This window comes from Perna viridis, chromosome 15 (genome assembly GCF_037379345.1).
Source record: "Perna viridis isolate PV_CMFRI_1.1 ecotype Kerala chromosome 15, ASM3737934v1, whole genome shotgun sequence".
Taxonomy (NCBI): Eukaryota; Metazoa; Mollusca; class Bivalvia; order Mytilida; family Mytilidae; genus Perna; species Perna viridis.
The window spans coordinates 19,837,002-19,909,090 of NC_142459.1; the positions used below are offsets into that span (position 1 = coordinate 19,837,002).

A 72,089-nucleotide genomic window follows, 5' to 3' on the forward strand; every position below is an offset into this window, starting at 1 on the left:
TCAAATCATACCTGTTGACCAATCTTAATTACTAATTTAAATTTCAACACGACTCGACGGTCGACAGAAAACCAATAAGTATAGATGTTTTAGTGTGTAAAGAAGCCTAAATATCCAAAATCATTCCCTAAATCGGCAAGCCAAAAATTCAAAAGGTATTCTCCGGAATGTTACATTCCTTTGAGAAAAACGGTAAAACCGTAATTAGGTTAGAAACAAAGAACGTACAGGCTGTAACAGTCTTAAAGTAGAGAAACGGTGTGATACACACCTGCACTGGCTATCTGTAAAAGAAGCGATAAACCGCCCCGCGTACTCGCTTAAATACTCAGTTCAAAATGATTCAACCAATCAGAGCAAGGATATCAACTCAGATGTTATGAACTCGATCTGGGTAAATCTCGATTTGAAATAAACTGAACATATGTAAACTACTGAGACTCGAACCTTTAACGTAAAATACCGAGGTAACCTTAAAATGAAAGTTACGAGTATTTACCTCGGTAACAATGTCACATGACCAAAGCCAAATCACGAGAACAGTGAAATGTAAAATATGCTCAATTGTGAAGTTAATAGGAAAATATTGATTTTTTTTTGTATGCAAAGAGTCCTTTTTATCATAAAATATGATTAAATATGATTAAATATGAGTAATATCATTTCAAAGAGTAATCAAGGGAACCAAGGTACTAGCGGAAATCAAACTAAAGTTATCCAGGGACAAAAAACAGGCATGGGAAACAGAAAAAACACAACAAAGAACATAAAATGACAAAACTAATACACACAAAGTAGCAAAAGTAAATGATCAACTCGGACTCAACTAAAAACTGGGGGCAGGTGCGCCGGTAGGGCATGCGTCCCTTGACTTTCTAGAAACACCCGCCGAGTTGCGCAATTAAATCAAGTCCGGGGTAGACAAAAGAGGAAAGGAAAACTAACAAGCGTTGCATAAATCTCTTTTCATGGTGCAGATGGATAATCCATAAAAATTTATGAACATATATGAAAAGTGTCTAACTTATTATACATGGTACATTGCCAAAACATTTTCATTGATATGTTCACTTTACTTTTTAGACTGTGAAGAAAAAAAAACATTTTAAACTGACAATTACATGTTTAATTCTCATTCATGGGCCATTGATCACATGTCTTGTTGTTGATGCTTTTGGATATCAGGTTCCAGTAACCACTGGAAAAATTTTAACTGTGCTTGCGTCAATTCAGTGTAATGTCAACCCATTCATTTATGCATTTCGATTCAAAGAGCTCCGAAAAGAAATCAAAATCTTGTTATGTTGCAAGAACCCGAATCAATCTAGTACCTTGAATGATTAGAGCAACAAGCATCTAGTACCTCAACCCATCCGTGCAACAAAAATTTCGATCGGTCATCGATCACCCATCAGTTTCCGGTCAGTCATCGATCCATCAAGCCCCGTTCAGGTGGGGGTGTTAAAAGAATAGGCCTGCAGCAGCGCTAAGCTTGTCGTAAAAGGCGACTATATAGTGCTCAGAACCCTAGCTTGGGATGTGTGCCCCAGATGGTGGAATGGGGTACCCCTGGCGTGTTACATGCTGGGGTTGTCAGGCTATAATACGGAAAACCTGACCGCAAACCATAGTGGTGCAAGGTGTTGAGAAAGATGCCACGTTCCTCGCACGTTAAAGAATCCTAGTGTGGAATTCTCCCGGAGAAGGAACCATAGGGCTCCGCCACAGGAGGCTTAATTGACCGACCCTACCCACCTCTCCCTATTTCCAATGGCAATCAAAATTTGTCGACCCCATTGTCCTTGTGTACCATCCCTTTTTCATTTCATCATCATTTCATGTTCATTTTATCATCAATTTCATGTTCATCGCCTGAATATGGCTGAAATATTGCTGCTCGGACGTTAAACCCCAACAAACAAACAATCGATCCATCATACCGGTGATCGGATCACGTGACCACAGAGCGTTCACTATATTTTACGGTTTTGTTGTTATCTTTATATTTTTATAATGTAATAGATTTTAAAATCAATTTATACTTTTATTTTACATTTATTTTATTTCAAACGTCATTTTACATAACAAAACTGCGATCAGATCGGTCACCGGTCATTGGACAACGATCCTTCAGCGATCAATCCGTCAGCGGTGATCCATCCGTCAAATGGTTCTGCGGATCTGTTCAAGGACTGTTTAATCTTAAAATTTGAATACAAACTATTTCCTGAAGAATAGCTTTTGATATAGATTATAACTTAGTGAACAACTTCCGGTTCAAGTTGTACATACATTTCTTGTGTCAAACGTTGCATAAATATCAAGTATTTATTCGTTGTAATAATCTAAACTGTCATAAATAAAATGATATCGACAAATATGGGTCAGCAAAGGAATATTCATATACATCAAAACCAAACGTGACCTAGTGTGAACATATGAAACAAAGACGATCTACATACAAAATCAAACAAACAAAATTAAGTAGATCACATATAAAAAAAACAAGACGTTACACTAAAAATTAAGCACTAATAACACGAATTCTGACTACAAAACAGGAGAGAGACGGGAGCTCCGGAAGGGTTTCCATATTCTGTTTGACAAGCAGGACCAAATATATAGGAAATGAGCACAAAAAGTAATAGTTACAAACAATAATGGATTTCCCTGACACGAGTCACGGAAAAGTCTGGTCAACAACAATTCACAGAATTCAACTGAACAAGGAACATATGACATTTTAAAACATTTTGTGTATATTATAGTTTAATTAGATGGTAGACTTTGACGTGGAAAACATGTGCCTTAGACCGACGCTATACCTTACGTATACATATCATTATATCAGTCAGTGTGCATTTTGTAACACTTGTCTATCTATTGATTAAAAACAAACCAAAGTCTACTCTTGATCGTTTCTTTTGTAATTCTATTCTACACTATAAAATATTTATTTGAGAAATTCAACGTCGTGTAATCTACATCATGTATACGATATCTTTTGACGCAAAGATGAAATTCATACTTCAAGATATTACAAGGCACATTATTTGCCCACAATCATATTGAGTATTTTTTTTCTTTATTTATTCATATTGATTGAATCCTACTGATAACACGTATTTTTCTTCATAAATCATTGTCTGATTTAGACTTTAAAATAGTTCCGGTCGGTATTCACATAAACATACATTTAAGGATTAAGGATCTTCTTTGTGATAATCCTTGGTTTCAGAAACCTGTAACTCCATCTTCTTTGAAATTAAAGATTATTAAGAAATAAATCACGAAGTCCTTTTTTGATTGCTTTACCACGGGCGTGCCAGTCACGTCGTAAATGTTTATTATTTAATAGCTAAACTAATGGCTATATCGTGGTAAAACATTGAAAACAATGATTTTCACGATTGTTGTTCCATTCTTATACGACAAGTTTCTTCATTTATTTTTGGTCATGTGTTTATCACTTTTATCAGAATATGTTTTTGTCCAGTGTGGTGGACGTGTTTTTCAACAAACGGTCGGCATTTCAATGGGAACAAATTGTGCTCCTTTACTAGCTGACCTATTCTTTCACTCTAAGGATGCTGACTTTATAGCTGATCTGATCAGAAAGAAAGAATATTGTTTGGTTAGATCCTTCAATCTCAGTTTCCGCTATATAGATGACGTATTATCTTAAAACAATCTTAATTTCGGGGATTTGATACATCGCATCTACCCAAAAGAAATTGAGATAAAAGATATTACAGACACTGTGAAGTCAGCCTCATATCTTGACCTACACTTAGAAATCGATGGTAAAGGAAAACTATTGACCAAACTTTACGACAAAAGTGGTGACTTTTCATTCAGAATGGTCAACTTTCCTTTCATCTGTGGCAACATCCCTTCGACTCCTGCATATGGAGTGTTCATATCACAACTCAAACGTTTTGCCAGAGCTTGCCGAAACTACGCAGACTTTTTGTATCGCACTGGAACTCTACCAAATAGGCTTCTGGAACAGGGTTATGTTGCTACAAGAGTGAAGTCATCATTACAGAAGTTTTATGGTCGTCATCATGAACTCGTGGATCATTATGGTGTTTCCATCAGCACCATGAAAACTGATTTATTCAACGGGTCATAGTTTTCCTTTCCTCAATTGTCTACCCCGGACTTGACTTTTTATGAGCAACTCGGTGGGTGTTTCTAGAAAAGCAGAGGACGCTTACCCTACCGGTGCACCTGGTCCATGCTCCAAGTTTTTAGTGGAGTCCGAGTTGCTCATTTACTTTTGTTACTTTGTATGTATGATTTTAGTTACTTTATGTTCTTTGTTGTTTAAGTCTGTTTTCCATGTATGGTCTTTGTCCCTGGATTACATTCTTTCATTTTCCGCCGTGTAACATGTACAAATACTAGTACGTATTATTTCCTAATTATAAATATACACATATTTTTCTCTATTTTCAAAACTTATTACGAGCAATTGAATACAAACAAAGTTTTAGTCATATCATTATGTCCTGTATGGTGACGCAACGAATAGAACTAAAACAGGTTACAGTATACTGATTTGTTCAATTAATGGAATCAAGCAAATACTTTTATTCAAAGTAACTACAGGTTCTAGATTAGCACACACTTTTTTTTGATGGACAAGCAAATTTGCAGTTTTGAATATTGAGCCAAATAAAACGAAATATATTACGAGTAACAAAAAAAGTACTTGCACTGAATATAATTGAAGTGTGTGTGGTCGTTGCAAGAAAAGTGCAAACTATTTAGCTTTTGATAACACAAAAAATCGACATTCAAATTAACGAATACAATTGTTATGTCAAGAAATTTCGGATAATTTTATTACCTAAATATAAGGTTTCATCTTGTTTATTAAATATACACATATTTTTCTTTATTTTCAAAATTTATTCAGGACAGGGCGAACTATTGCACTGTCGATGTACTATTGCACGGTGCAATAGTCTCCGTGAGGAATCTATTGCACTGACCACATAATGACCTTTATCTAAGCCTTTTGATTGGTTGAACTTTTTAAAGCGCTTCATTGAATTGGAATTTACATACAAAAAACTCGTGTGTAAAATCGTAGATGCGACTCTCGTCTGTCAATTCGTAAACATGGAGCGGTCAATTTCCAATTCCTGGTCGAATGGTTGTCTATTTGACATATTCCCCATTTCCATTCATTATTATATCTCATAGACAAATTAGGTAATAAAACAGGTATTACATGGGTTGGATTCAATAGACCAGAATAACTGTCCTTTGGTACTGAGAATGATCAAGTGTTCTCTGTACCCTTGGACAAATATTCTGGTATTTTGCATCCAACCCATTTAATAACTGTTGTCCGATTTTCTCTATATAAAGTTGTTGGTGAATACGAAAAAACGAAATCAAAACTTAAATATTTTCTTCTATTTGAAAGAGTAATCAAGGGAATCAAGATTCTAGCCGCCATCAACAGAATGCAATCCACGGGCAAAGACTAAACGTGGAAAACATACATCTTTTTGTATGTATTCCTGGTTTTGATTGTTTTGTTCGTCAAATATGAATAACAAAACTTCAATAAGTTCTAGATTTGTGAGTTCTTTTATCAGATATGTGTTGAAGTTTTTATAGATGTGCTTTTCCGAAATAGAAATATAGAAATTGGAGTTAAGGTTTGATTGCCAATGAGACTGTAATCCACCGAAAGCCAAGCAACGAACAATTTAACTTCTAGAGGTCATTATACGGTCCAGCGATGGTCAAAACCCAAATAAAGCCTGCTGTAAAAGACCTCAAAACATGAAAAAAGATGAATATTGTCTGACAGGAAGAGTTGTATTTCAATTTTACAAACCATTATACATATTTTCACTTCATGAACTTTTAAGATCGATATGCATTTGTATGATTTATATTTGTAACATGATTTGTAACGATGTTCGCATTGTGTAGTGCGTCTTGTATTACAACCGTCCATTCGAATTGTCTTTCTTTTTGAGGACATTAAATCAACGTTGTCGACATAAACGTCATTAAATAAATAGAATGGAGTTAATCGTAGTTTCAAGTCATGTGTTTGTGATACAAAGACAAATATGAAATAAGGAAATACTATCCTGTTTTGTGAACACTCGTGAATAGATTGATCTTATTATTTTCTGGATTAGCTATCCTACTACATAATTTCGTTTAGTTGTTAGGTAGTATCTTTGTCTTATTTTGCTGCAAGATATTGTCGTGTGGTCCGAGTACATTTATCTTATTTATGCAAAAGTCTGCTGCATAATCTAATTTCCGGCGTTATAGAAAATGTCTCCGTAGATATTTATGTAAAACCCTGTTTTAAGCTTATGAAGATTTGCAATTGATATTTTACATTTTACATTCAAAAACAGTCTTCAATAAGAACATAAAGATACTGTAATGGTTTCCTTTATGGTAAATTTGTATTTCATTTGCAATTTTCTCTTTATGAAGTAAGAGCTATTTTCGCACGCTAATTTGAAATGAAATGAAGATAAATTTCATCTATCCGTGTATATATATATTTCATATAGCGAAAACGATTGTTTTATTACGTTTAATTGATATAGTGCACATAGTTTGTGTTAAAATGTATAATAATTACTACGCAGTACACAAAGACAGATTGCAATGGTAAAATGTATGATGTATTAAACTGTCTCAACAGTTATATTATATTGTTTGTTCGCCACACTCTTTCGGTGTACACGGACCTATATTGGCTTCAAGTTGACTGGACTTTACGCATGTATGAAATGTCTGACAAAGGCGTTATCGACCAATCAAAAACTGCTATAACTATAAAGATTAGAATTATTAAGTCATAAACACTCTGTTATACAATATATCAATATCACCACGGCCGTCTTTTTGTTGTTCGATAAGATGTGTGAACCTCCAATGAAGACATTTCGATTGACTTGTAAGAAGTCCAAGCATAATATATAATTCCATATTGATTAGGAATAACTGCGTACGTACTTCCCTGTTAATATGCAAAACAAAACGGAAGTGTGGTTTAAATATCCATTCAACCTAACTGTTATGCAGACACGGGAGGATGCCGAAATGCCATGTGAAGGCTGTTTGGAAAACAAAAGAATCCGTGGATTTCGGGTAAATTAGATGTTTATAGTAGCAATGCACTTGAAAACTAAAGAAAAATGTCTCTGCTTTTTGGCCATTTAAAACGTGTTCCTTCTATAACATGCATTTAAATGCAAAATCAACATCTTTTACATGTAATTACAAAATACTTAAATACTTATGCAGTCGATGATGTATAGATAGAATCACACAAAAATAAATAACCAATGTTGACACTGGATTATTGAAATCTATACTATTGCTATCCAGTGTCTAAAGATAACGCGGATGCGTAAGCAGATATTTTTTACAGACATTCATTTACAATAAAGGTCTATGAAATCACAAAACATTTCAACAAAAAGTTTTAAGTATTTTTTTTATTAGATATAAGTATTTTTTTTCGTTGCCACTATTCTCGTTTACCCAAAAGCCATCTCATGTTTTAATATGATGATACTACAGTTGAAGTATTGACATATCGTACGTATATATTTATTACAATCGGTGATTTATTGCTTCTATAGTATTGTTTTAAGTGCATTTTCAAATATGCCATATTCCCCCGTACACAATACTTTATCTTATGTTTTGTTTAGACCGAACCGCTAGGCTGTTTGTCCCTATCAAACCAGTCATAATATGTCTAAAAATGTTATGTTGAGATATACCGGAGGTGGTGGGCCTAGATGGACGCAGTGGTTTGACGCGCTGTAAGGCATGATTTGAAATCTCCTTTCATTTTGGAATGCCTGCGTTGGATCTGGTGTTACGGTTTTGCCATAGTGTAGCCCTTTGTTTTGCAGACTTACATTTGCATCTTTTGCAAGGCCTGATGTTAAGGTTACATGTATATTAATGTTCAAAGCATTTAATCAGTGTCATGGACATATAAACGAAAATACGGATATAAATGATATGAAGAACGAAAATGTGTATATGCTATCTAGATGCAATAGGAACTATTCGTTTATTAAATTATGTCTAAGGCAGTGGTTCCTATAATTTACTTGCACAAATATGCAGTATCTGTGTATAGAATTAAACATTTAAATCAATTTTATGCAAATTAATGCATCGCACAAGTATCATAATTGTTTAATTCCTCAGTTATCATCTTTGTAATGGAGAACTTCGAAGGAATTACCTTCGCTTAGTTTATAACATGCATGTTGCAAAAATAAAACAAAAAATAGCGCAAAGTGATCTAATTATTCTTTTTTTTCAAATATTGATTGATTATTTGATTATTGAATTGTGTGTGTGGGCGGGGGGTGTATGTGTGTATTTTTCTTTATTTTCACTTAAGTGAAAAAGTGGAAACACTTGATTAATATATGGAAACATTTGTCTTTTTCTGTAGGTTCTCCTTACGTACGTGTTATATTTTACATTTCACAATTGACTCTTTTTGAAGCAGCATTATTTATTTTAAAAGTTTGATCACAGTGTTTCGTGTTTTATTAGGAACACAATTAATCAAGGTCAAATCATGTTTTGTACATTTAAAATAAGGTATCTAATACTTTACCGAGATCTAGTCTCTGTCTACCTTTGGCATTGTATCGTTTTAGAAAAAAAAATTAAAGAAGTATAAATCATCATTCAAATCTGACTAACGCAAAATAAAAACAGTTCGTAAACTTATCAGCGTCAAGCTACGCCGTAAAGGTCCTTGTATGGCAACAATGAAAACATTGTAAAATAGTGTATTTATTCAAATATTCACCTACAATATATTCAGATTTGTTTCTTCAAAAATGTTGGGTAAACATTTGAAATTACCGAGTGAATACAAAATTATATATATGATACAAACAATATATATATACAAATCGTACTCGTTCACCGCTTGATAGTGCACAACCTGTGATTTTATGTTACCGAGTTTTGTGAGATATATTGTGACGGTCACCCCAGACAAAATGTCTCTTTTAATTTAAGAATTTTACTGCCACCTCTCGGTTTAGAAATATGGAAAACGAAGTTGTTTTATCGCTTCAGACTATTTATCCTTTTATTTCAAGACATGATATTGTGTCCAGTGTGCTCCGAATACGAAAATAATCGTAGAATGGTTCAACCAGGAGTAGTTTTCTCATAATGCCAAACCATATGTTCATTTTTATTTTTGTCTGTTTGTAATGAGCTATTGTGGCACCGCCTTCGTTTTGACGGCGTAAACAGTGTGCGACCTTGACTTTGTTGTAATTGAATATAGAGAACGTGCGTAGGAATGACATACTCATTTTACAGATATATTTTCTCTTCATTATTGTATTTAAATATCAGATATTATTTCACTACACTTCTAATAAATTTTAAAATTCCCTGAACATATTTGAGGAAAGCTTTGATCGATAATTTATAACTATCGGGATTATTTATGAATTCCGGGTTCCCCGATAGGTCTATCGGAAACCGGTGGTTATCCCGATATCATAGTATATAAGAAAATCTAATTCCAGGTTTTTTTCAGTCTGAAGTTCTTTGTTGGATGTGCCGAAGATAGTATTTTTGGTTAGTTAAACTTGGCTACTGAAATGATTATCTGTGCATTATGGAAACTATAGTTGGAGATTTTGGCTATTAATACTCAGATGTGCTTACACTTGCTGTTTACAGTGCTTTCTATTCAGTACGCACAGCTGTCTACTAGATATTTTCCAAATGTATTGCAAATTTTAGAACTGCGATGTATCTTGGCGATAATTGTAGTTAAAAACATAAATAAAATGTTTCTATGTGATTATGGCACATGTAAACTCAAACTTTGTTTAGCAAATGTTATTATATTTCCGTATTGTAGAATGCTTAAATGGCTAGTAGCTTTTCAATTGAAATAAATTACAATTAAACCTGACCTTACTCAACCCGGTCATTGCAAGGGTTGTTCAACTGTATGACCTAAACGATACTTGTCTTTTGACATTATTAAAGGTGCATTAAAAATATTCAGACTCCTGCATATAAGAGACCAATAAACCAATAAACCATATCCTAAACAAGGTAAACTTGTATTTCATAAGATAATCTAAGAGGTACTGATGCCATCACTATTTAATCTTTATTATTATTCGTTAAGAGTAACACATTATAAAATGGCGAGATAACCAGTAAAAGAGTAATCAAGGGAACCAAGGTTATAGCGGTAATCAAAAGAATGTAATTCAGGGACAAAAACCAGACATGGAAAACAGACATACACAGCAAAAAACATAAAGTAACTAAAATCATACATACAAAGTAACAAAAGCAAATGAGCAACTCGCACTCCACTAAAAACTGTCAGCATGGACCAGGTGCACGGGTAGGGTAAGCGTCCTCTGTTTTTTCTAGAAGTACCTGCCGAGTTGCTCTTAAAAAAGTCAAGTCCGGGGTAAGCAACCTAGGAAAGGAAAACTATGACCAGTTCATAAACAATGAACACTTAATTTTAGAGCGTGCATCAAGAAAATGTGGAAAATTTTCAGAAGATGCATTCGATTATGCTTGTGCAGCATAAATCATTTTCATGGTCATCACTCAGACTCTGCAAAAACAAGTCATATCCGTGCAATGAATTCGACATTAGAAAACATTGTACAAGAACAATCAGCATATACTTCAAAGGAGGATTTCACAGACGAAATGATGGTTTTTTCTTAAATAACAACTTTTGTCTTGGATTACAAACTTTGAAAATGGCATCAAACAGCCGCATGATGTATCGTTATCTGACTGGTAATCCTGGTCAAAATCAGTGAGACGAGTTAAATTGAATCCGTCAGGTTTTACAATTTCACCAGTAATCCATGTTTTATCCCGAAAGCCAATCCATGCTAATGATATACCTGTAAAATATGAGAGATGCATTTAAAGTTATTATTTTTTTTTTCGAAACTGGAAATAGTTTTTTTTACATATTTTAGTAATTTTAAAATTTTTTTGAGGATACATATTATTATTCGACATAACGTTAAACTACACTACAGTGGTGCAATCCGGTTTCGTCCGTTAATGCTTGATTTTCTTTTTATTTACTTTAAGAAAAATAACGGAAAATACTCATGACTCATTGTTAAAGTACTCGGAAATGTAGGCTACAATAAAAGAAGAAATAACGACCATATTTCGGAAAGATGACTCCCTTCCAGACCGAATTGAAGATCAAAATCTAAATGTGTAGGTCTGAATGCAGAAAGGCGTACCGTTATATGTAAATGTAGCATCTGAAGACTGAAAAAGCAATGTTTATTGAAAGGGTTTGTCTTCACCATGAACCACTTCATAATTGGCAGTGTCAAATTCTTATATTGACTGATACTTAATACAAACAAAATGTGATAAGAAACAATCATATAAATAATTAAAATGTTTTGCCACAGATCCTTACAGCGTAAATTTTCCAAAAGGTAATCCAGTTTTCCTTTATTGTTGATACTTATCAAATCTCCACCATCCTTTTGACACTCTTCTCGTGAATCCAACCATGTAAGTCTATTCGCCGACACTCCGAACCTGATGCATGTATGTATACTGTTGTCATAATTGTAGTCGGAATGTTGACAGACTGAAAGTTAATTTGGAAAAATGATATTTTTTATAAGTATAAGCTGTCAAACCTTTAGCCGGAATTTTAATTCATAATTAATAAAACATGTGAAGATATGCATGATATAGCTTGATGGACTTTGTATTCGAAATATTATACACTATACATTAAACTAATTGAAAGAACTAACTTAAATTTATATTTCTACAAAATTTTATGAAGGAATTTTAGATTAAATTAAATTCAAATATTTTTGTTTTTATACGATGCGTTTCTCTTCAAACTAAAAGGGGCAGTTATTAGTTCTATGTTAACATGTATTTACAAACCCGGATGTTTCAAAATGACAAAAATTAAACAAATTGAAAATATCGCTTTGTTAAGAAATTCTTAGAAACCTTTTTCACCTCAAATGTGTACCTTAAAGTAGCATTTTATTTCTTATAAGTATTTCCCTTGCAAAGAACGATGCTTTTATGGACCGGGTATTACTGAATCTTCCCAATGTTATATGAGAGGCAATCATAATCGTATTTTATGCTATAAATTGTTAATATGAATATTAATTTTTTGGTTAAGAGGTATAGACGATTCATGTCATATATTATACCCTAGTATTATTATTATAACAAGGATAACAAATACTTTATTTTTCAATTGAAATATACTTTGGTGGTTTTAATTTTTTGATAATTCACAAAACTAAACGCTCATTCACACAATACCAGTCTAGCAGATTACTTATCAGTCAATTGGGGAGTCGCTTTGTGCCCAATCTATAACTGACCTATAAATTATTCAACAACCAATTTGAAACTGATTTGCGATAAAACAGTTACATGCAATTTCAGAAGATTGCTGTTTGATGTAGAAAATAAGACAGAAAAAAAAGACTGAAACTAAATCAAAGGATATATAACGTCCAGGAGGAGCAAAAAAAGCCTTACTCGATTTAGGTTTTGTTACATACCGTTAAATTATTGCAATATGATCATTTAACAATTTATGAACCAATTTTAACGTTGACATGTTTGCATAAGCATATACATATTTTCCTAGGATTGATTATAGTTAATAAATGAGAATGTTACCGCTGTACTGTCTTGTCGATAACCATGATTGAAATAATTTGAAATTGAACATTCAAGAGATGTATATCTAACATTTATATTGTTTATCATAGTAAGAAATAAAAACACACATAATTTTTCAGATTTAAATGTAGATTTTCGTCTGCATTGCTTGGATAGAAAAAAATTCAAAGCGATTTCTAAAAGAAGTTAAGTTAAATGAAGGACGTTTTGAAATGCAACATTTTAAATGAACTCGATAAACTCATCGAACAAAAACAAAATCAATAAAAAAAAAACAAGAGCACAGTATTGCTACATCACAGAAACCAAGAACAAATATTAACTTTCCCCTGTGGTGCAGAACTTCGAAAATTGTTTATTTCGCTTACACACCGATGTAATAATAATCGAATTTCGAGTATTTGGAAGATAACATGTTAGTTGGAATAAAATGCAGAGCATTATCGGGGAATGGTTTATTGAGGAACAGGCGTGACTTCTGTAATACATACTAAGATCAAAAACACTTACCTGTACTTGATGGTTTCTTACTAAACCAATTGAATGTTCCCATAACATGGAAATATTTTTCTGAGGAGTTTTCTGACTGGAGTATACATTTCCGAGTTACATTTCTCCAAGCAAACTTAGTACATATGTCAGACAGATCACAATTATAGGCACAAGCAGTAACCGATGAAACTTGCGTTGTTATGGAAATATTTTCATGTTTCGAACACACAAAGTGCAATTGACTAAAGTAATAACACGATATAGAATCCCATGTGATTAGAATTAAACGTATAACGAGTAGACGCATATTTTCAAACGCTGTCTCCTGCATCTAAATAGAAGTCATGAAATTGTTATATTTCTAAAGGTAAATATTGATCATTTTGATTATATGCATGTTTATACAAGTCCAAGTTATTCCGTTTGATGATAAATTTCAATATCGTATACATTACTGGTTAATAATATTATACTGACTCTTTTTTCTGCATTTTAGATGGTGCTGATTTTGACCTCTTTTTTGGAAATTCTTTATTTTAGGTTTGATATAAAATGTTAGGGCTAAAACAGTTTGAAACTGTTGTAATTGAATTAATTTGACCAAATAATTCTAAAAAATTATCAAAGTAAATAAAGATTAACACTTTACTGATAAGCAAAAAAGGGATCCAATTAGCTCTGACATAGTAATTTTTTTTTTATACAATGTCATTTATTCTGATCAGCATCCCGCTCTGATATTTAGATACTGATAAATGCCATGCATATAATACAAATGGGTAATATAAATGCATTACATATATATGCATGGGTATCGATTTTTCATTGTCAGAATATATAAATAGAGTGGGTAAAAATTTTGGGGGCGCACATCCGTATTTCTTTAACCTGTTAAGTTACCCCCTGTGTATCATACTGGTTTCTGTTACAACAAAGAATCAGTCAAATTTCTATAAAGTCAGGGGCGTAGCAGGTACCACAGACAATATATTAGTTGGTACTGTATGTCATATATTAAAGTCAGATGAACCATAGGAAATAAAAATGAAGCTCTAACATAGCAAAGCTTCCTACTGGCGTACCAAACGGGAATCGGGTGCTACGACTTTGTTCGGAATCACGTACATGTATTGTATGTTATTCAGTTTAAGAAGTATTTTAGAGCTAGGGACTGTCCGAATCTGTCAGGAAATATTTTATTCCATGCATCTGTTCTACCTTGAAAAGTTTCTCACATTAGAGTGTCAGGACTCATGACAGATAATGACAGAGTTTGTCCAAATCCCTGGCAAACCCTGACAAGATTGGCAGTGGGTCAGAACAATTTCTGACAGTTTAGAACTATTCTAGGACAGCGAATCCTAACAGAATCAAAGAGATTTTAGAGGTGATCGCAACTGTACATATGACTGCGTAAAATGATGTTTTGGGGCCAATTGATGCAGCCTACCGTGTGGTGCGAAGCTTTCCTCGTAGTTCATTGAAGACCACTGGTGGCCTTGTGCTGACATTTCCAGTCCTGTGGAGTTGTTGTCTCTTTGATATATTCATCATACATATTCTTGTAGTGAACCTGTACTTGTGTTTCTAATAAGATATGACATTTGAAAACCTATCTAATCAATTCCTCAATTGGAGACCTGTGTCATATTGTTTGACTATGTAATCTTTTATAGTTCATATCCGATCAAATAACCAAAGAGTATCTTATTGAGACAGAGATGTGATTTGTGATAGTATTTTGCACAACATTCGACCAGAAAATGAATTGATAACAATCTGATGAATATTTGCCAAGCACAAAACACAAACCATGTGACGAGTCCAATGGGTTATGATGCATTGATCTACTGCTGATTTCTCTTTTTTGTTTTTGTTTTGTTTTTGTTTTGTTTTTGTTTTTGTTTTTTTTTAGTGTTATTTTGTTTTCTTTTTGGTGTGTTTCTTTTGTTTTTTCACCTTATTTTTTATTTTTTATGGTTGCGTCATACCGATTTTCTGTTTTAAACTTTTGTTTGTCAGTGGACCTAATTTTTTTTATATAAACCTTCGTTTTATTGGCAATTAGGTATTTTTTTATTTAACTTTTTCTAATTTAGATAGTGTAGTCTTACTTTAGACAGGCGTTATTTAACACATTTTGATACAAGAAAAAATTGGGAAAAAATAACTACCTTGGCACTCACAACCGAGAAGAAAACGAATGTTTCAAGGAAGTCTAAACAGTGATAATTGTCCATACTGGCAGCTGCACACATGCCATTTAATTAACAAAAAACGTTGTTGTAGTATGGTCGTTTAAACCATATTAATCAATCCACTAACACCTAGATATTGAAAAATTTAACAAAAGTATAAACACAGTGTGAAAGTATAAACTTTTTCACAAAGTGTGATATCCTTACAGTTTTAAGAAAGAGAGTTTTAACGGTTTTAATTAAATTGATATAGCTTTAACAGTTTTAACAAAGTGTGATGGCATTAACAGTTTTAACAAAGTGTGATGGTATCAACAGTTTGAACAAAGTGTGATGGCATTAACAGTTTTAACAAAGTGTGATGGCATCAACAGTTTTAACAAAGTGTGATGGCATCAACAGTTTGAACAAAGTGTGATGGCATTAACAGTTTTAACAAAGTGTGATGGCATCAACAGTTTTAACAAAGTGTGATGGCATCAACAGTTTGAACAAAGTGTGATGGCATTAACAGTTTGAACAAAGTGTTATAGCATTTACAGTTTTAAAACAATGTGATGACATCAACATATTTAACACAGTTGGATGGCATTAACAGTTTTAACAAAGAGTGATAGCAGCATTAAACCTATGATTTTTCAACTCTGCATACTGTTTTCCCCATGCTCATTTAAAATTCCGACTTACAAACATTATACATCGTTGTTTTTAAAAAACAGATGGTACACATATATACAAATATATATTTCTTGGTAGAGATTACGCATACTTTGTAAGAAATAATTCGAAAACATCCTCCAAATATAGAGGAAAATGTTAATAAAATGAGGGAATTTGTAATCGACAGCATATTTTTCTAGTGTGGTGGATGTATTTTCAAACAAACGGTCGGCATTCCAATGGGAACAATTTGTGCCCCTTTACTCGCTGACATATTCCTTCACTCTTATGAGGGTGACATTATTGCTGATCTGATTCAAAAGAAAAAGATATCGTTTAGCTAGATCTTTTAATATCAGTGTCCGCTATATAGATGACGTATTATCTTTAATCAATCCTAATATTTCGGGGACTTGATACATCGCATCTACCCCAAAGAACTTGAGATAAAGGATACTACAGACACTGTGAGGTCAGAATCATATATTGACCTACACTTAGAAATAGATGGTGAAGGAAAACTATTGACCAAACTTTACGAAAAAAGTGATGACTTTTCATTCAGAATTGTCAACTTACCTTTCATATGTGGCAACATCCCTTCAGCACCTGTGTATGGAGTGTTCATTTCACAACTCATACGTTATGCCAGAGTTTGCCGAAACTCTTTTTTTTATCGCGCTAGAACTCAACCAATAGGCTTCTGGAACAGGGCTATGTTGCTACATGATTGAAGTCATCACTACAGAAGTTTTATGACCGTCATCATGAACTCGTGGATCGTTACGGTGTACCCATCTGCACCATAAAAACTAATTTTTTCAACGGGTCTTAGTTTTCCTTTCCTCGTTTGTCTACACCGGACTTGACTTTGATGAGCTACTCGGCCGGTGTTTCTAGAACGTAAAGTAATTAAAATCATACATACAAAGTAAACAAAATGAGCAACTCGGATTCCACTAAAAACTGGGAACATGGACCAGGTTCATCGGAAGGGTCAGCGTCATATGCTTTTCTAGAAACATATTAGTTTATATTTATATCATGTCAGAAGTACATGTTTTTGGATCATGCATGCATTTATCAAAATCAATGATATAACCTTGGTTCCCTTGATTAGTCGAACTGATTGTAAGATTTGAAGGTTCCCTGTACTTTTTATCAATACTTACAACAACATCGTTTATGTAATATTGTATACTCTGGGATTCATATTGTACTTGTTCAGTTTACCTATTAAGAAATGATAGCGGAAAAAATCTGCTCCTGGTACAAAATCTTAACCGAAATTTGAGTGCTGTGACTTATTTATGATACCTATTGCACTTTATACATATTTTATATGATTCAAAGTCACAGGCGAAATTTACTAAACTTCTAGAGGATTCAGATTATTTTGACATGTTTAGCACCTGTTCCGATGCACTTCCTCTCATCGTTTTTTTTTTTTTTTTTGTTTTTTTTTTTTTGTTTGATGTTTGTTCATGATAACATAAGTACGCATACAATCTTTATTCTAATACTTGAAATACTGGATGTATTTTCTAAGAAACGAGTAATCTTTAAAATCCACAGTACACTTTGTCGGCTTGCCATTCCATAACTATAATGTACATGAGCGATCTTATTTTATTATATAGATATCAGTTATTTACCAAAAGTTCCCATAATTCACAGTCAAAATCAAATTGGTAATTTCACTTTCACTTTCACCAACGCGTCACAACAGAAATATCAATCCGCTGTTCAGAAAGCTTTAGATTTATGTTGAAAATAACAAGTAGCATTGGAGGAAATCTATAAAATAAATAGGAAAATCAATTGGTTATCGTGAATGACCAAAATATGATCAGTCATGTAAAGAACGCATTAACAATTATTTGTGCGCTGAGCAAGTTCCGCACATTCATTAAATCTAGGCTTTCTTCGGCACTCGTGATCATATTGTGGTTATTCACTTTTTTCAATTAATTAGTCTATTACAGTACCTGAACCGATCAGTCACCGGTCACCGATCCGTCAGCAATGAATCAGTCAAAGGTCATCGATACGTATATATATGAAGTGACAAAAGCAAATGAACATCTCGGACACCACTACATGGGAGCTTTACAAGGTGCACCGGCCGGGTAAGCGTACTATGCTTTTCTAGAAATGCTCGTTGAGTTGCTCATAAGAATCAAAGGATGTAGCTAAACGATATTCTTTTTTCGATTCAGATCAGCCATAGAGTCAGCATCATTAGAGTACGTAAGTGATCGAGTTATCGGGAGTTCGAGAAATTGAAGTTCGTAGAAGTCCGGATTGTTTTCGTTACCGGTTCGAGTTTGAATTTAGTTTTATAAGTTGCTTACTTCCTACGACGTTTTGTCATTTTGTGGACCTTTTTATTCGATTTTGGAAGATTTTGTTGTGTTTGCTTTTAATGTTCACAGTTCGAGTTCCTATTTTTTTTTCATCTATTTTTTGTTTGTTTGCTGTTTTTATCATGCCGACTTCGGAACATTCTTGAACTTCAATCAATATACTAGTGCAAGATCAAAACTAATAAATTAGTGATTATTTAGATTTTACTTGTAATTAACTTAAATAACATTGATTAATGATAGGATTTTTTACACCTTTATTTTTTCGAGAAATGTTTTATATTTTTATATTAATTATATAGGGGGAGATTTTGGTACTTTGAATTGTGTTTCAGAAATCCTGGGTGTTCGAGCAATCCGAGTTCGAGCGAGTGAAATTTGACTATGTTCCTGATACTCAGTTAAAATCCAGACTCAAATGTTTCTCTTAGACACATGATGTATTGTTGTTAAACAGTCCTAATACTTAGTTAAAATCTCGACTCAAATGTTTCTCTTAGACAGATGGTGTATTATCGTTTAACAATCCAAATACTCAGTAAAACTTCCGACTCGAACGTTTCTCTTAGACAGAAGGTGAATTATTGTTTAACAATCCTAGGTTTGTGAATTTTGTACACTGCATTTACGCTTAAAAGCAGAGGAGGCATGCCTTACGGGCATGCTCTCAGCTTCAGTGAAGTCTGATTTGACCATTTACCTTATTTCTTTGAACGTGTCCACTGTACATTGAAATGACATTTTCTACGCTTTGCAGTAGTTGCAAGTTTGCTAATAGGTCAAGCGTTCTGTTGATAATCGAAAGTCAATTTTATCATATCTTGAAAATTTCGCATGGGATCGTCTGGGATTTTGAGGTAAAATAAGAATGTTTCAGTTTTCTCAGGAGGTGGCCAATTCATCATGGTAATACGTACCACCATTTTCAGGACATTTAGAATTAGACCCAGGAGTAATCATCCACCAGGCAAATTCGGTTGTTATTGCTCATGAAAATACCAACTGGTTTTGAAATGTTCCGCTACGCCAACTTTTGATGCAGGTCATTTGGACTCTTGCTGGAACAAAGATGGGGAACAAGTAAAAACAGATAGATTTCTACAACCCTGTAAAATGAGTTTTTTGTTATTTTATCTCGTTTATAATATACCTAATTCTAAAAGAAGAAACATAAATTATAATGTATTTTATATTTGTCTCCTAAAAACAGGTATGGCACAGTCATATCAAGATAAGTCAGTATTACATATGATAAGCTAAGACATGTGACCAATAAGATAGCAAATGACATTGATTTAAAAGGATTTGTGGTCGTCCGTGCGTTCGTCCGTCACATGTTTTTCTCCCATTAACCAATTCAAGAAATGTTATGAAATCTTCAGGGAATTTCTATTTGGTAATACTTATTTGCATCATTTTAATTTTTAATTGAAAAAAATGTCGTTTCCATTTGTATGATATGGCATTGAATTTTACTAAAAAAAAAATGAAAGCAACTACGTATTTTTAACTCTCTTGTAAAAAGGATTTTAATGAATTTTACGGATTGGTTATAATGCAATGCTATTGTTTTTCCATAAATTTTAGGTCAACATTAGCACAACACAAACTTTTGCAATTTACTTGAAAAGACAGTTGGGGTTACTAATCCTGTTTCTGCATCTCCCTTAAAACATCAGATGACGTTTCATGAAACCTTATTACGATCGATAATTTGCTTATTCTAATATTCATACGTTTTTTTTTTAATTTTAAATTGTACTTCTTTTTAAAGATTCCCACCAACAAAACAATAATGCAGATAAATGATATAGGATACTAATACATTTTGTGTATCCACTCCTGGTAAATTGGTAGATAGAATTTTGTGAAACATTCGAGAATGAATATTATGTTATGCCGTTTTGCCATTCTTGTTTTAATTATGAACCAAACTGAATTTGAAGTTTCCTTTTGATGAAAATATTGACTCTTTCATTGATAGAAACAAGACTGTCAACACACGTGATAACTTCCCGTTTCAACTTTCCATTTTTTTCTGCAACTATCTCTTCAGTACCTGTATACATAGTTTTCATATCACAACTCGTAGTTATACTAGAGCCAATGGAAACTTTGCTTACCACGCTAGTATTCTTGCAGTTAGGTTCCACGAAAGGGTTATATAGTTATACATTTTAAGTCTTCACTTCAAAGGTTTCATGGTCGTCACAATGAACTCCTGAATTGTTTTGGTATATTCATCTGCACCATGAGATCCAAGTTGGTCATGAGATTCCAAATTTGTTTTGGTCTACCCAGGACATGACATTAAATGAGCAACTGCGCAGGTGTTTCTTGAAAAGGCAGAAGGTGTTAATCCTTCCGGTCAATGCTCCCAGTTTTTAGTAGAATCCGGGTTATTTAAATGACATGCCAAATCAAAATAAAATTCTCTTACCTTACTCTAGGTTTCTTATTTGTTTGGTTAATTATGTACATGTTCAGGTACATATGCATGAATAATCCGGCAGGATAATGAAGTGAGAATGCATGTGATAAAGCTCCTATTACTTGTGATATAATATTTTATGGGTAAAAATCGTGTGATTACTAATTTATTATGAATATTCAGACATAAAGTAGAGTCGAGTTAAAACTTTTCAAGTATGTTTTGATGGAGGACACTGTAATAAAAAGGAAGTTTTTTTTTTAAAACAGAACACAATATAGATACAACTTTTGTTCTGAACACCTTGGATTATTGTTGTTCTTCTTTGGTATTAGAACAGTGTTTTTCACATACTTGTTGACATTAATATTTTGTGTCCGGATTTCTGGTGAACTGGTGCTTTTGCTTATTTCCTCTTGATTGTGTTCTGATCATTTTCAGTGTTTTCATTTTTATTGGCTGCAATGGCATCTTCAATAGAGTTTGCAATACTATGAGGTGTATGAACCATAACTGTTGATATTGTGTTTGAAGTATATTTTGTTGGTTTAATAATGGAGCGGAATATTCTGTTATCGTCTTTTCCACCCCGACCCCCCTCCCCATCTGTGCAACTTCAGTGACGGGTCTCTAATTGTGTAACAAAGTAGACGCGAACGTTTTTTTTTTTCTCGTTGAATGATTTACTTTTCTCCCCTTCAGATTACCAAGTTAAGCTAAGTCTTTCATTATTGTGCTAAGTTTGTTTTGCCCTATTGGCTGGTGTGAGAACCATATTTCAGTGCACGGATTATCACGTTGTGTTAAATGGAATCGTGACAATGGGTCAATGTCTATGATCTTTATATAGTTTGTGCATGATAAATGGAAAGTATTGACTCTCTGGTATTGCAAACATCTCGGGTATTGCTGTTCGGTGTCTCCTATTTTGGCACCAGAACGTGTCTTTGTGTGTCTTCCTGAAAATAAAAATTGGTTTGTATGAGAAAATATATATATAGTGAACATTTATGTGAAGTCACCTTTTTATGTACTTCAACAAAATATCAAGGATGTAGATATTAACGATAGCACAGTGGTATTGACGTTGAAAGAGTAATCGAGGGAACCAAGGCCACAGCGGCAACCAAAAGAATGCAACCCAGGGACAAAGACCAGACATGGAAAACAGACACACACAACAAAGAACATAAAGTAACTAAAATCATACATACAAAGCAACAAAAGTAAATGAGCAACTCGGACTCCACTAAAAACTGGGAGCATAGACCAGGTGCACCGGTAGGGTAAGCGTCCTCTGCTTTTCTAGAAACACCCACGGAGTTGCTCATAAAAAGTCAAGTTCGGGATAGACAAACGAGGGAAGGAAAACTATGACCCGTCGAATAAATCAGTTCTCATGGTGCTGATGGATACACCATAACGATCCACGAGTTCATGATAACGACCATAAAACATATAAGTTATAATTACTTTGCCTATGGCTCGGTCATTATCATTCTCTTAGTCAATAATATTGTCCTGTTGGCAGTCTAAATATCCTGATGTTGACCAGTTAATCAGCAACTACCGGTATTATATAAATTAAATGCATTTGTCTGAATTCCATTTTATGCAGCAGTCCAACAGCTCTCAGTATTGTTTTAACTATTTATACTCCATATGTATACTGTGTAATTGTAATTGTTTGGGGAATATGATAATATTTCGGGTCTAATTTGGAATTCCTAAATTAATGTTAATATTCTATTATGTATGCATTATAATTTCAAAAATGTAAATGTACAAACCATTATATTCAAAGTATTCTCCTTTGATGTTGTTTTCAGTTCGATATCTCCCCACGGGAGGTTGGTAAGCCAAAGTATACTCCATTGTTCAGCCATACAGTATACAGCAATGCTGTAGGATTGCCTGAATATAACCAATGCATGTAAAGTACCGTGCTAATAATAAAATTGTTAACACTAATAATTGCACTACATAATTAATCTGAAATTTATGCATGTTAACTAAACTGTTGTAATGGAGTACCAGATATATACATGTATAATGACAATCTGATATTAATTAGCAGACAATATTCTCCCGCAGTCAGTATAGACTATTGTCCTCAGTGATGCTTCAGCCTATTGCAATGCAAAACTTAATACGACATGCATTCCTGAATGCCCAGTTAACTAGAATCTATATTTACATATTATACTGACAATTGATGTATTCAACATTTCAAAAATATAGTCTATCACAATGTATATATTTTGTCTATCTCCTTTTCAATATCAAAAGAAATATCAAAGTTCTGTAAAAATTACTTTTTGACATTTTTGACACTTATGGTATTGTAATTGGTAGCCATTGTAATTCATGTTGTACTTTCCACCCCATATTTGTCTTATGGGGATATCGCTGTCAATATTACACAATGTCTTTAACATGAAATCAATAAAAGATGTAAATTAGGACGCTCAAGAGTTAAATTTTATGATTACCTGCTCCAAAAAGATTATATTCATGCTATATTCATTTCATCTGTGTCGACTGCCTTGTTCTTCTTGTTGCCTCCGTGTTTGAGACTTTTTCTCTTAGCTCCTAACACTCTTCTGGAATGATTGAATCTTTCATTTTTCCTTATGTCCATTATAATCTTACAATTTCTCAGATGTCTATCACTACTGTTCATAATACTAGATAAGGTATTTGGCTCATAACCTGATCCATCTTCCTTGTAGACTCCTAAAAATTTAAATGATACTTATCACTAGCATATATGTACTTTACCACTAAGATATTTGTAAAAAGGATGTGGCAATAGATATAAAAAAAAAACAAACGGAGAAAAATTGTTTTTATCAAACTGCAAATTAAACTTCAATTTACTTCTAAACAACTGTATACACTCAAACTTTAAATCCATGCTCCTCCTAAAAGAACATCAAAAAGTTCCTGCCCAAGTCAAATGTTAATATACCAGGGTGTACTTACCGAGATAAAATCTAAGCAGTAAACTGTCCAATACTTCAGCTGGAATTTGGGACAATCTCAAAACTCTCTATTTTCTCTTGCCCAATCTGTGAAAATTTTAAGATTGCTTTTCGTTTTGTACATGTTGTTTTTGTACTCGCTATTTTTTTTTTAGAAATTCAGGACTCTGGCCGTTGGTTACATCAATGAATCGTCTTTGATTATGTGCCTCTTCCATTCAGATTTTACTTGTAACATTTTCCGGTTCTGGTAGAGGGGCTCAATCGTTAGCAATGTCATTAGATATAACTTCGAACTGTAAGTTGTTCAGGTCAATTTCGGTGTGGCAATAACTGCAGATAATACCTGTAATAAATACATGTGGCCTTTGGATATATATGGTAGTTTCGGGTTGATATGGCATGTTACACAGGTTTTATCATCTAACATTCAGTTACATGTAAATTACAGTAGAGTGTTGAGTGAGACATTGAAGAATATAACATTTAACCAGTAAATACAAGCAATACAACAGAAAAGTTCAGAGACATTAGAATTCAACCACACTGTTAAAATGTGTCAATGCAAAAACAAAAACTGACCGCAAAGACAACATAATAAAATACAATTTCAAGAGAAATCGGAAAGAAGAGAAACAAGACAGCACTAAAAGAACTGAGGCACTCGCATTACGACACTGAAAAAAAAAACAATCGATATTGGCATCTGTTGCGGCACCTGCCCCATTTATTCTCCATTACACTTTATGTAACGAGACTATTATATTTACCAGCTAAAGTGTCAAATTTGTTTACAATTCTTCAAAATTATACTTATTTTACATTGAGTAAGATATTGGTTACAACAAATTTCTATTTTCATTTAAAGGTAACAACTAATCCGATTTATAATCAAGTCCAAAATAAATCTGTCAAAATAGATATTACACCAACGGAGCAGCTGGTACCGCAATGGTCATGACTTGGTACAAGCACTTCAGACGAAATGGTGGGTTAAATCTAGGTATTAAAGAGCAGCAAACCTCCCTCTTCATTGCGGCATGAATATACCAGTGGTGTTTAAAAAGAACAAAAATATTATTGTTATAATCGGTAATTCAGCGGTCACATCAGCACAAGAAATAATTTACAAAAATAAAAATCATAACTCATTGTTTTAGATGTACAAGCAATTCAACCTAAGTGGTGGGTTAAATCAACGTTTTACAGCGCACTAAACCTCCCTCTTCCATTGCAGCGTGACTATACCAGTAGTGAATAAAATTATAATTCATTTATAAATATGTTAATGTTACATGAATGTTTGTGGCTTCATCGATATCTTTTTAACCATTGTTTAATGCAAAGGAAGATATGATGATTTGTTACTAAAGGATTGAGGAATATTGATTTATATATAGATTATCACACTTAAACAGTTTTTTATGTCGAGCTTGTCAGGTTATTTGTTTTTTCTTCCATTTTGCTCAAAATAAAAACACATTTCAACGAAGACTTTTGCTGAGTTAATGTATGGAAATGGAAAATGACGCTTTTAAGGAGGTAGACCTTGGGTAAGGAACATACATGTAACTCATGGGGTCATTGATATGTTTGTATCATATTCAATTTCACCAAAGGCTATCAAGCTTTCATTTGACACAGAACGAAATCAGTCAAAGTTACTTTGATGAATACATGACATTGATGTAAAATGGTGAATACAAACGTTCCGATGATTTTTAAGGGTTGTGTCCCTTACCTTAGGTCTACTTCCTTAAGAATACAGCAAGGGCAATTATCGCTGTTCTAGTACATGGCAAAAACCAAATAATAAAATTGTAACTGAAGAAGAAATAATATATTTTATTTTTCAACCGTATAATTTAAGAAGTAAAAACGCATTGGCCATTTATTTACAAGTAGTTTACGGTCACTGACTGAAAGTAACTTTTCTCTCTATGGGGTACATCGTTTTGAAGTAGCCAGTATGTCGTCTGCTTCGAATTTAAAAAAAAAACGCTGTTTTCCTTGCTGAAAAAGCATTTTTTTACAGTATTCAGACTACAACACCGCATTGACTTGACAAAAGCTCTGATATATGAATTCGGTAAGAACTGGTGAAAATGCAAGGCACATTCTCGAATTTTCCCGCAGTTCTTACCCTCATCCGTATATCAGTTTAATGCCAAGTCAGTGCACTTAAATTGTCTTTGTATAACGGGTTGCAAAGAGGTAAGTTCATTTCCTACTACGCAAATTAGCAGTCAAACTTTTAAATCCTAATTGTATGCAATGAAAAGTGAATATGATAAAATAACCTAGATAACGGAATAAAAACCTACACAATAAACTCCATTTTATCATTTCAGTTTATGGCTCAGTTATCGATCGAGATTGTTTATGATATCATTCAGTTGCTTTGCATGTTCATGAAGTTTCCTGTTCCGTAAGTCCGCACCAGTTTCAACGATAGTCCTAATGTCAATTACAACTGACCTTGTGACAAACACCCCGCCAGCAACTCTCACAACATTTGCCATAGATCCTTTTGAAACTTTTGTTCCAAGTTTTGCAGAATTTGGTACGTCTTGACATTCTTCTCTAATCGAATTCAATACTGGAGTGAGAGAGCGAACATTAGGATAGATATCTTTCGCCGATGAAACAATATTTCCTAAATCGCGACATAAACCTGGAATCTTGCTGAAATCTTTTTCAATTACAGAACGAACCTGTTTTCTTTCTGGAAGAAGTTGTTCAACCAACGTTGCAAACGCTTCGACTTCCAATTTATAACCATTTAGCATTCGTTCGGCATCTGTGCATTTTGTTTTAACAACAAATAACTTGGCGATTCCACTAGTGATGGCGGCACCCTTTGATGCCGCACTTACAGCGGTTCCAACTAGTGTCATGCTTAAAGAACCTCCAAATGTTAATGGTGATAGAGCTATTCCTGCTATCCCAAATGCTTCGCCAACTAATCCTGTGGACGAATGCACCATATTGCCGAATCTGTCTACTGCGGCCTCTTCACAAATAGCGTCACAGATTTCTTTTAAACTTTTAATGACATCACTTCTCTCTCTTTTAATTTTGTCTAAAGCTAATAGAAACTTACTAACATCTTTTTCTGATTTATTTGGCATCTTGAATTATAAAGCTAAAGCTAAAGTAGTTGAAAAAAGGTATTTAGTACGCGTACAATAACTTTTAAAGATTTTCTAGAAAATGATTGCAGACATAAGCTTTGTTTCAATACTGGTAAAATTAAAACAATAAATGATGTGAAAACATTAAAATTAATAAATAACTACTACTTTCTTTTCGTATTTAGCAATACAAACGGGGATCATCGATATAGAGTTATTGATGAAAAATATAGATAGTTCCTATATTAAAGTGGTGTACGTTGTAACGAATGTCAGTGTAACCAATAAAAAAGAGAAATTATGCACGAGATCAATAAATACGGCAAAGATTTAAATGTTGTTCACAAAGATGTTATTGTCATTGTTTTCTTATGTTTTTGTTAATTAATTGTATAAAACATAATGCGTCATTTATGAATCAATTTAGAAGCTTACCGTGCGGACAATGAACTAATCAGTTAAAATGACAAACGCTATATTCGAAATTGATATCACTGCATTACTCCTTGTGGTTGAAATTCACCGTGTTATCTTAACCAATCAAATTAAATAAAACAGCACTTAAATCCTACTAGACATAGAAATATTGATTTTTTTTATGATTAATCAGTACGAATGATATATACTACTGAATGCCTTGAAGATTAAAGCGGTTTACTTGTCATGCATTCCATTGATGTAAGTTATCTTGATGCCTTATTTTAATATTGTCGAATATATTCTTGTCCTTAAACACAACCATCACATGATATCTCTGTACATTTCAGATAAACAATATTATATCACTTAAAGGCGACTTGAGTATAATTTTACGTTTTGAAAACTCGCTGATTCATTGTAAGTGCTCTTGTTGCTAATTTTGAATGATAGATAATATGACCTTTTTTCACTGGTTGCGCCAATCAACAATCAAAAGATTTATCGGTATAACTGTTTATATTCCGGTTTTTCATAAACCAATCTTAAGAAACCATCACAATCATCCCACTGTTTTAAACATTTCGTTAATCGTACACACAGATTGTTGTAAACAATGATTTGTAGTCTTTGAAATATGTATATTTAAAAGTTTTATTTGTATTTTATTTGTATGTAAGTGCTTTTTGCCATTCAAACATAGGTATTGTTCACCTATTCAATATTTTTTTTTTAATCTAAGCCACTTCACAACATATAAATACGTATACAAAATCCTCAATACGGAATAATGAGAAGAACATTGACCAAGATAATCAACGGAATAATGAGAAGAACATTGACCAAGATAATCAGTCAAAATAAAGGTATATGTTGGTTTGAAGTGGTATGTTTATTGTACGAATTTATATCGACATTTTATCCTCCTGACAATTAGATAAGCGACCGTAAATTGTTAAAATGGGTTTTTATTATATGTTTACTAGACTGCAGATTTTGAACAAACTCTATCTAAAATGATTACTAAGGTGCGGAACTGAAATTTGAAAAGAAAAAACCTATGGTCACCGACAAAGAAAATTGTCTGAAATTTTGAATTAATTTTAAACAACGTCAAATCTGTTTTACATCAAACGAATTTAGTAAAAAGATACGAAGGAAATAAGACTGTATACGATATCATGATTACAAAACTAGCACGATCGTTTCACATTTTGGTTTTATCTTTTCCTATTCTTTATCTACCTACACGTATCTGCTTACCTTGATGTTAATTGCAATGATCTCTTTATTAAAAAGAGTAAAGCACAAACATATATTTGTTTATTATTGTTTATTAAAAATATTGAACATTTTGATAAGCTATTCTTCTTTGAATATTAAATATAAGAATGAATTAATCTTCTGTTAAACTTCATTATCAATGTCAATATAAACTGTGTTTAATATGTTCTAGAGAATGGAACCTTTATTTTATTTCAATTTCGCCCGGTGCAGCTCCTGGTGTCAAAAGAATAGGCCTGCAGCAGCGCTAAGCTTGTCGTAAAAGGCGACTAAATAGTGCTCAGAAACCTAACCGTGGGCTTGGCGCTCTGCCCACAGAGCAACTGGGTTGTTTGCCCCAGGTGGTGGAATGGCGTGTTACTTGCTTGGGTTGTCAAGATATAATTCGGAAAACCGGATCGCAAACCATAATGGTGCATCGTGTTGGAAAAATTGTTACGTTCTTCGCACGTTAAAGAACCCTGTCGTGGTATCCGATAGGAGTAGGTGCCTTTGCGCTCCTTCACAGGGGGCTAAATTACCCTATCCTACCCATTCCTCCCTTTTTGTGGCAATCAAAATTTGTCGACCCTATTATCCTTGTGTCCCATCCCTTTGTTCATTTACTCATCATTTCATGTTCATTTTATCATCCCTTTTCATGTTCATTGCCTGAATATAGCTGAAATATTGCTGCTCGGGCGTGAAATCAATCAATCAATCATTATTTCAATTGCTTACGTCTTTTTAATGACAATGAGGTCAAAGTTGAAATAGTAAAAACTTACATGGTAATTTATATTTACCTGAACTGTAACCTAGAAATATAAAACTTGCAGTAAATTCACGTAACAATTTGACAAAAACTTAAATTGAGACCGATAAAACACAGTCTATCATATCATATACATATATCATGGTGCTTCCGTCTAGCTAACAAATAAATAAATGGCAAAAACTGAATTTATGACTTTATGATAATTCACATATATCATTCATATATTAAAAGACTTTATCTTTTTCCTGAATTATGGTTTATATAGTAGTTTGTGATGATACTTATATTTCAGTGTTTTATATCACATACCAGAGCAGCAGGAAGTAAAATAAAAAGAAAGTAAAATAGAAAAAAATAGAACCAAGATTCTGGAGGAATTCAAAAGAATGTAATACAGGAACAAACACGGAAAACGGACAAACAAAACAATAAACATACATTAATCAAAATAGTACATACAAAAAAAGTAGATGGGCAACTCAGCCTCCACTAAAAAAAAATGGGAACATAGACCAGGTGTACCGATAGAGTAAGCGTCCTCCGCTTTTCAAGTAACACCACCGAGTTGCTAATAGAAAGTCATGTCCGGGGTACACGAAAGAGGACAGGATAATTATTATATGTTGAACAAATCAGTTTCCATGTTGCAGATGGATAAACCGTAACGATCAACGGGGTCATGATGACGAACATAAACCTTCTGTAATGACGAAATCTTCATTTAACAATCATGTGAGCATCACAATATATTTTTTCAACTCAAAATAATTAATATAAATAATCCTTCCTTAAAATTATTTTTTAATAAAATAGTAGAACATTTGTAAGATTGTTATCATGTATTGTTTAAAGATATGAAATGTCTCCACAAACATGACAAAGAGGTTTAACTGTGTCATGCTTGCAATATATAATTTAGATCTTTATATAACAACGATAAGTAGTCTTCAAACAGCGGAGTAGTCTTTGAAAAAAAATTTAAGTGGCGTCCAAGTTGTTATTAACTTTTGTTGTATTATATCTGGTAATTTTGTGATCTTTGTTAGGTGTGTGTGTGTCTGTTAAACTTTTTTTCATGTCTGGCCTTTGCCCTTGTGTAACATTACATTTATTACCGCTAGAATCTTGGTTTGTGCCCTTCATTACTATTTAAATAGAAGGAATTGATGTATTGTCTTCTTTCAAAACATATAGTGCTTAATTTTGTTATGAAAAAGATGTAATCGTTGTTTGGCTAGTCTAATGTCTTATTTATAGATCTGTAACAGGTGTTTAATTTCTGCAGTTAATCTAATCACAACGAACAAAACAAAATATATAAGTACAAAACAAAATAGCAACTAGTTCAATTAAAAAGGTTGATTACGAATTATAAACAAAACACAATACAATGCCTGAAAATATTAAAATTTCCCATTAATGCATACTAAAAATATTCAAATTTCCTATCAATGCATTACTAAAAATATTATATCATCATAAATCAACAAGAGTTAATATCAAAATATCACGAAGTTTAAAGTTAAACTTCGTGATCAACAGTTAAAATAAAAAGCTCAAAAAGCATGATTCATAATATCACTATAATATATTTTTGTCATTGATAAAATCATGCATCAACCAACAAAACATGATTTTCGATTTTTTCATTATGAGAGTAAAGTAATATATAACCTTGGTTCCCTTGATTACTCATTTAACCGAATCGTTAGTTAGAATTTAAGGTAATCAGAACACTTATCTGAACTTTCAAAAACATGTTTGTGCAGTATTATATAATTCTCTGTTGATATAAATCTGCTCCTAGCACAGATCCATAACCTAGATTGTGGTATAATTATGATGCTTGTTGCACTGCATTACAACGTCTTAGGATTCAGAGTTTTACCTTGGATGTTACACAAAGGCTATTGTCCAGACTACCAGGTGCAACGCATGAGCTGTCTTTCAGGAGATTAAGAATTATTTGCCATGTTAAACTTTTGTATTGTTAGAAGTATTGCCATAGTGTTTTCTTTTATATGTATTCAAGGTAAGTACGCATATATATTTTTTTTCAAAGCTGTGGGTCTTCAGTTAACTTCTTTGGGAAAAGAAATTAAGTCAAAATATCACTTTCCTCCCAAAAAAATCCGCGAGTGAAATTTTTTGAGCAAATGTATTTCAATAATGGAAAATTATTTAGTCTTGAAACATACAGTTGTAAAAATAGTTATAAACGCATGCAATGTTTTATCAAAAAGTTACATTTTAAGTAAAATACACGTTTGTATTGAATGTAATAAACTTTATAATGTTTTCTTGTTTGCAAAATTAGATTGCAATACGAATAACGCAGCACATTAGAAACGAATTCCCCTCATTAAATATGATTTATAAAAAAAGTATATTGTTGCTCATGCCATTGGCACATTGAATGCGTATCATAATAATAAGTAAAGCAAACCAATCATGCGATAATAACTTTGAACCATATGTTGTACGTAAATATGTTTGCAGTACGTGAACCGATTCGTGAAATTATATTTGCGATTCACCATCGAGCCGTAACCGGATACATAAAACAGGTAATCGCTCCAATTTTATATCACGTGACCGCTGATTTTGATAAATATTACGGATTAGCTTGTTTCAGCTTTCCATTTATACACATTACCAAACAATACATGTAGACATCGACTTGTTTAATTTTCTTTAAAACATGTTTTTAATGATCCGGTCATTCACTGGTAATCAATTAACGATCCATCAGGGTTAATTTCCGAGTTGCTCATTTGCTTTTGTTACTTTGTATGTATGATTTTAGTTACTTTGTAATCAAGGGAACCAAGTTTATAGCGGTAATCAAAATAATGCAATCCAGGGACAATGACCAGACATGAAATACAGACTTTCACAACAAACATCATAGGTCCGGGTATTAAAATCATACAAAGGCAAATGAGCAACTCGGACTCCACTAAAAGCTGGGAGCATGGACCAGGTGTACCGGTAGGGTAGTGTTCTTTGCTTTTCTAGAAACACCCGCCGAGTTGCTCATAAAAAGTCAAGTCCGGGGTAAAGTATGTATGAGTATGAGTTATTTTTTGTTATATAAGAAACAGAAGAAGCTGAAAAGAATATTTATGAACAGAACTAAAAGACTTGAAATAACAACCATTTACCATTAAAATGTGTTTTTGTATATAATATATTCTATCTTACGTCTGATGATGTAGTATGTCATTGCTTAAACATGGAGTTATTACATGAATATTGGTGAACATAGGCCCGAACGTATTGCACTAGCATGAGATGGCATAGGGTAAATTAATGGTATTATTGACCAGTCCACGGTTAAACAATAATAAAATGGAGTCCCTTTCAATAGTTTCGGTTCTGACTAGTTTCTACATGTTTGTTAAAAGACTGAACATTTGTATTGCAAGAATTAAATTGGCGTCAATTCAATCGGCAGAACTGTTTAAAACTTATAAACGAGGTCGGCAAAACCGGTAAGACCGTCAAATCTCTATATTGCTGATCATATGTTTATCATCATTTACCACGGCTGAGGTCTGAAAAGACCTTTGAAGGATGTCACATCAATCTTACCTGATGTATGTAGGATATCGTTATCCTTATACTTGTTCTAGTTGCCATGTACTGATACGATCCATAATCTAGTCAATTAAGTACACGTGAAGAAACATGCACAATCTGTATATTGTGATACACCTCAGAAAAGGCTGCATATTTCTGTTTTTTTTTTAATTAACTGAAAAAAAATGGTCTATATTATAAAATATGTAATTATTCATTTCAATCAGTTTGCTCTTAGAAGATAATCAGCACTGAAAATCCAGCAGATTCAATTGTATTTGAGTGTCATTTACAGAGTTATTTTCCTTAGTTTTGAAATATACAAAACATTCTTTATATTGTTTTTCTCCTCAGAACACGGGTTATTTGAAAAACAGAATGTTTATTTCTGTTAACTATGGTAATTCAAACAAAATATAAAAATAAACAAAATGTAGGCTTTTCACCCATGAATCACATGCATGATTCTTAGTTGGAGTGCTACTCAAATCTGACAAAATTCATATAAAACCAGCGGAGTAGATGATACCGGAATGGTTTTGACATGGTACAGGCATTTCAAACTTATACTATAGTGTCATTATCGTGAAATCTGTGGTCAAAACCGCAAATCAGAATAATCATTACTCATTGTTTTAGAATGAATTGAGTATTTTTCAACCTCGGTTTGGTATTAAAAATAATTTGTTTCGAAACCTTCTGAGACGCATTTCCTTATACATGTTCAATAATTCAGGCTTCTGTTAAAAAGATATGTATGGCACTTAATTAAGTAAGAGTAGTCAGTACATCCTCTAGCCTAGCATTCTAATCGGGAAATATTTACACCATATGCAATATACGTTATATTGTTGCTCGGGGAAGGAAACAAATAAACTAAAGTTGTATCTTTTATCATAAATCTTAGTACTGAGATAGGCACCACTGTTGTCGAATTCGTACACATTATATTGATTGAACACATAATGAGATACATGGTCGCAAAAGATGACTAGAACGCATTGGGTTCTATGTGGTAATGATTAGAGTGATCAAGGGAACCAAAGTTCTAGCGGTAATCAAACGAATGTAATCCAGGGACAAAGACCAGTCATAGGAAACAGACATGCACAACAAAGAACACAGAGTAACTAAATTAATACATACAAAGTAATAAAAGTAAATGATCGACCCGGACTCCAAGAAAAACCGGAAGCATGTACAAGGTGCACCGGTAGGGTCAGGGTCCTCTGTTTTATTTTCTAGAAACTCAAACAGAGTTGCCCATTAAAAGTCAAGTCCGGGGTAGACAACAGAAGAAAGTGATCATTATTGTTCAAACAGAGATTTAGATCCGAAGATGCTGAACAAGCGTTTTAATTGGTATCCTTTATCTCCAGCTCTGGTGAATTATTGAATATACACATTTACAAAAAGGAGGGTTTTTAATGGACAATACACCGTCAATTTATATGTATGTCAAATTAAGGGATTTAGCATCTTTTATAATTTTACTCTTTGTGTGACTCTGATAAAATTCAATTTCGTATGAATACAAAAACAAGTCGACTAGGAGAGGAGCACAGTTAGTGCACATTGGAACGGCAACTTGTTGCTGAAAAAAAGGCCTTCACACATTTTTCTAAAACATCTCAGAACGGTAAAGTGTGCTACATAGAAAGGCAGGAAACAACTGCAAACCTACTTTTCTGTGTAGCACGCTTTACCCTTCTAAGAAGTATTAGAACAAAATGTGGATTTGTAACCTAGAACAACATAATTTCTTTAATCAGTAAAAGATTTATGAATAAGTCCTTGTTTCCTTGATAAGGCAATTGAAAAAAAAGTGGGCTTTATAAACACAATGTTATTGGAGGCTTTGTCCGTAGGGATGTTCAAGTGCTTTATGATCGTTGAATAGGGATTTTTATCGTTTATTGACACACTTCTTGAGATAATCAATTTGATTCCGTACCCACTATCAGATGGTACGTATCCAATTTGGTGTCTTGTCCTTTTCTCTCTTTATTCACGTTTTGTCATAATCTTTCACACATCAACGTTTTGAAATTATTTCTCCATTTTCCTTTTGAAACGCTGTGGATTCCTACATTTTCCACCGGAAAGAACTACCTAACCTATATTCAAAAATTATATTCTTCAGATTAAACTTCTTTTCCACAAATGATTTGTTTTTATAAAAGAAATCATGAAATTTTGAAAACGTTCAATCAAGACAAAAACTGTTCGCAAGATCTTGATTTGGTATTGATATTGATATTGATACACGATGTACGATACACGATATGCGATGTACGATACACGATGTACGATACACGATATACGATGTACGATACACGATGTACGATATACGATACACGATGTACGATACACCATATAGGATAAAAAATACAGATAAATTATCTTTTATCCACAACAACTCCTTAACGGTGCGATTCGATCTACTGAGTGTAGGGCTGTTAGTGTGATGGTGTGTTCAAACATTGATCATTACTAGGTTGATTAATATAATTGTAAAGTGCCCTTTGTTTAATATTCTTGGTATCGTATTGATGTGTATTCATACACTTTTATAATGATTGTTTCGTTCAGACCACACAAAGTATACTAAATAATGTAAATGGCAAATTCGATAAAACAATGCTGAGTATCATAAGAATTTGGAAGATAGGTTTTACAAATAATTTACTGACGAATTCGGACGAAATAATTAGCATATCACATGCTTAATAAACAGTTCTTCTGCTAGTTTCGGATCTACTTTTAGAAATAGGAGTGACGAAATAGTTAGAACTAAGGACTGATGCAATATCGGTAAGGGTTATGTTTAAATTTTTAGAAGTAGGAGTTTTAGAATATCATACCATTTCTATCTGGCTGATAATGAGGCAATCATAAACGTTTTCATATTTTTTGCATTGATAAATCAGAAATATTGATTAGTGTTATTCCACTTGTCAGAGTTACGGCAACAGAAAAGGCCTGCAATATTGTAGGTAAAAAATACATTTAAAATACCCGAACATCTCGTGTGATATGTTTTAATTAGTGGGTAACAGAATATATGTATATATTGCTATAATGATGTATAATTTTGTCCATTTATCCGGCCTTTCGGCCTTAATTAACACTTAAGACGTTCAGATAATAATTAAAGAATTATTCGTCCATAATTTTAACATAATGTTTTGGATCTGTATAGTGCACTCCGATTAAACTCTACTATCCTGTATATATTATATATACACATTATCCTGTATGAATTAATAGCAGCAGTCTGTCGTTCAATGATTTCTTTCACAACTTTTTGTGTATATATATATACACACAAACGTCTCAGAATGTGACGACTCTGTTCGCTACACTGCTCCATCGGATCAAATTGATACAGGCAAAATATATAAACGTATAGAAAGGTCTGAAAAATTCCCAACGATGTTAGAACTGTCAAATTTGCGATGTAAATTTTTGGTCGTTCCCTCCGCAAGGTATCATGTCGATATGCCGATTGAAAGAGTAATGAGGCGTGGACATGCGCAAAAGTAAGGCATTGGTTGTATGTCAACATGCTGATTGGAGTACATGGAACACCATTATTGGCACCTCATCAACATGTTAATAGTTCATATACATGCGTTTAGAAATGATTTGCACCACTTCATAAGACGTAAATTATTGTTTGCATGTCAGCATGTTGATTGAAGCATTAGTGCTGTCCCAAAACGCTTAGTAGGGCAACGGTGCTACAATATGCATTGCTAGTATTAAGTTTTAAGTTTGGGAATACAGAGCTAATCTCAGAGGGTAACACTAAAATGTTTTTGGTTTTTTTTTTTTTTTGTTTTGTTTTTTTGTTTTTTGTTTTTTTGTTTTTGTTTTTGTTTTTGTTTTTTTTTTCAGGACATTTAAGATTAGACCCTGGAGTAGTTATCCACCAAGCAGATTCAGTTGTAATTGCGCAGAAAAATAGTCCACTTTTGATTGACTGTTCTGCTACGTCATCCTCTGATGCTGGTCATGCAACATACAAATGGCACAAGAATGGGAAACCAGTTGTAACAGACAAGTTTCTACAGACACTGTCGAACGGGTCGTTGTTCTTTCCTCTAGTAAAAAATAATTTTAAATCTAAGAATAGAAACAAAAACCACAATGGATTTTATGAATGCTTTCTTAAAAATAAATACGGCACAGTTATTGCAAGACAAGTCAGGCTTAACGTTGCCAGTAAGTATTATGTATTGAAAGTCCAGAAATATTTGTATACAATTAAGCTTAGTCACATATATACCGAATACTAAATATTTTGATACGTGATAAAGATTTTCAACTGATAATATTGCCGGTTCTTATCTTTTTATTCCCCCTACTTTAAGAAGGTATGGTATAGAGTGATACCAAGTACTGTCCGTCCGTTCGTTCTTCACATTTTGTAATCCTTTCATTAATGTTAAGCAAATCGTATATTTTACAAAACCTTTAGGAAATGATTATTACATGTAGTTAATGCTATTTTGCATCAATTATTCTGATAGATGCTCAAAGGACATTCCATTACAAATATTCTGCTGTATTCTGATAAATAGTAGATGGTATTCATTTTATATCAAAATTTTTCGTTAAAGGAGAAGGGTCATTAAGGGTCATTATCGGTACAAAAATGTAATACCATTGTGTACTTGTTGTTCTTAATTGTTATTCTGTTGTGTTTGTTTATATATTTGTATACGAACAAGTTACAAGTAAATAACTAAAAATGTCATTTTTTTTCTTTTTTTGATGAAATAAAAGCCAAATAACTCTTATACAACATACAAAAGAGTAAATGAAATCACATAAACCGTGTATAGTAATCATTCCGAAGGTGATTTGAATGATTATTTAGTTTTATATTTGAATAGTGTGTACAAAGAAAGATAACAGATATGGTTCAGATATCTGAAAATATCAATTTCAGTCCTCATTGTTTTCAATCTGAACAGTAGATTTTATTAGACATTTGACAGGAGGTGTTCTACAGTTGGAATAATATCATGTGCAAATTCTAAGAAACTTGAATTTTGGTAAAAAAATTTTGGAGTACCCAAGGTCTACTACCTTTAGACTTTCAAAACGTCATCAAAACTGTGTAAGAACTGACTTATGTGCAAGATACTATAGAAATCTGAAAAAAAAATAAGTCTTCAGCTGGCTGCATACAGAATCCTCATCATAATGTTAATTTTCCAAACATTGACTATATTGATCGTTTTGATAATATATTGATAGAATTGAACTAAGCCAAAGATATCACTATCACATCTAGTTAAACAGTTATAGCTGTGACTGTCCTAATAATGTTCAGAGAAATTGAAATATATGAAGCTTGCCATTTACCTGCTTTAGTGAAAGCTCATTCCAACCCCAAAAAAACCCGAAAAAAAAACCAAATATTTGATCAAGTACTAAACATGCATTACATGCAGTTTAAGTTACATGTATAGATATTGAAGATTTCATTTGTTATGTACGCCTTCTGGATACAGCAGAAATAATCATAACTTAATAAAACAGGGGTTAAATACATCGTGAGTCCGGCGTTGGAACCGTAAAACATACGTTTGGGGCTAAACATGGGAATGCATGTTCTTGTTTTTTTCCTGGAGGCTTAGACTGTTCATGAATATGACAAAGTTGGTCGAAGCCACGATAAATTGGTTCAAATAAACTATTTCACTTATTATTGTATATAGGAATGTGTACATCGTTCAGTGTCGAACCCAAAGATCAAGATGTCAACCTTGGGGGAGTGGCACGGTTTGAATGCCGCATAGAAGGAATACCTCCTCCAATATATGTCTGGAAGAAAGATTATTCATACTTACCAGGAGAAAGCAGGTAAATTGGTATAAAGGCTTAAAATACTAACAATATAAGTAAAACGATTAAATTTTCTTTTCAGAATATCCCAAAAAAAAAAGAAATTAAGATTTCGTCAATTGTTGAGCTGTCAGTCCGCCAGTTTAAAGGTATGTCATGACATATTAGTTAAGAATTTTGAAAAAAAAGAACTCGAGGATACTTAGAACAGACTATTTTGTTATATTTTTGATTGTACAAGGAACTGAAAGATTGATATTTCATTGTTTCAGATTTGTTGATTTGAACTCAGGAATTTTACAGATACACAATGTGACTGAGTCTGACGCAGGTTCATACCACTGCTCCGCTTTCCAAAGTCTGAAAAAAGAAACCAATGTTTGCGGTAACACAAATCAGATTTTTCGCAGCAAGCAAGCTAAGCTCAATGTCTTTAAAGGCAAGTTTTACAATACATGAGAGATTAGACTCAAGATTTAGTATAACAGCACAAGATGTGGTCAAGTAACAATTTAATGAAAGATTTTTTTTTCAGCATATCAGAAAACCGAGGCTTAATGTCAACATGGCATAATTCAACTTAGCAGGGAGGCAATACTCAACGCCATTTTCACATCACCAAAGAATAGTGTATCATTTATGTGCATCCATTTGTCCATAATACCATCTGAAAATCTTTTGAATTGACTTCTAGTAATGCAATTTAAAAATTTAAATTTAAAAACACGATACATTTACTTTCTTACTCGTCTTTGTATGATCATCGAATGTCATTGCGTTTTGTTATATAGTATAGTTATGAACCTGAACTCGTACCGGTCTCTTATAGTACTGCATGGTTTAGATGATTGAAACATTTTAAACCACCTTCCTTAATTGGTATATGAAGAGATGTTTGAAACACATTTTCAAGAAAAAAAAGAATATCTGCCAAGTACTACATACAGGTAAATAAGGATTCAGACTGTCTGAATAGGATTAAAACCACTTCTAGAAAATTCAGGTGTCTGATAACTATGTCGACCACTGGGAGAATGGATTGACAAAATTCTACATATACGTATAAATAAAAGGTTTTGTAGAGCATGAACCATTTGTAAGTGATTGTTATATACTTGATGTCGCCATTTACGAAATTTGGCAAACATTAATAATCATTTTTCACCAAGATCTGACACATTTATTGTAGACGTTCTTCTCAAATGATACACCAGAGGGCACCTCATTTTAAAACATTTTGATAAAAGAGTCAATTATTCTTTCGCAATGCTGTACTTCCTCATAAAATTGTATTAATGTCAATATAAACGTATCTGCCACCTTTTGTTTTTAAAATGGCGGCCAACGCTTTAAAAATTCAAAGTTGTCCAATTTCAATGAAGAATGATACCTAGCTTCTACTGGGTGTGTCAAGGGATAGTTTACTGCGAAATTGATAATGTATACTCTACATAAATAGTAAACGGAAACGGGAAACATAATTTAAAAGACAATTATTTTGTAATTACTTTTATTAGACCTAATAAAAAGAAAATGACTAATTATCCACGGGTTCAAATTAAAGTTTAATTTTGTTTTCAGATGCAAATAGGCGTCCTCCTTTGATTATCGCGTCAGAAACACAAGTGAACGTATTGAACAATACCTCTGTCTCTTTAGAGTGCTTGGTTGATGGGAACCCACCTCCTTTCGTTATCTGGCAGAAAGGTACATGTATAACACTGCAAATGATTTACCATTAGAATATTTATCGATAATAACTTCTATATGAAGGAGAAAAAAATACTAGATAAACATTATACCATATACATTTTGGTCATGAACGGCAAACGTATATTGATTTGTAAATTAACAGTTCCTAGGGGGGTCAAATCAGTTGAATACTTATGTTGTTATATAAATCAACCGGTTTTTATGCTAATCGATTTGAATCTATTGTGAGGTCAGTTTGCCCGTGAGCTGATAACTTCACAGACACCTTTCTGTCCAAAGATAACAAAAAGCTTCAAGCACTTCAAATTTGGTTCTATAGCATCACATTATTATTGCACTTTTTCATTTTAGTGTTGTCAACGAAGTAAATTCCACAATGCAAGTAAATTAAAGTTTGTCACATTATTTTCTTTAATATACTAACACTATGTCTGTCTTCATCAGGGTACAGATGAGATTGGTTTTAAACTTTCAAGTGAAATGTCAGAAGAGCCAGCCAGGAAAGTTCTAAAGGTGTCACAGGACAGTATAAGAGTCAGCTCTTCTGACAGTTCTACTACAAGGACCAGTTCTTTTGACTAGCAGATACGACTGTACACAAATAGTTCTAGAGGTAGAGCCGGGTCTATCAGAACTGCCGGAAGAGCTCCTCTGGACCTGTCCGAGAATTTTTCTGAGTTTGTCATAGAACTGTTCTCTGAATGTTCTAATACAGTTTTATAAGAGAACTGATCTTTATGTATGGTTTACTTAATATAGTCATTATTTCGAAAACGAATGAAAAAGACAAAAGATGATAAACAATAATTAATTGATAAATCCAATGATTATTTTCCTTTTTTGTAGATAATCGGAACATAGTTGATAGTCAATACAAGAAAATATTTGGAGGCAGCAATCTAAGGTTTATCAAAGTAGACAAAAAGATTGACGCTGGAAATTATGCATGTGTTGCTTCCTCGTTGGGTTTTCCGGTCGCCAAGGCTGTAACAAAACTCAATGTTCAAGGTGAGTAAAAATATATGACTATATCTTCTGTTTTTTAATAGGCGTGCGTGCATTGAATGGATTTCGATGAAGAAACAAACCAATTGAGCACAGAAACACTAATCCTGACATTATATCAAATTGGAAAATATTGGCCAATAATTTCTAAGCGTCAGCAGTGGGATGATTCATATGCGTCAAAATCAAAACATTTGGCCTAAAAGTGTTAGTAGAATGGACGAATTGCACTGATCTATATGTAATTTTTCCTATCAAATCAAAGAAGTTGAATTTACATTTAGTTATGATAACAAAGATATAAACAATATATAAAATTCACATATAACAAAATACAAAATTCCACTTCCATATCAAGACACTGACTTTACTGCACTTGTCTTCCTATTTCGATCCACTTTAGATGAGGAATGTTGTTGTTATGTTAAATAAGGTGTACTTATACTATTCACATGTTACAAATATGGTTTCTCCAACTGTTATACGGAAATCTGGTGAAATATCTATCTCCATATGTCGTATATACGTTATACCTCACGTGCAGCTGGTGCATTTAGTCCGAACACTTCTATGTTGTTTAATAAGCATATTTGGCTGTTTTCCAAATACATGTACAAATTACGACATCTGTCGATACTTAAACCGTCACCCGTCGGACAAGCGGGACTGTATGACCTACATTCATAAAAGTTACAACACTTTTGTAAAATCACATTAATTTGTAATATTTGCATAGACCATTATGCCAAATACACAAACACGCAGTTTACTCTATGTAATGTCTTTTACATGCAAATACAGTTATTGAAAGGTCAAACTTATTCACACACTCAAAAATCGATACACTTAATTTAAGTTCAGAATCATTTATGTCTCGGACTGGCTGTTTACATGACCTCATTTCACTCTATCTATTTTTTTTATCGTTACAATTAATAATAAAATAAAATGCTCATCAATAAAACAAATTCGTCGACTTTTCATAATACATTCTGCATTTCTCCGATAGAAAGGTGTAGGGTGTAAATCGATACAATGAATTTTTTTTTACAGTTACATTGCTAGGTCAAGTCACAATCAATTTTGAGTTTAGCAAAAATATATGCACCTTTCTGAAAATCAAATCACGACCATTGCTAGTCTCCATTCAGGGTCGATCTGAATATCTAAACTAGACTGTGTAATGAAAAAAATACTTACCAATAATAGTAAGCAAGGATCATTATCGGGCCAAAGACATCTAACTACCTTTCATAAGGTTGGCATCAGGTGCCCGCCCCCAACATCATGGTTCCGTGTAAGAAACTATTCTGGCTGTATTAAATTCATACCACTCATAAATCAGTTGTGTTACAATTCCTCAGTAAATCAAAACTATCTACAGCCATCTATACGGCAAAAAACGTACGACTGTGACTAATGAGGCAAAGACGATCAACATACAAAACTAAGCAAACCGTATTAAAACGGTAAACCTGAAGATAAGGGAAACAAGGCTTCACATAAAAAGCCTTAAGCACCAACAATATGTATTCCAACAAAAAAAAAACCAAAAACAACAACAAATAACAAACAGAAAAAAAAAACGTAAGTGACATCAGAACTTCCGGAAGGCAAATTGTTGTATGTTGTGTTTTTTTATGACATAAAAGAAAAGATAACTCACAAGAACAAAACGGCCGATTGACTAGGATATGTATGCAAGGCTAAAATTAATAGTTTTTTTTTCTTGTTATTCAGTGCCTCCATTCATGATAACAGCTCCTGTCAGTCTCACAGAACCAGTTGCCAGAAGGCTTAGATTACACTGTGAAGTAGGGGGAACTCCCAAACCGAAGGTCACATGGTATAAAAATGGAGAGAAGATCATACCTAATGGAAGACTCCAGGTAAGATATCCCCTTATTGTTTTATTGTTTTTTTTTTTAGAAAATAACCGACAATATTGTATTAATTGTGTTTCAGAATAATGTAAGCAGTTTATTATTCTGTTTGCATGTTTTATTTTACATGTATGATGATTCGTCGCATGTAACTGGCAAAGACAAACCAGAATTAAATAGGGACTACATAGTAACATTTTAACTTATAAATATGACAAAAAGAACTGTAATATGATGCTCGCTCCAATGACTTAACATGAAAAAGCTTTGTTTAGCATTAAATATAAGGAAGACTGGAAGCAAATAAAATAATACCGATTCTACACAAAAATTGTTTGAAAAAATGCTTCTTCATAAATTTATATGGATAGCCCGCCGTGAATATTTTTCTTACGCTCTTCTTGTGTGCCTATTTTCAAAGTCTGGTTTTGACCCTAGATTACATTTGTTTTCAGATTTCCACTAGAATCGTGGTTCTCTTGATTATTCGTGATAAGGTTTCTATTTTGTGACGTTAAAATACGTAGAAAAAGTTATTTCGAATTTTCCAGTCATTACTATTTTTCATTACACTTAGTATTATTATTTAGCGAAATTCACATACTGAAAGAGAAATCAAGGGAACCAAGATTGGGTATTTTCATAGTTTCTATATGAAAGTAAATCGTGTGCTATGATTATAAAGATACCATATGCTGGATTTGTGCATTCAGAACATTTTATTTTTTTAAATACGTATGCATAAAGTATTCTTAAGTAAGCGGCTTTTATCCATGTATATTAAATGATATATTTAAGGTTTGGTTATAAACCAAAACACATATCATAGTTATATTAGGTCTCGGGTTGTAGTAGTCACCTTCTCGTGGAAGCATATTAGCTGCAATTGATACACGTACAAGTAAATACTGTTATTATTCTAAAGCAAACAAAATACGTGTGTTTCCAGTATTACACCCTTAAAAAGACAGGGTAGTTAGGTAGGGATGTTTTATCTTACTTTTTTACAGGTCTATAAAAGAAGCGTTCTGAATTGAAAAGTGTTTATTAAAAAGTAAGGCTACACTATATTTAGCTGAACAAAATAGGGCGAGTAGGGTAATAGGAAACACAAATATATTTTTTTAAGTTTGGCCTAAACAAACATTATTTGGGAAGGTATACATGAATGACAACCTTCCAAATGCAGTGACTCAGGACAGTGTAGGGATGGGCTGCACAACAGCATGACAAATTAATATATTAGAAGATGGTTTTATAGCTGTAGCTAATGGTATGGAAAGAAAAAATGTACATTTGTACTTCATCAGACGCTCGGTAAAATAAGTATTTCTGGTTTTGGATTCTACGTGGACACTGTATTTCCGGCATGGATTGTATTGTGTGTATTGTGACAAAATATATTGAGTGTTAGTGCAGGTTAAGTGTATAAGGAATGTGGAGACCTCAAACGCCTACCATGTAGCATATTTCTAATTGGTATTATAAAGCGCAGTTAAAGTCATTAACTCAAGGTTTAATAATAATTGGAAATAAAATTAAGGGACACATGAGAAACAAAATATATGAAGGTCGTTTGACAACTTTGTTGTTGATAAGTGATGAAAAGGGAGATTACTCTTATACAATGTGGGTGATTATAGAAACGATTTGTATGCACTTTGGGAGAAAAGTACAAGACATTCCACCAGTGATTTATTCTTAAATGATAATTATTGATGTATTTTTTATAACATCTACTCTTCTAGAAATAAGTGTTGGTACATTCTGTGTAATATGAGGTTGAAATACACCAAGCAAGGCTAATAATTTGTCTTAGTTGACGCCAATTAATGGGCTGTTCAGCAACACAAAAATCTGTATGTTTGGTAAGAATACTTGTTTGAATTTTTTTTTTCTTATCAATTAATCACACTTTATTACCCAATACCTCTATAGGGGCAGTCAAATGAAACTCCCAAATATAAAACACTGTTTTATAGCAACCATACCATTTACTTTATATCACTGCATATTTTTAAAATTCATATGCTCCATGTTTAAGAAATATCATTAAAATATATTACTATGCATGTCCGCCCCAGTTTGATTCTTTAGGAGAATCAGTGTTAAGTGTCACTCTCCCTGAGAATCACTCAGGAAATAAAGCTTGTATGAAAAGAAACCACGATTTTGAAATATTAACTCGACCGTTTTCACCATTGAAAGAAAATAGACAGTATTTTACATGTCACTTTTGTTGATTTAGTTATAATTTCCTTCAAATACACCGTACATTTTACTGAATATTTCAATGGTAAATGACTCTGTTTAAAAACCTTATTTTTCTATATTTAGTTGAAAAAATACTGAGCAAGTCAAATGATGCAGAGATGAAATAATGTCCCTTTTCAAATGGTTAAAATATTCATGAGTAAATAATTGTATTGCCAAGACCGCGAGGTTTTTGACATGCATGTTACAGATTTTTGATATTTCGCCTGATTCTTTCTAAAACTTACAATTGTAAGCATGTAATATGAATATGATACCGGATAGAATGGTCGTCATCCTGAACTCGTGGATTGTCACGGTGTATTCATCTGCGCAATGAAAACAGATTTGTTCAACGTGTCATAGTTTTTTTCTCTTTCGCCTACCCTGGACTTGACATTTTATCAGCAACTCGGCGGGTGTCTCTAGAAAAGCAAAGGACGCTTACCCGACCGATGCATCTGGTCCATGCTCCAAGTTTTTTTGTAGAGTCCAAGCTGCTCATTTCCTGTTGTTACTTTGTATGTATATTTTAGTTACTTTATATTCTTTGTTGTGTATGCTTGGTGTTTTTCCCTGGATTACATTCTTTTGATTACCGCCAGAACCTTGTTTTTTTATTACTCTTAGCCTTATTTGCGCTGTCTTGTTCAACCTAGTATTCTGCATCATACAACGATAAAATTGGGAAGAGTAAGTGTAGCATCGGCATCCTCCCACAAGTAGATGCTGCTAAATTTGTAGGATGATAAATTACAAGTTTAGCTGTCCTAGGTTTTTAGCCTTGCTGTCACTATGAGGAATTTGTTTCGTCGAGAAAACAGGGCTTAAAGGTAATACTTTATCACAAGCCTTTGATAACGCCTAGCAGATTAGTATTTTCTTACATTAACAAATAATAATAAATGTAATCTACAATATCAAATAATGTCTATTCTGGGAATATTTTTAACACAATAGGTATAATTAATCAGACAAAAAATAAATTTCATAAATAATGTATTCAATTAGATCGACTGCTTTGTATTTTCTTTCTTTTTTATTGTCTTATTTTCAGATTAGACAAAATAATGATCTGGTGATAGACAGCGGCGTTAGTGATTCTGGTTACTACCAATGCCTTGCCAAAAATGATGTGGGTGTTGTCATGGCAACTGCTAGACTCCTTATATCATTGAAAGGTATCGTTAATACAAGACAACAAGACATATATCAACGAAAATTATAATTATCACCACTTCTTAAATACATTGTCTTTGTTCTTACAGATAATCATCATTTCAGTGAATTTATGCATTTGCCAATATAAACCAGATAAGATTTCCAACTTTCCAGTTTGTGTCTTTATATGGCCTTTGTTATATTGAAGTTTATTTAAAAATATTCCTTTTGACATTTTCCTAGAGTGTTTTTGTTTGTATCCATGTGCTATAATAACTGTTTTATCTCTGTATAAACATACGTGCCTTGATTATAAATCAGTAAATATGTCTTATTTGAAATTAACAGTGGCTTATTACTTGAATGCGGTTCATTTTATGTATATGTTAGAGGGCAAATTGGAAACCAGCATTGGAATTCTTATTTCTCCTATAACAAAGAGGAATTCCAATTTCTCCTAGGACAAATTAGAAATCCAATTCGGCTTAGGTGGATTGCCCTGGAAACCTTTCAGTAATATCCGGAATCCCCATGACTATTAAAGTTAGTGCGATTCAAGATCCTAGTAAGATTAGTACGATTTAGAATCCTCCTTTGGCAAAATCGGAGTTCCAATTTGCCCTTATAAGACTCCTGAGCCTAATGGATACCAATTTTCCATACAACTTATGATATATATCATTTTACTTATGGGTGCACTATACAGTTACATTAAGGCGCACTGTTTTGCACACCAAGTTATCCCCGTCAGATTTTGTAAAACTTCAAATTTAAAGTTGAAATTTGGTGGATATACTGCTTAAATGTAGTTAAACATTTATACATAGACATATGTAATGTATGTAATGGTAAACAGGTGTAATTAAAATGAAGAATGGTATCCGGAACGATTAATCCCTTGCTGTATTAGGTTCTCTCCTCAGCATCGGATGGCTGATTTTTAAAACACCCTTAGTTAGCACGAACTTTTGGAAATGTTATTGTGAGAGAATGAATCGAAAAGGGTCTTGTTATTTTAACCCTTTTCCCACCTACTCCATTCATGCTTTCATCCTGTGATAGTGCCTGATATTTGATAAAACATAGTATTTGGATGTTAGTTTTGGAAAAGCACCCCTGATTTGTACTAAAACTCAGAAATATTTTTTAAACTGTTAAAATCTAGGGCAGTAGTCAAAGGGTTAAAGTCAATAGAAAAGTCCGTTTATTCGATGAAAATGTTTTGGTAGAAACCGGAAACTTGGAAACCATTGCAATGGACCAAACGTTGTACGTTCTTCAGAAATGAAAGGTGTGTACGACCGAGAACAAAATTTTACTCGAATAGTGTACGGAAATGTCCTTCGTGTCTTTAGACATTATATCTTATGGCTGCATTCCACGACAAAGTCTTCACGATGTACTAAATAATGATCTTAATAATTGAGGAATTGGTTAACAAACAGTGTTTATAATCAAGGCTTGTCAGTATTTTTGTATAAATTTTTTAAAGTGTAATTATTCTTACCCAGTTTCAATCTGGTTAAGTACATAGATTGGGTATTTAAATAAGCTGATTCTAACAATGTATTCAGATTTTAGCCACAAATGATATCCCATTTAGCATTGTCGATAAATTGCACATACAAAAGCCCTTGTAAATGGAAGATGTTACCTGAATCGTCTTTGTTGACATCACTAGTCTTTATAAGATCATTTCTACTTAAGGATACGTCAGAGCGCAAAATCGAAATATGGGGTCCTGAGTCGATTATCGTGTAAGTAAATTGCCCGTAATTGTCTAAGTATTTATTAGTTACAGTATATACAAAAGATTTTTATCCGCATTATAATGCAAAAGTCACAAATGAGAGTTTGCTTGATTAGTACAAATGTTGATAAATGTTTTTTTTTTTCATTTGTTAAAATATATATTTGTTTATAGAGTTTTTAACTCATAGTCTGCAGTCATGCGACTCGAACTAAAAAAATGCATAATGGATAGCTTAACTTTTCAAATTAGTGAAATACAGTTAATAAGTCATTTTACAGTAAAATTGATAACAATAACACAATGTTATTGATTGCGAGTTTGAAAAACTATCTTCAATTACTTGATGTGTTGAGGACCGTGAATCGATTAAAAACAAATAAGACAAAACGCAATATCTATCTTTTGTAAACACCATTGCAGTTTTGGTCTCGTTCTGAAAATGTCATTTTCCTAGTCTTAAAGCTATATTTTCTTTGAAAAAGAAATTAATACTTACGGTATTGTCTATACTAGGTCTTATAATATAATGTGTATTTTATGTCCTAATTTAAAAGTGGGTCCAAAATTTAGTTTTGTTCTCCAAAAAATCACTTTAAGGGATATTTGACAATTATGTTTGTTTCTAGAAACGCAGATGTTGCTTATCTTTATCACTTCACAATACATGATTTGTTTTTCTCTGATAAATGCACCACTTCACTCTATGTCAGAAATCTATGTTGTGTCAAATATTCAAAAAAACAAAACAGAATCTTGATTTTTATCTCAATACTTGCTCCTACGCTTACCCTACCGGTGCACGTGGTCTATGCTCCCAGTTATTAGTGGAGTCCTAGTTACTCACTTGCTTTTGTTACTTTGTATGTATGATTTAAGTAACGTCATGTCCTATGTTGTGTATGTCTGTTTTTCATGTCTATTGTTTGTCCCCGGATAACATTCGCTTGATAACCGGTATAAACTCGGTTCACTTGATTAATCGTTCAAGTGTCCCATGATTTTGTGCCTATGAATCATTTTCATTCGATTGGTATTAAATGAAAGGAATTTCGGTACATGGCAAATGAATAGATCTAATCAGGCTAAATAATAGATATGTCTGTATCCTGCTACCCTGCCTACCATATTGTTTGCATATACCCTAAACATGTTACGGCTTTTTTTTAACTTTAAAAGTTTAGATTGTACCTTTACTGTCACTACCTTTTCACCTTTTTTAATGATAAAATAAAGCTTATCCATTGTTTCCCTTTTTTGCCTCACAACAGTTGAGTACCTATTAAACTTAATTCACATATTATAATTTTATATTTACAGATAAAGCCCCTAAATCACCAGAAAACCTGACCATCACAAAGGTAACCGACAGGAGTATCTGCCTAGAATGGTCAAAGTCTTCATATCCACCATGCTGCGCTGTTCTGGCATATACTGTACATCATCAAGCTCTTACTGATGGTAAAGTTCCAATCTAATTATTTTTTGAGCAGATTGAAATTTATGCAGTTCAATATTGTTTTGTTACTTGATAGAACACAACTATTGTCATATATCATAAAATACGTTTCCAATCAACCAAACAAACATGCATGTATTCAATACTTGCTTTGTATTATAACTTCTTATTTTGAATATTTTTCGATGTAATGTTTAAATGTATTTTGTAAGAATGAATAGATATCTTATCCATTCATTTCGCTAAAAAAGCAGTTTATCTTAACATACACATGTATAATTAATATTGAAATGAGTTTTACAGTATTACATTAAGTGGATGCATTGTTTTTAAGCGCTTTACAAAGTGATATAATTTATGGGGTTTGCAGTTTTACATTAATATTTATTTATTTCTTCATAAATTGTCAACATTGTAAGATGTTGGCTATGATTTTGAATGTATGTGACATTGGTTAACTGCCGGTCAAAGCATATAAGGTCATGGGTTAAATATTGCAATCCTCCTTAAAATATATGTGTATATTTATATACAGAATGTTACTTACCAAATTTTGTATCACATGTAGTATCAACCTGAGACTTCTTTATCACCGAAATTGCCATTGGCCGGCGGGATGATATAGGTCGTGGGTTGATATAGGGTATGCGATATAGGCCTAGGGTTTTGATAGAGGGTGTGCGATATAGTGTAGACGATATAGGGTTTAAACAAATACTTATTACGCATATAAAAAAATAATGTATACATATAATATATATGTATATCAGAGAGTGTCCACATTAAATCCATTTTATATCATATCTTTTGTCATCGACATCAATATTCTGTTTGCATATTGTTAAGGACGTATCAATCTGCTTGCATTATAGTAAAGTCCCTTTACACTAAAGATGTGACATTGGAAACAAAAGCCTGCATATACGACCTGAAACCATTCACTGACTACGATATTTTTGTAAGACCGTATAGTACTTACGGTGCAGGGACTCAGTCTGAAACTGTAACCGTCAAAACATGGGAATCAGGTAACGGCATTGTGTAGTTTACACCATTTACTGTAAGGCAGATAATGTTATCATGGCACATTTCAAGGATTTATTTCTGTGTTTTATTACTCAGAATTGTCCAATGCCAATAAGCTCTTGTCCTATCATTTTTATGTTTAATTTCTAACGCAAATTTGTATATATCAGCTAAACTACTAGAAATATTCGAACGAATGATTTTGAATTTTGCATGCTGCTTCAACATTTTAGTTTTAACCTTGTGTGGAATTTTTTTTTATGTTTTTGCATTTTCCCGGTATGTTTATTTTGGAAAATGTTAAGTTTTGAATGGACACATTTATATAATGATCGTAATGTTGTCCTGTCTTCATGCTTCTTGTTCGTAGACATTAAGTTAAAAAAAAAATTAAAGTAAGTTGTAAATGGATATGAATTATGCCTAACATTCCATACTATAGAACGCAGTTACTGTCTTTATAGTGTAGATAATTAATATGTTATGTCAAGATATCAGGACCCTTACCCTACCGGTGCACATGTCCATGCTCCCAGTTTTTAGGGGGGGGTCCGAGTTGCTCATTTGCTTTTTTTACTTTGTATGTGTGATTTTAGTTACTTCGTCTTCTTTGTTGTGTCTGTTTGTTTTCCATGTCTGGTGTTTTTCCCCGGATTACATTCTCTGTTGATTACGGCTATAACCTTGGTTCCCTTGATTATTCTTTATGTGTGGTATTTCTCCTTGATGCTATATTTTAGTACATCTACTCCATGTCCCACTTTCTCCGTTATGGCAACAATGTGAACTGTTTTGTCGATAGCACAAAGTTACTAATTTAGTAAACGTAATCACATGAAGTGTGAGGGCATCCACATGATATACTGTTATTTCAACATAAAGAAGAAAGTAGAGGCAAAAAGAGTACTTAATCATGTACTTGAACTTTAAGATTGTGTTACTCAGGTAGTTATATATATAAGTTACTATTGTTTCATTTTTTAGGTTTGTTTCAATTAATAATAATTTGTTTGTGTTTAGGTAAATTACTTTACATTTGACATAAATTTAAAAAAGCCACCTTAATTACCCTTCAACTTAACATTGTAATTGAACTGAAGACAGTTTAAGTGTCATGTCAAATTATGACTTTTATTTGGTTTGGCGGTTCATAGGAATTACCTTGTAAATATATCAAGTTATCTGTCCATATACCATGTGAGCACTATTTGATTTTTTTTGTATTGTTTGTTTGTTATATACATGATGGAATTAGACGTACTCTAGTTCAAAAGTTCATAATAAATTTTAAGAAAAATATGAATTGTTTAACACTTTCAACTTTCGTGTGCGTTAAGTTGTATGCTTACTTTTGACCGATTGTATTCCTTTTAGTGCCTGATAAAACGCCAACTGTAACGGTATCCAGTTTTTCGCCAACTACCATTGACATCGAGTGGGACAAAATACCTACAGAAAAAAGCAACGGTATCCTTACAAGGTACCAGGTCTTCATATCAACTGGGGATCAGATCACAATTGAAGACATCACCGGTGCCTATAACAGTTATACTGCTACTGGTAAAGCCCTTTATTAACTAACAATTTGCAGTACAGTTGAAATGTAAGAATTATTAAAAGTTGCTAGAACTTTAAATAAAAGAGAAATATCATTTCAGCTCACATTTCAGTAAGTGACATCACATTACCTCTGTCGTCATCTGACACTTAGCATGCGTGTTCCTTGGGGTATCCTGCAAACATTTCGTTTACGGAAAATATAGCAACAGCTCGTTAATGAGTTATTTTATAGTGAGTTCAAAATTACATATATTTTACTATTTTTTTTTTCTTTTTAATCATACATTAACTCACCTGGCCGTAGGCTAAGTGAGCCATTGAATTCAATTGGCATCCATCGTCGTCGTTGACTCCGTCTATCGTCGTTAACAATTTGTTCAAACATCGTTTTCTCTGAAACTACAAAATGGATTTGGATGAAACCTAAGATGAATGTTCCTTACGGTATCCTGCACAAAAATACCGTTTTGATTTTTGATGTGTTAAAAAAGACGTTACTGCCATTATTAAAAATATAACATAGTGGTCAGACACCAGTCTGTTTTTAACATGTATCTCCAAAACCGTTAGAATTCAGCAAAATTAGGTAAAAAATATTTAGCATGATGAGATCTATCTGTGATCGAATGATTGTGAAAAGTTTTTGACCAATGTTGGCGTTATTGCCCTTTTTGTACTTTTTTGTTGTTTTTGATGTTATATTTTAAAAATCTTCTATTCAGAAACTACTTTACAGAATTCAATGAATGTTGGTATTTTTTTTTCAGGTATTCTTAACAAAATGACTGTTTGGTTATTTGAGTTGTTGAACAAATGACTGCCGTTTCATGTACTAAAAACGATAGGGGTCAAATAGCAGATTGTTGCATATATATCCAAAACCGTTTGGTTTAACAAAATTCTGACAAAGAACAAAAGTACACTTCTTGAAACGTGTAACATTACCATTATCGCGTGCTTCGTGTGCTTGTATGTGTGCTTCATGTCCGTGTTTTGTAGGATCTTGTATCGTGCAAAGTGTTCATGTATCTTTCGTGTGCGCACTTCGTGCTTTGTTCCTCGTGTATCGTGCAGCGTTTTTTCGTGCAACAATTCTGTATTCTGATTAGATGATAAAAAATACCGTTGTAATTTCGTTTTCTGTGCAAAAACCACAGTAATGTTTATTTTACATTGATAAAAAATTCAGGAATCAATACGTGTAGGAAATAATTGGTTTCAAACAATCGTACATTATTTGTGCATATAATGGAATACCGCCAAAATTTTAAGGGCCTTTCAAAATGGTTTGGGAAAAGTTACCCGAACTATAATAGCTTTTTGTTTCTGGATTGAGAATAAAAATGAAGTATATTTTACCACAGTTTTATGAAATTTCAATATTTTCATTCTCCAAGACCAGTGAATGTACTATAAATAATCAAATAGACATTTTTCATATATTTCTTTCGGAGACATTAACGAGCTTCAATCGGAAATAACTGAGGAATTCCGAATGCAGTTTGGATTTCCGTTCAAATTGCCGAATCATGCTTGTAATTCCAAATTGAAATTCCAAGTCAAGTTTGTAATTCAGAATTATTTTACAAATGGCATGCGGAAAATTTCACCAAGACCATGATTTAGGCCCCAAAATATTTTTTGTTAGGTCGGAAAAGTCCGAATATTCCGAAATCAATTTTCCGACCTAAAATTTGGAATCTCTTACAACGGGTAAGATGGTATCGCATGAGTCAAAAATACTTAAAATTGAGTATATTTTACTCCAGTTTTATGAACTTTAAATATTTTTATACTCCCGGACCAGCAAAAATGTTTTCACAATGTACCATGTATAAATAAATGGACCGTTTCAATATCAACAATGCAATAGTTTCTCTTTTACGCAAATAAGATGGTATCACATTAGTTAAGAAAGCTAAATTATTTCAGAATAGAAAATGTTTTACCAAAACTTTATGAATTTTTGGTATTTTTATTCTCCTTGAACAAGAAAAATGTGTTCCAAATGATCTACATTCAACAAATATGAATATTTTTTTACATAAAAGTTACTTTCTTTTCATATTCAGAAAACTTAGATGGTATTGCAGGAGTCAATATTACTCTATTTTCTAAAAGTTTGGTATATTTTACACCAATTTTAAGACATTTTAGTATTTTCTTACTCCCAGACAAATGAAAATGTTTTCGGAATGTACCGTGTATGATAAAATGGACAATTTTCGTGTCAGTAATGGAATATTGTCTTTTTTAGGCAAATCAGATGATCTCACGTTAGTTACAATTGATAAATTATTTCATAGTTGTGTACTTTTCACCAATACTTTTGGTACTTTTATTCTCCTGAAACAAGAAAAATGTGTTCACGGTGATTTATGTACAACAAAATTGGACATTTTTCACATTTAAATTACTTTCTTTCCATATTTAGAGCAATTTTATGGCATTGCATCAGTCAAAAATACTTTATTATATTTCACTCCATTTTTTTTAAATTTCTTTTTTTTTTCACTTGGATTTGAGTGAAAATGTAATGTTCCATGTATAATAAAATGGGCATGTTTCATATTATCAATGCAATATTTTCTTTTAGACTAAAAACATGGTATCGCATTGGTTAAAATAACTTAATTATTTAAAAGACTACTTTTTACCAATATTTTATGAAATTCTGGAACAAGGAAAATGTGTTCCTAATGATCCATATACAACAAATATAAACATTTTTCACATAAAAAATACTTTCTGTTCATATTTAGAGCAATAAGATGGTATCGCAGAAGTCAAAAATATTCTTTGATCTAAAAAATATTAGTGAATTTTCTCTTAGTTTTAAGAAATTTAAATATTTTTTGTACTCAGAGATCAGTGAAAATGTTTTGGCAATATACCATGTATAATCAAATGCCATATCATTTTTTAGACCAATAAGATTGTATCGCATTATTAATAGCCTGTATTTCACAATAGAGTGTTTTTATCACAACGATCCAAATTCAACAAATATGGACATTTTACACATAAAAGCTGTTCTGTTAATTTCATATTCAAAGCAAAATGAATGGTAAAAACACTTTATCAACTAATTTTGTTTTAGATTTCTTCTTCAATTTTAAGAACTTTCAACATTTTCGTACTTCCAGACCAATGATAATGTGTTCGCAATGTACGATGTATAACGAAAACTGACGTGATTTCATATCAAAACATTAATAGACATTAACAAGTTGCGTATATCGAATGTGTATATGAAAGCATAATTCATTATAAAGTTATATACATGTACGATGATAAAAATCAACAAAATACAACGAACACGTAAACTGTATATCACAACTTATTATTAGATTTCGAAATATACCAATTACTGAAAAGAATACTTCCGGCGGACAGGATCATTCGTTTATCGTGCTTCGTGCAATTTGTTTCGTGTTGTTTTGTGTATCGTGTGCTTTGTGTTCGTGTTTCGTGGGATTGTGTTTCGTGTGCGTGGTATTGGGAGCGTTACACATTTCAGGAGGTATATACAGCATGATGGGGTCTTTCTGATGAATGTTTGTAGGCGTATGTTTGAGGTAATGCCCGTTTTTGCTGTTTTTTTACTTTCGAAAGTCTCGTCCTATGAAACTACTATACAAAATGCAAAACAATATTTTGGGTATTCTAAACAAGATAATTGTTTTGATTTTTATCTGGTAAAAACATGGCTGCCGTTACTAAATTCGAAGATGGGGGTAAGACAGCAGATTTTTTAATCTATCTCCAAAAACCTTTAGATTTAACCAAATTCTGCCATTGGGTACAAGTACAGCATGATGAGATCTTCACGTATCTGTGGTCATTTTTTTGGTGAAAATTCGTTGACCCAGATTTGAGTTAACGTCCTTTTTGGACAATTATTGCTGTTTTTGATGCTATTACTTTAAGAAATTTTCTCCTCAGAAACTACAATACAGAATTCAATAAAAATTGGTATTTTCGTGTTTAAGGGAATCTTAAACAAAATGAAATTTGAATTTTTGATATGTAAAAAAACATGGCTACAGTAACTATATATAAATATAAAACAAGGGACAGAGAGTAGTTTTTTTGCATATATCTCCAAAACAATTAGGTTTAGCCAATATCTTTAAATTGCTAAAATGAATCATATTATAAGGCTAACAGGAGTCTCTCGGGGATAAATGTTGTCAGCAGACGAATCCATGAAAAGCAAAGAAAAAAAAAAACGTTTTACCAGTGTTCAGCTATTATCTTGAAAACTATAATAGATAGAATGAAACTTTCAGTGATAAAATTATCTTTATGATAAGTCCTACCAAAGTATTCTAGGGTAAAAATGGTCGGACAACTCCTCGTTAGATTTATTGCCCTTGAAAAGCAAAAAATTAAAAAGGTACGCGATTAAGGCTTCTGGGAGCCTCTTGTTTTAAAAACAGCTTAAATACTGTACATTTTATTAATCATTATTGAAATTTAAAAGGGCATTGTTAAATGTATTATCTCATTTCTTTTGTTGCTACAAGATTGAAGTCATCACTACAGAAGTTTTATGGCCGTCATCATGAACTCGTGGATCGTTATGGTGTATCCATCAGCACCATGAAAACTGATTTATTCAACGGGTCATAGTTTTCCTTTTCTCGTTTGTCTACCCCGGACTTGACTTTTTATGAGCAACTCGGCGGGTATGTCTAGAAAAGCAGAGGACGCTTACCCTACCGGTACACCTGGTCCATGCTCCCAGTTTTTAGTGGAGTCCGAGTTGCTCATTTACTTTTGTTACTTTGTATGTATAATTTTAGTTACTTTATGTTCTTTGTTGTGTATGTCTGTTTTCAATGTCTGGTCTTTGTCCCTGGATTGCATTATTTTGATAACCGCTATAACCTTGGTTCCCTTGATTACTCTTTTATGTTGGGGAAAATTTCTATAATGAACTTTAAAACATAACTTCTTCTATATTTCGTTTTTTATGTGACTGTAGGGCTACAGCCAGATTCAGAATATAAAATAAGAATCCGTGCCTGTACTGCTGTAGGGTGTTCTAATGTGTCTGATGATGAATGGCCATGGAAGTCACAAAGAACTGAAAAACTTAATCAGAAGGCAAACGGTAATGTTTTAAAGCATAAAAAAACATAGGGGACACTATGTGCGAACTATTACTAGCATTACATAAAGTTTGAATTATTTATGGATGTGTTTACTCTTATCTTGAGAATATGAGTCAGTAACACAATTTGTTTCCTATTGCATTGTATAATTTGCTTACTTCTTGAATCATTTAAACTATTATTTAGCTAGATCTTTTAATCTCAATATCCGCTATATAAATGACGTATTATCTCTAAACCATATTAATTTCGGGGAATTGATACGTTGCATCTACCCAAGGAACTTGCGATAAAGGATACTACAGACACTGTGAAGTCGGCCTCAAATTTTGACCTTCACTTAGAAAGCGATGGTTAAGAAAAACTATTGACCAAACTTTACGGAAAACGTGATGACATTTCATTTAAAATTGTCAACTGTCCTTTCATCTGTGGCAACATTTCTTCAGCACCTGTGTGTGTGTGGAGTGTTCATATCACAACTCATACGTTATGTCAGAGCTTACCAAATGTGCGCAGACTTTTATGTCGCGCTAGAATTCTAACAAATAGGCTTCTGGAACAGGATCATACTGCTACACGATTGAAGTCATCACTACAGAAGTTTTACTGTCGTCATCATGAACTCATGATTCGTTACGATGTATCCATCTGCGCGATGAAAACTGAAAACTGATTTGTTCATCGTATCATAGTTTTCCTTTCCTCTTTCTTTTACCCCGGACTTGACTTTTTATGACAACTCGGTGGGTTTTTCTAGAAAAGCAGAGGACGCTTACATTTGTACCCTACCGATGTACCTAGTTCTTGCTCCCAGTTTTGAGTGGAGTCCGAGTTGATCATTCGTGCTCTTGTTACTTTGTATGTATGATTTTAATTACGTTATATTCTTTGTTGTGTAAGTCTGTTTTCCATGTTTTGTATTTGTCTCCGGATTACATTCTGTTGAATATAAAACTGATTCAATATCTAGATTAGAAAATTGCCCGGCTTCAGTAGTGTTTCAATAGTTGCTCCAATTGTTTAAGTTTGAAATCTTCAGTTGTATTTACATTATTTACCTGAATAATTTTTAAACAGAATTTAACTGCAGCTATATTATTAAAACTATACTTTGAAAACTTTTTAACCCTTTAACGCAATTTGTATCAGTATTTTTGATGAAAATGATCATTTTCCGAAAGATTTGAAATTGTATCACAGTAAGTGTTTTTTTTTCACCTTTTTCTTTCATCTAGGGTTCTTAGATGGTCTTGGTCTGAACTGTACAAAAGACTGGAACGGAATCAAATTAAACCTGATGAACTCAGCCACTACGGTAGATCTTGACAAAACCTCAAACGACACAGAAGAAATGGTCGTTGGTCTTGTAAACAATTTGTTTTGTAAATTTGAGCTTTATCTCGAAAAGAAATTAACTGAAAAACTTTCAACGATTCAAAATGAAGTTCAAAAGAGGGATAGCTATATGGCAAAACGAGTAGGTAGTCTTATAACTTACAGTAGAAATTTGAAAAAGCAATTAGACGATTGTGTAAGACAAACTAGAGCATTAAAACAAGATCTCAGTAATATAACAATTTTAGTACAATCTATAGACTCAAGATGTAATAAACACTTTAGAAGAAAAAAGTTATATACCGGTTCATAAGTTCCATATCAGGAAAAAATGTAGTTCAAGCATTTAAAGGGGACATCAGTGAATATCGGATTAAACGGATGTTTTTGTAATATAAAATGGATTCAATGAGAAGCAATAGAGAACTTAAGCATTAAATAATGTTTTTGGATAATGAGACGAAAAAAAATATTATTTTGATATGTAGCCTGAAACATAGTTGATTTTTATTACGTTTGGCACTTAATTCGCGATGTGCTAAAACATGAAGAACTGTTACATAGACATGATGATATCAACAAATTATAGAGACAAACAGAAGGTAGATAACTGAGACTTATTATGTTGACAACATGTTACCTGACAATTTCAAAGTAGAGTTGAAGTGTTTAGGTTCAAGAAATATATGCGTTTTAATATATCAAAACGTTGTTATGTGGAATTACTTTAACAAAAGTTAAATATGCATCTAAGATGCTGCCTATGCTGATTCTGTATTTTTTATATAAATTTGTATATATGTATATACACTTTGTGTTAATAATAAAAAATACAAGTCAAATATATTTTTCAGCACAATATCATTTTTTAAACTGTTATTTGAAACATTTGTCCCTGCTTTTTGTGATTTCCATGCCAGATGATAACGAAAGAAAAGATCAAAACTTCTTATGAGTAACTCGGCGTATGTTTCTAGAAAGGACACTTACCCTACCGGTACACCTGGTCCATGCTCCCAGTTGCTCATTTACTTTTTTTACTTTGTATGTATCATTTTAGTTATATAACTTAATGTTCTTTGTTTTATTTGTGTGTTTGGTCTTTGTCCCTGGATTACATTCTTTTGATTTCCGCTAGAATCTTGGTTGCTATAATTGATTACCCTTTTAACATGTTAAGTACTGAAAGCAACAAATCACAACTAACTTTCAGGACTATTTTATTCTTCATTTATACTTTTTGGACAATTTTTCATTACCCCTTAGTATAGCTAAAAGAAAACAACAAGAGAACAATCGACGTATTATAGCTTTTTGTATAATATTTTGCCCAACATGTGGAAGGAATCATTAAATGTCCAATATTATACCATGATTTTCATACATATATTTTTCAATCTTACCCCAAATATTAGAGTGCTCAGGTTCTATTTGTGGGAATGCATATATATTAGGTATATTGCTTTTGAATTACGACTTCTACCTTGTCTCCCCTTTTCAAGTTCCTCGTTTATCTACTTCCCGGTAACCGAACGGCTATACTCGGCGTCACATAAATAAGATACTGTTAAAATTTGAATAAAAATATTTTCGACCACTTTATTGACACCTACCGTCGATTAAATTGTCTTAAATAACTTGCTCATTCGTTTAGCCAAACGGCCTTTCGATAAACATGGAATCGTTAAATTCCGATGAGATTTTAATTTTTCCAATATTTACATTGTCAAATTTCGGCCACTTTTACAGTGATTTACTTGCACGATAGACGATCGATGAAAAATAAAAATAATATAAATAAATAATGGAGAAAGAAAAAGTAGAAAATAAAATTAACGATATTTAAATTAAGAATAGCAAAAAAATATATAAGTAATAGTTGAATCAAGAAAATAATCAAACTACAAAAATAAACGAACGCTTCTATCGCGCGTTTATTGTGCGTTTAAATGTACGCAAAAGATGTGTAAACGCTACAATGGGAAATGTGAATGTTTCAAGGAGTTTAATTTTAAAGTGAATGATTGCAAATCTGATGGATAGCGAAGGTATTTTTAGGTATGATATATTATATTTTTCCCAATTCTTTTTTTTTTCCAAAATACAGAAAATACCAGTTATATATATTGTAAATTTCGATATGCTGTACATGTGTTTCAAGGAGTAACCTCTCATCAGCAGAATAAAAATCATATATGTAGGAAGATCATATTCAAAATATTAGGTGGATAAAAGAAGTACTCATAACCAAATCTACCGAAAGAGGAAGCCAAATTTATCACCGAGAAATTTTACTAAATGCAACAATGCAAGGAATGAACCCTCGGTGTTTTACGTATTTTTAAATTTGGAATACTGCAAGATTTCATAAATAGGGTAGATAAAATGTGATATTATTCGGGGTCAGACAAGTCCGACTACTGGGTTGGTGAATACCCTCGGGGACCTAAGGCCACCAGCAGTGGTATTGATCCAGTGGTTCAAACTATTTTACTGTATGCATTGCATAGTATATATATACAGTATACAAAATTAAAAATATTCCGAAACTATCACAATTTGGGCTAAATGGTAGTGACTCAAAAGGACATCTGTCACAACGAACACAATACAGAAGGATTGGCGCAACATCTTTCGAAAAATTACGAACCCTCCCTTCAATCAAATATGACACAAACAAAGTATGTTTTTCTGATTTTGTCGTATGTGCACTTCGCATATTACTTTAAAGATTAAAGCTTCACTTAACGTCGGTTTATTTGTGTTATACATGCATGAACAACATGAACAGTTCTTGTTATAAATACATCATTTTGATTTGAGTAAAATTATTTTCAAGACCTATTCAAATCTTAACTGAACACACCACTTGTTGATGCACAACTAGGTGATATTCACATTTTTTCTTCTTTGAAGCCAAACGCATTTTGCTTTGACAATTCCAATCAATCTAGAAGGAACTGGTATCTCCAAATTGTTATGAGGTCTCATTTCAAAATGTTCCTTTTAACTTCGGTATTTCTGCTTCCTGTAAATGGCCTCTAGACATATATCGATGTTAAAAAGATCAAGCGCCAAAGCATCAAAATGAAGGACGTCCGTTGGTATCATTTTGGGATTTTTGTCAGATTATCGGGACCGTCGGGTTTTCTAAATGTCTTTTGTCCATTGACCCTGTTTGTTTGTTTGTTTGTTTTTCCTCATTTTATTATACACATCGTTTTAATCAATGATATTTTATATTTAAAAAAAATATTAAAAGTGCTAAAGCAAGGTCAAGTGTTGGCCGTTTTCCCGCCAAATTTCAACTCTTAATATTTGAAAAAAGAGATTTTGTTTTTGGAGAGGGGTTATATCTCCATACAATTCCATACAATTTTCGAGGGCAAAAAAATCAAAGTCCCTACTTTCCAAATTTATTCCGACTATAGGTACTATTATCCGAAAAGTATTTTTGGAATTTAGTTCGGAATCTCCTACTACAGGTATTGCTCTGAATATAAAAAGAAAATAATTTTGAAATGAACATTGTAAAATGTCCATATTTGTTGTATATGGATCATTGGGAACACATTTGTTTGTCCTAGGAGAATAAAACTACGAAAATTACATGAAGTATTGGTAAAAACTGCTCTATTTTGAAATATTTTAGCTATTTTTAACCAATGTGATACCATCTCATTTGACTAAAAAAGAAAATATTGCATTGTTGATATGACAAATGTCCATTTTATTATACATGGTGCATTGTGAAAACATTTTTGCTGGTCCGGGAGAATGAAAATATTAAAATTTCATAAAATTGGAGTAAAATATACTCAATTTTTAGATTTTTTTGACTCATGCGATACCATCTTATTGTTCTGAATTTGAAAAGAATATAATTTGTAAATGAAATATTGTCAGATTGTCCATATTTGTTGTGCATGGATCATTGGAAACACATTTATTTTGTCCCAAGAGAATAAAACTACCAAAATTTCATGAAGTATTGGTAAAAAGCGCTCTATTTTGAAATGATTGATCTATTTTAACTAATACAGTACCATCTTACTAGGCTAAAAAATATTGCATTATTGCTATGACTATGTTCATTATACATAATACATTGCAAAAACATTTTCACTGGTCTGTGAGTATGAAAATATTGAAATTTAATAAAACTGGGGTAAATTTACTCAATTTTGTGAAAAGTGAAACAAAAAGCTATTATAGTTCATGAAACTTTTCCCCAACCATTTCTGAAGGCCCTTCAAATTGTGGCAATATTCTGTTATATGTACAAATAATGTACGATTTTTTGAAACCAATTATTTCCTACATGCATTGATTCCTATTTTTTCCATGTAAACGGATCGTTTAAGTGATGTTAGAAAAGAAAACGAAATTACAAAGGTATTCCTTAAAATTGATCTACCAGGAGCAATTTTTATCATCCAAACAAAATACAGAACCGTTGCCCGTGGAACGTTGCACGATACACGAAGAACGAAGCACGTAATACGCACACGAAAGGCACAAGCTCACGAATCAGACGCTGCACGATACACGATCCCACGAAACATGCACACGAAGCACATGAAGCACGCTAAAATGGGAATGTCACATATTTCAGGAGGTGTATGTACCCGTGAATAATTCAATTCTTATACACTTGGTTTTTATTCCTTGTACAGTCAACATTCAACACCAAGAATCAGTTAGTCTGACTATATTTGGTTCCTGCCGATCACCTGAGAATGACTAAGCAATATTTTGACAGTAAAGTTAATATATCTTAAAGATAAAAAAGTAAAACAAATAAAAATAGACATGTTTTAATGGTTTTACAAGATAATTAAAGAATGTCTGATAAGAACTATTGAATTTTACCTTCTGTTTATAATTAACAAACTGTTTTTTGAAACTAATTGAGAGAATTCAATAATTGATTGTGATATTTTCTTTACTAAGCCTATATCACAAGGAATGTTAAAAGGTATATTAGAAAATGCCTGTGTTGTGGTTAGATTTTTCTTTTTGAATTGTTAAACTGAACCAAGATAATTAGCTTTTAATTTAAATTGAAAAGGAAGAGAAATCATAATGTTTAAATGTTTATTGTCTACTATCTATGGCTTTGTACTAAAACTGAAATGTTTACCCACAGCTCAGCAATCGTTTTGTTTTTGTCAAGGTCTGTAAAATGAGTTTTTGACATAATTTGTTTTCCTATCTTTGGCAAGATATAACATGTTACGGCCTTCATACAGTTAGGCTTATGTTGCTACAGGATTAAAGTCATCACTTGAAATTTCGAAGTTTTATTATCGTCATAATGAACTAGTAGATCGTTTTGTTGCATCCTTCGACAGCCTTAGAACAGATTTGTTCAGAGTGTCATAGTTTTCCTTTCGTCTTTCATCTACCCCAGACGAGACATTTAATATGCACATCGGCGACAGTTTCTAACAAACCAGAGGCGCTTAAACTATCAATGCCTCTCATCCATGATTCCAATTTTAAATGGAGTTCGAATAACTCATTTACTGATGAATCTTAGTACATGTTATTTTGGTTATTGCATTTGCCTTACTGTGAAAGTATTTTTGTTCGTGGGAGACTAACATTCGTCGATTTTGTGGGTAGGCCCAACCACGAAATTCAGTTCCCAACAAAAAGGAGAAATCCCATTGATGGGTATACTGAAAACTTCAAACCACAAATTCAAAAATTCACGATCTAGTGTTTCTTCCCTAAACCACGAAAATCGAATTAAGGTAATTTCAAAGTATTGTGCGAGTCAAACACATGCATTTAATTTGTTTCTAGAAAAATAAAACGTTACTATATGGCCACATCTTCTCTAAATGACTCGTACTAATGTTTTATGATTGGTTGTATAGCTAGGTTTGTTTATAGTTTTCAAAGAAACAGAATACATATACATGTTAATTGTCATTGAAAAACACAAATTGTCACCAAGGGGATTGTGTGTTCTGTCAATGCCGGTTTAAGCAGTAGTTTTCGTGGTGCTTGTTTATTTCTCGAAAATGTGGACAATGACATTGCAAATGTTTTACTGTACTCTTGCTAGCATATTGTTTTAACTTTTGAAAGAAAGACTTGAAACATGTATGTGAAAGTCTTAACACATATTTTTGAAAAGAAGAATGTATTGGTACACACTTCGTCACTTCTGTAATGAATCGATAAATCTGATTTGAAATTAACGTAACATCAATATTCGTGTAAACAGGACCCATGCTATAAAAATATACATTCCTGGATACAAATAAATGGTATATATGAAGTTTAATTTAACTTTTATATATGCAAATCTGCTTCAATTACATTCTGCAGCGCCGGAATTGATACTAGTATCGAAATTACCGCACACGATATGATTGTAAAATAATATGAAATAAAAATGGAATAAAAAGAGAAGTACATATTTTTTGTTTTTGTTTAATCAAAATTAAGTAACTTTTTATATGTTTATGTTCATGCGGAAGGCGGGGCCCTTTTCAAGAACTAAATCAGTAAATGCTACACTTTACGGTGTCTCTTATATGACTAGTTTTTTTAAACTCTTTTGATTGTATTATTTTTTTTTTTTTTGGTGGTCCTTTTGTTAGATACCTTTAAGGATGACCTGTAATTGTTCTTATTTGTGTTCAATTTCATCATTTTTGCTATCTGGATCTTTTGATTTTTCTTGTATTTGGGTGTTTGTGTCACCATCACTGCTAAGCTGTTTGTCACTGTTGCTACTTCGTCATATTCGTTCATTAGGACAGTAGTTGAATTTATGTCGCTTATCAAGATAAGTAGATTAAAAAAGTATCATTTACTTTCAGTTGTTCGAAGTGTATTAGTCTCACTGTATATTTGTCCATCGTAAATACGTCCCGGAAATGAATAGATATAAAACAACAGTTTCTTCTGAAACAAAGAGTAATTATTGTTTTTTTCTTCTTGTAAATTGATTTTTTTGTGCTGATGTGACCGCTGATTTACCAATAATGACAATAGCATAAAAAATGTTTTTTAATCACCACTGATATAGTCACCCGGCAATGGAAGGTTAAGCGCGCTGTGAAATGTGTATTTAACCCACCATTTCGATCGAATTGCCTGTACCAAGTCAGGGCCATTGAGGTACTAGCTGCTCCAGCGGTGTAATATCTATTTTGCTAGATTTATTTTGAACTTGACTTGATTATGAAACGGATTAGTGTTTGTTAATACTGCTTTACCCTTATTAACCCAACATATCCAGTGTACACCATTATATGCTAAAAATTACCATTTCAGTTATGTTTAGGTTTTTTTCATGGGAAAGAGTAATCAAGGGAACCAAGCTTATAGCGGTAATCAAAAGAATGTAATCCAGGGACAAAGACCAGACATGGAAAACAGACATACACAACAAAGAACATAAAGTAACTAAAATCATACATATAAAATAACAAAATCAAATGAGCAAATGGGACTCCACCAAAAACTGGGAATATGGACCAGGTGCACCGGTAGGGTAAGTGTCCTCTGCTTTTCTAGAAACACCCGCCGAGTTGCTCATAAAAAGTCAAGTCCGGGGTAAACAAACGAGGAAAGGAAAACTATAACCCGTTGAATAAATCAGTTTTCATGGTTCAAATAGATACACCATAACGATCCACGAGTTCATGATGACGACAATAAAACTTCTGTAGCGATGACTTCAATCTTGTAGCAACATAACCCTGTTCCAGAAGCCTATTTGTTATAGTTCTAAAGGGTGGCAATTTTTCACCTACTTTGAATTGGAAATTTATTACATGGCTTAATTTGGTAGCTTGGACACTACATAAATGTACTGGATCACACATAAGCTTACAGTATTCTGAAATACAAAATGTACCAGTTTTATGTTTATATATATATATATAATTTCAGTAGGGTACAAATATAGGCCCATACTGAAAAAAAAACCGAAGAATATTCTTTGGCAACAAATTGATTCCGTCAAAAAGTTGATGAGTGGGGTTGCACAATGAACCATCATAGCCCATGGACTATTTGTCATTAATGATTATTGGCACATTGGAAGCAATATATTGTCCATTACACATGTACTCTTCCTTCACCACTGAAAGGAATCTAAAGAAACTGTCACATTGCCGTTACTATCTTATAACGCATCTCTTGTTTAAATAGATTTGGTGGTTTTAAATAGCAAGCCATATACTTTGATATTTATGAATATTGAAATATTGGAAATATTTATACTACCATACATCGTGTACAAAGTTACAGCCCTAGATTAATTCTACGAGAAGAAATGACCCGGCCAGCGAAAGCTGTATTTTAATGTAGCCTAGCTGGCCGAGTGGTGTAGGGCGCTGGACTTAGTGCAGGCGGTGGTGTCATAGATGTCACAGCGGTACGAGTTCGAGTCCCGCGGAGGGAACACCCAAAAATTTGAATCGCAAATTTGACAGTACTAACATCGTTGGGAATTTTTTACACCTTTCTATATGTTTATATATCCGATGGAGCAGTGTAGCGAATAGAGTCGTCACATTCTGAGACGTTTGTATATATATATAGACTGCATAAAAATAATTATCATAAAGATAATCTGGAATTTTTACGTTACTTTTTATAGAGCACAGTCATATGTAAATCTTAACCTTCTTCAGTGAAGAAACTACTGTGACATGTCAAGGGCATTCTTGAAATTATCGTTTCATTCGTCTTTGTGTATTATCTATTTTGGGCGCGCCGGTTTTTCCATTGTTACAAAAATAAAATTGATCCATAAACTGGATTTATACTTTTGTAATTTTGTTTATAGTATCTAAGATTAAAAAAAAATAACTTAGAGACACATTTGTCTGATTTTTATTCTTATCTTTGAAGCACAGCCTCAGTTATGTATTAAATGACAGCAAATATGTCTTCAGCGGAAGAAGTCACTAGTAGCCGAATTTTTTACTGAAGCGGCTATTTCCTACTAAAAATCTACTGAAAACTCTTAACAAATTTAAATTTAGTGTCTTTTCAGTGGCAAATCAAAGCAAATTCAGTGTATGTCGTTAAGAGTTGGCAATTTCAGTAAATTCGGGAGCTTCAGTCAAGGTCGATTCAGTAGTGTTAAGAGTGCGTTAAGAGAATCTTTTTTCTGTCAAAGGAATACGTCTAGTATTGTTAAGTGCAGACAACGTCAACATACTAACATTATATTTTACTAAAATTTAAAATCTAGTTACTAAGGAAGGTTCTTTTAACGCCCTTTACTACCCATTTCGGGTCTCTTAACGACGGCTGAATTTGGTGGGCTGTAAATCATAATTGTGTTTCTTATTTTCGTTATCATAGAAAGATAGATAAATAAATAACTAAATAAACTAATTAATTAATTCATAAATGAAGGAAAACTTGTTGATATTTGTTAGTAATAAAATGATTAAAATTGTAAAATATTTGTGAGAAACAAAAACAGAATTGAGATAAATGAAAACTTTGGAAATGCCAACAGATCCGTAGGCTTCTACAATATATATATATATATATCTACATATATAATTGAGTAATTGCCTTCTTCAAGAGAGCGATAGTCCAAACAAAAAATCGAAAACAATGTCGAACTAAGTCATTTTAAAACATAATATCAGACGTATTTTATTTTAAATAAAAGGGGCATATGCCAATATATATATATGAAAAGGATTATTATAATATAAAATCATAAGAATAATAAGGTTACATTAATATGGTTGTTATAGACCCCCTTGCATAAATATAAATTTAATGCAAAAAAATTGCTTGTGTGAATTGAATGTGAAACAAAAATTGTGAGAAACTCAGCCAAAATTAGGCAACCATCTTTGTCATGTTAAGTAATGTCAGGGAAAATGTGTTATTTAGATGTTCTTTTTTTTAAACGCGATTCACTACCTGTATTAATCATTTCAGTAAAAACGCCCAGGGGATACAATTACGTATATAGGGGACAGGCGGTATGATAGACAAACGTGTAAACTCTCCTGAAATTAAATCACAACATTGTTAATAAGTCTGACAATGAAATTAAATGTATAGAAGCATCTTCCTTTATTTAAATGAAAAAGAAAAAAATAACATTGAAAATTGAAATTGAAAATGCCGAGAAATACTGTTTTCTTCATGGATCAATTTTCCTTAGATCCTGTTTAGGTACATGTACAATGTAGTAATAGAACGCTGGGTTACTTGCAAATGTTTCATCTGCTTAAATATGATTAATATTGAACTCTGAATTATTTTTAAATTCACCTTTCTGATTACGAAGGACATTGAACAAACACATATACAAAATATTCAGGTTTGATAATGGTTTATTGAACACCTATATGAATTCACTCAACACATTCAACATACTCCACAATGGAACTACAAACTACTAATGGACCTTTCCCAATTTATATTTTTGTAGTGGAAATTCAACATAAAGATCTCCAGGTCGAAATTGTTTGTCAAATCATTCAAAATTAAGCGACAATCATAGAAATAAAGCATGCCCTTAGAAACATATCTTTCTGAACTTGCTACATTTCCCAGTCATTATGCTAAATGTACGTGTAAGGAAATTATATCCTAATCACGCTCATTGGTCAACCAACTCTCAAACCTATAAAGTGAAGGACATGTGGGGACTGGGATAAGGTCAACGAATATTACGAATATCATACTCTTTGGTACATATGTAAGACTCGGAACCGTGATGGGATGCGGATGTACGATGGTAGTACGCCAAAGTGCTTTTACGATCAAGCTGAAATCTGATGGTTAGACATAATTGTGAACTGCCGAAACGCAGAAAGGGGTTGGCCACTACGAGAAGGTGCGTTATTTTTACTTCGCTGAATTTTTTTAACTATCATGAAGATTTTTGCCGTTGATACCGTAAATATACGATTATCTTGATTTTTGTTTTTGTTTTTGTTTTTTTTTTTCAGGTATGATATAAGTCTACATGCAATCAGAAAAATACTTTGCTTTCATTTCGTTCATACTTCCAATTATTGAGGAAATTATAAAAACAAAATTAGTAACTGTTCTTCTTTTTTTCCTACACCCAGTGGAAAATCGAATAAAACATCTTATATTACATTTGAATATTTCTTGACTAAACCATAAAACGGGTGTAAATAGCTCTAAGACTTCTGTGTTAGTGTATAAACTACATGTACATGTACTGCATAAAAATCATCTGATCGATAGTACTTGTAGAATTTGCAAGTACAAATATAATGTAGTATAAGACGGCCCCTTTTTTTTCTCTGTATGTGTCATCCTATATACTGTTGCTAATGTTATCAAAGAATGATAGATATCTCAGAGGTCCAGATTTGATGGACTAACGGACTATACGTAATATGAAGAGAAAAGTGCAAGTCTGATCCTCCTGAACTTAATTTGTGCCTTCGACATTCCAATACACTCTTTGAACTCGTATAATTCTAGTTTCTATTTCGCCTTTCTATAACTATAAACTAAGTACGTTTCATGATTCATTGTAAAAACATGCCTTACTTTTTCATAAGATAAAATATCTATGATACAAAATTTATAAAATATTCACATTTTTTTTTTCGACTTTTAATGCAACGATAAAAAAGTGGACCCGGTAAAATGTAAATATTTTCATTACATCTTATATACTTGAAAGCCAAACATGTACTTAAACAGCATAATATTATCTCGAATTATTACATTACTCCTTTTTATAGACCACATTCATGTGTATTTTTAAATTAATATCTTAACTTTCTTTAACGGTAAAAATGCTGTGACCTGCGTAAGGCATTTTTTGAAAAGACCGTTTCATTCGTCAATATGTATCAGCTATTTAAGTCGCGCTGGTTTTTTTATTGTTACTAAAATAACTGAGATCAATAAACAGTATTCTTACCGTCTAAAATTTAATAAATACCTAATATAAGGTACAGATTTACGAGATTTATGTTTCTGTCTTTGAAGCATAGTCGTAATTATTTTTACCTTAAGCAGTAGGATTATCATGGTGTTTGATTAATAAGTGACATAACAAAATAGTAGAAAATATTGGTTTTGTGGTCTCCTTGAACTTTTGCCTGATAAGGCCTGAGGCGCAACAATTTCATTGGTTTTCAAATCAAACGTTTGTTTCATTTAGAGTGTATATATAAATATATGTTCTTGTGATTCTCACAGCGACAGCATATTTTACTGACTGAGGCATCACTTATTTGAAGGTAGCAATTTTTTTTTTTTTTTTTTTTTTTTTTTTTTGGTGGGGGGGGGGGGGGGGTTTTTTTTGCCAACAATTTAGCGAAGACCTTAAAAAACCAACTTCTTGATAACAAAATAAACATATAATGAAATATGCGTACGAACATAACGAACTATCATGAGTTAAACAAGTATCCAATAGATACATTAACACGTATTTCAAAAGTAAACGACAATATATTGTATTTCATAAACGCCTTAACTTAAAATTTTAAATATTCATTAAATGACTTCTGTGCTGCAAAAACGTCTTTTATGGTCACTGTTAGCTCAGACCGGACAACACATAGATAAACACGCAATATGAAAACAATCGCAGTCTTGTTATCAGGTTTGATAAAACGGATACAATAAATTGTGTCTTATCAGAATTCGTACATTACAATGTTTTCCCTTATATATATCAAGACGTTATCGAAGACTAATCCGACAAAAGGAACACATTATATCCAATTAATCAAGTTTGATTCCATGCTGCGATTTGCCATCAAACACACCTTAACCTACAATTTAACTTTTAATTGACTACCAAGTAGTTTATTTTTGACTTGTTTATGCCTTTATATAGGTTGCCTTATAACATTACAATAACTACAATGAATAATTGCACTTCCAAAATTGTTAAAAAGCATTCTCT

At 32.7% G+C, this 72,089-nt stretch overlaps 4 protein-coding genes across 6 annotated transcripts; 1 reads left to right on the plus strand and 3 right to left on the minus strand.

The window, feature by feature from the left end:
• Positions 1-8,852: 8,852 nt before the first annotated feature.
• On the minus strand, positions 8,853-13,585 carry LOC148597378 (uncharacterized). The gene is made up of 3 exons (XM_088564245.1): positions 13,255-13,585; positions 11,492-11,668; positions 8,853-10,949 (listed from the first exon to the last, which is right to left on the minus strand). Exons 1-3 carry the CDS (start codon positions 13,565-13,567, stop codon positions 10,723-10,725), a joined length of 717 nt encoding a protein of 238 aa, XP_088420371.1. The 5' UTR covers positions 13,568-13,585; the 3' UTR covers positions 8,853-10,722.
• Positions 13,586-21,507: 7,922 nt separating this feature from the next.
• On the minus strand, positions 21,508-24,909 carry LOC148597379 (uncharacterized). Its single transcript, XM_088563021.1, has 5 exons — positions 24,898-24,909; positions 23,877-23,943; positions 23,384-23,627; positions 22,682-22,805; positions 21,508-21,850 (listed from the first exon to the last, which is right to left on the minus strand). The coding sequence occupies exons 1-3, from the start codon at positions 24,907-24,909 to the stop codon at positions 23,404-23,406; spliced, it is 303 nt and encodes a 100-aa protein (XP_088419147.1). The 3' UTR covers positions 21,508-21,850; positions 22,682-22,805; positions 23,384-23,403.
• Positions 24,910-26,238: 1,329 nt separating this feature from the next.
• On the minus strand, positions 26,239-27,006 carry LOC148597380 (apolipoprotein L3-like). Its single transcript, XM_088563022.1, has one exon. It carries the CDS (start codon positions 27,004-27,006, stop codon positions 26,239-26,241), a length of 768 nt encoding a protein of 255 aa, XP_088419148.1.
• Positions 27,007-31,273: 4,267 nt separating this feature from the next.
• Positions 31,274-60,035, plus strand: LOC148597381 (protogenin-like). 3 transcript variants are annotated; one of them, XM_088563100.1, is made up of 13 exons: positions 31,277-31,499; positions 36,950-37,276; positions 38,782-38,926; positions 39,181-39,347; positions 40,490-40,615; positions 41,468-41,629; positions 43,367-43,515; positions 46,820-46,943; positions 49,994-50,134; positions 51,005-51,160; positions 52,533-52,718; positions 57,709-57,837; positions 59,077-60,035. In XM_088563100.1, exons 1-13 carry the CDS (start codon positions 31,439-31,441, stop codon positions 59,487-59,489), a joined length of 2,286 nt encoding a protein of 761 aa, XP_088419226.1. In that variant the 5' UTR covers positions 31,277-31,438; the 3' UTR covers positions 59,490-60,035. The 3 variants fall into 3 exon arrangements, with proteins under 3 accessions (XP_088419228.1, XP_088419226.1, XP_088419227.1); XM_088563102.1 differs by lacking the exon at positions 59,077-60,035 and having other exon boundaries at positions 31,274-31,499; positions 52,533-52,761; positions 57,709-57,838; XM_088563101.1 differs by lacking the exon at positions 40,490-40,615.
• The last annotated feature ends 12,054 nt before the right edge of the window (positions 60,036-72,089 follow it).

What these genes read in the sequence shown, in the direction of transcription:
- LOC148597381 (XM_088563100.1), top strand. Translation starts at nt 31,439, where the DNA reads ATGTTAAACTTTTGTATTGTTAGAAGTATTGCCATAGTGTTTTCTTTT. An exon ending in TTCTTTTATATGTATTCAAG is followed by an intron (nt 31,500 to 36,949) that starts GTAAGTACGCAT and finishes TTTTTTTTTCAG; the next exon opens with GACATTTAAGATTAGACCCT. An exon ending in CGTCAAAACATGGGAATCAG is followed by an intron (nt 51,161 to 52,532) that starts GTAACGGCATTG and finishes TATTCCTTTTAG; the next exon opens with TGCCTGATAAAACGCCAACT.
- LOC148597378 (XM_088564245.1), bottom strand. Translation starts at nt 13,567, where the DNA reads ATGCAGGAGACAGCGTTTGAAAATATGCGTCTACTCGTTATACGTTTA. An exon ending in TAAGAAACCATCAAGTACAG is followed by an intron (nt 11,669 to 13,254) that starts GTAAGTGTTTTT and finishes ATTAACTTTCAG; the next exon opens with TCTGTCAACATTCCGACTAC. An exon ending in CCTTTTGGAAAATTTACGCT is followed by an intron (nt 10,950 to 11,491) that starts GTAAGGATCTGT and finishes CATATTTTACAG; the next exon opens with GTATATCATTAGCATGGATT.
- LOC148597379 (XM_088563021.1), bottom strand. An exon ending in ACTGCTTAGATTTTATCTCG is followed by an intron (nt 23,628 to 23,876) that starts GTAAGTACACCC and finishes TTAAATTTTTAG; the next exon opens with GAGTCTACAAGGAAGATGGA.
- LOC148597380 (XM_088563022.1), bottom strand. Translation starts at nt 27,006, where the DNA reads ATGCCAAATAAATCAGAAAAAGATGTTAGTAAGTTTCTATTAGCTTTA.